We start from the raw sequence: 72,089 nt of genomic DNA, 5'->3' as shown, positions 1-72,089 counted from the left end.
AAAGAAAAAATATATTTCCCTCAGACTCTGCGTGGACTACCAAAAACTCAATCGAGTGACTGTTAAAAGCAAGTATTCCTTACCTTAGATCGATGACCTCTTCAATCAACTACAAGGAGCCACGATCTTCTCTAAGATCAATCTCAGGATAAGATACCACCAATTGAGAGTCAAAGAAGAAGATATTCCGAAAACCATCTTCTGGTACAGGTATGGTTTGTATAAGTTTAGGGTAATATCATTCGGATTAACCAATGCCTTAACAACCTTCATAGATCTAATAAACAAAGTTTTTCAGCAGGCATTGGATCAATACGTCATCGTTTTTATTGATGAGATCTTAGTGTATTCTAAAAGGCTTGAAGAACATACAATGCACTTGACTGAAGTGTTGGAGACTTTTCGCCGAAACCAACTGTATGCTAAACTGAGCAAATGCTCTTTTTAGTTGGATCGAGTTTCCTTTCTCGGACATGTAATCTCAAGTGAAGGAGTTTCCGTAGACTGTCTAAGATGAAAACAGTAGTAAGCTGAAATCTATCCACCTACGTCGTCGAGGTACATAATTTTTTTGGCTTGGCAGGTTACTACCGACGGTTCATTGATGGATTCGCTAAGATTGTCACCCCATTAACCCGACTTACCCAAAAAAGGGTACCTTTCATATGGAGTTATGAGTGTAGTAAAAGTTTCATGAAATTGAAGTATCATCTCGCATCTACTCTTGTGTTGATCCTCCTCGACAATAGCGGAAGATTTCGGATCTACTGTGATGTATCTCATATTGGCTTGGGGTATATCTTGATGCAGTATGGCAGAGTAATCAACTATGGGCCCCAAAAATTGAAACCTCATGAGCAGAACTACCCTACCCACGACCTGGATCTTGCAACCATTATCTTTGCTCTGAAGATATGGCGTCATTATATGTATGGATAGACCTTTAAGATTTATACTAACTATAAGAGTTTAAAGTACATTTTTTTACAGAAGGAGTTAAACATGATATAGAGATGCTGGATGAATTTTCTAAAGGACTATGACAGTAAGATCATCTATCACCCCAAGAGAGAAAATGTGGTCACTGATGCACTAAGCTAAAAAGGAGTCTGATGTGTTGACTCAAACCATGACCTCCAGTTGGAAATTGATGGATGTTATGCAGTCTCTTCGTCTTAGCTATTATGGCAAAGACACATATCTTGCCAAGATTTGAGTCTTGCTGGATCTCTTTATAAAAATATGGAAAGCTCAATCCATAGACCCATAACTCGCCAAGAATCTAGGTAAGTTCACTTCTGATGAATGCTCTGATTTCAGAATTTCAGATGATGGATTGTTCTGATTCCGAAACCAAATTTGGGTCCCCATTGCTGTAAGGGCAGATGTTCTCAAAAATGCCCACGCTTTCAAGTTATCCATCTATCTTGTAAGTACCAAAATATACTGGGACTTAAATTAGCAGTATTGGTGGCCAGGAATAAAAAGAGATATAGTTGACAACGTCTCCCAATACTTCATTTGTCAGCGGATAAAAGCAAAACATTAGAGACCTAGTGGCTTGTTACAATGTCTTTCAATTCCTAAATGGAAATGAGAACATGTAACTATGGATTTTGTTATAGGATTACCCAGAATATATTTTAGTCGAAACTCTATCTAAGTCATCGTTGACAGACTGATCAAGACTACCCATTTTCTACCCATCAAAATTAGTGACTCCACCAGCAAGTTAGTCTGCTTATATGTTGATGAGATTGTTTGATTTTATGGTATTCCTTCATCCATTGTGTCCTACTGCGATTTTTGATTTACTTCCCACTTATGGGATAACTTACAGGAAGCTTTGGGTCTAGATTGTATTTCAATACTGCTTACCATCCCCAAATGGATGGTCAGTCAGAATGTACGATCCAGACATTAAAAGACATGTTGCGTGCTTGCACCCTCGACTTCGGTGATAACTAATATAAGTATCATTCCCTTTGTGAATTTATTTACAATAACATTTATCATTTTAGTATCGGCATGGCCCTATATGAAACATTGTATGGAAAGTCTTGTCATTCTCCTACTTGTTGGAGTGAAGTTGAAAATCAGTGCCATTTAGGACTAGACTTCATTTAGGAGACTACTGAGAAGGTCGCGATCATTTGCAAGAACTTGACAACTACACAGAGCCGTCAGAAGAGTTACACTGACAATCATAGGCGATCCTTGGAGTTTCCCGTGGGAGATAAAAGTCTTCCTCAAGGTTTTTCCCTATAAGAAAAATATGTAGTTTGGGAAGATAGGAAAGTTGAGCCCTTATTATGTGGAACCTTTTTAGATAATCAAGTGCAATGGACTCGTGACATATCGTCTCGCTCTATCCTAAGAATTTACGGGTCTATATGATGTCTTTCACGTCTCGATACTTAAGAGGTACTACCATGATCCTTTTTATATTATTCCTTACGATAAAGTGCAGGTACAAGCTGACATAACTTATGAAGAGGTTCTCGTGGAGATCTTGGGTGGACCGATAAGGTCTTGCTTAATAAGACAATTCCCATGGTAATTGTACGATGACAACATCATACCCCGGAAGAAGCCACGTGGGAGTTGGAGAGCGAGATGAGGGAGAAGTATCCGGACCTGTTTGAGACAAATTTAGGGACTAAATTTTTTTAAGGTAGGAGGGATGTAACACTGCCAATCGTTGTGCTTAGTTGATTTGGAAAACTTTATTTATTCGGGCATTTGGCTGCATTGAACTTATTTAATTTTTTTCGCATGATATTTATTGTAATTCGTAAAAATTTAGTTGATTTTTAATTACTTTAATTTTATTTAATTTTATTTTTATTATTAAATTTTTGCATTTAACTTATTTAAATTAATTTTAAAAAATTAAGAGGAATTGAAAAAACGGCGAAACGGGAAGAAATCCCGAGGGAAAGCAGAACTGCTTGCGTGGATGTTGGGCACTGTACGCGCGCGCATAACGTTCTTGGGACGTGCACACAGCGTGCACATCCCATCCGCACGCACAACGCAAGGACAGGTTCTGCGCACGTCTTGTCACGCGCAGGCGGGCCGTCCGTGTGTCATCTCGCGTACAGACAGGCGCCGCAAAGTATGCTTGTGTAGGTTAGCCTGCAATGCACAGACCAGAACACTACCACCTCGGGCAATGCGCTGTCGTCGCTTCGGGCAGCGCGCCATTCCTGTTTTGTGGAGGAAACATTCCTCCCTCATTTTTCATGTCGAGTATCTTTTTCTCCTTTCTCTTCATCGAATTTTGTCACTTAGTGCGAATCCAATGGTTCTAAAATTCTATAAATTGACCATTCCCCTTCCATTCCTTCATTCCCACACTTCTATTCTTCTATTTTTCAAGATTTAGAGAGAGAAAGAGATAATAGTCTAGTGAGAGAATGAGAAAAAGAAAAAAGAATGGTGAAGGAGAAAATATCAAAGTTTCGATAATGAACCTAATATTTCTTCGACGTCTTAAGGAGTATTTTTAGATAAATTAATATTATTAAATATGATGATTGTGATTTTGCCTATTTTGTATGCCTTTGTGTTCATAATTCAGATAAGTCGAATTGTTCTTATTTTCAAGCATGCTATATAAATCACAGACACTTGATGAATTGCATGTAATAAATATAATATGTAATCGGTAAAAAAAAATAAAGAGTACAAAAAGAAAAAGAAAAAAGAAATGTGAAATGAAGCATGATTGATCATAAGTATATCTGTATTGACATGCATATTGCATCAGGTGTCTCATTAGATTTTTTATATCTGAGGGATATCTGTTGTCTTTACCCTTTGGGATATCTGTTTCTCTCTCCCCTTTCTAGTCTGGAAAGACATAAAAGAATTGCTCCTAGTGGATGACGGCGTACTCTCTAACGAGAGTAGTAACACGAATATCTGTAGGGATCACCCGTGGTTAAGTAATATCATGACTATATATGTCTGTTAAGATCACTATGAATGGTACGGACATGGTCATAAATTGTTTCATGATTTGGCAAGTAAAAAATGAGCCTGAGCAAATTGCGGTGTCTGTATCTGATTTGGTCATTCTACTTGAATAGTTAAAAATTTGTATATGCCTTTAGAGATGGAAGTTGTAACGATTTCATGAAACATGACACAAATATCTGAATATTTCATAATTTATTTGATTTTCTCTATTATCTGGTAGGATGTATGTTTGATTTATTCATATTAGTGTACTATGTTCTTAATAAATAAATCATTTTTATAATATAAGATCAATTTATGAGGAGGCCAAATGGTAAACTTGTAAGTTAAAATCATTCATCTTTAAAATCTTATAATGTTAATTTAATACTGTTTTTCTTAATGAGCATATAGAACTTACTCTTTCCATCCCTCCCTAAATGAGGAAGAAAATGAGGAACCGCAGGCTAACCTACCCTTAGAAGTTTATGAGCATCTCGTGGATCTATAAAATTTGAGTGCATGATTGTTTTCACACTCTAATGAGTCCAATAACATAGTGAAATAAGTGGTCTTCTTTGTATTTTGTAGTGACTTCATGCCTAAGTTATATATATGTAATTGGAACTCATATATATATATATTTGTAAGAGATTTATAATAAGTTTGTTCCACTACATAAATTTTGTTATGTACTAGTTATTCTGAATCTGTTTCTGACACTCATTTGTCGTAATTAACATCTGGAATGTCATAAATATTGTGATTGATTTTGATAGAATAGGATTTAATAGGTTGAGTGACGAACAATACATTGTTCAACATATTAAAATTACATAATGTTGGTGTTAATAAGAGGTTAACGGGTAATTAAATTTTTTTACCTTAAATTATTGACACAAGAGCTTTGCATCACTTGATCATGACAAATGCATATTTGGGTGACTTGCGCGATACTTCACCATGTCCAGTTGAGTTACCATAGAGAGTAGAGACCATAGGTTTGAAAGAAAGAACAATGATTTTTAAAGAGAAATTAAAACTACCACATGTTATGTTTGTTCCTAAGTTGAAGTGTAATTTGATTTTTGTTTCGTAGCTTCTTGATGATTCCATTGTTGTCAATTCACTTGTAAAATTTATTTTATACAGGGTCATAGGTAATGATGTTAAGTGGAGCATGTAAACAACGTTTATGGCTTTATTTTCGCAAAGGAGTGACTCTTGTTCATGTTTACAAGACAATTGGTATTGCGTCTTTTGAGCTCTAGCATAAAAGAATATGTAATCCCTATTCTAGAATAGTAGATTTAATTAATGAAGTTAATAGTGCTCGTAGATAATGTTAAGAATAAGTTATGCAAAATTTGTATTAGAGCTAAACAAACAATAGAAATGTTTTTTCCTAGTGATAATAAAGTAAAAGAAAGTTTTAACTTGACTCATTGTGATCTATGGGAAGCTTATAAGGTTCTTGCTTCTTATGGAGCTATTTACTTCCTAATAATCGTTGATAACTATTTTTTGTGCGATGTGGCAATATTTGTTGAATAAAAAAGATAAGATTGCTTATGTTCCTAAAAATTTTGTCCTAACGCTTGATGAAAATTTGAGAAATATGTGAAAATTATTAAAAGTGATAATGGTATTATATTTACGTATTTGAAATAATATATTTTTTTAACTTGAAAAATTGCATCAGCTTTCTTGTATTGGGACACCTCAACAAAATAGAAATTTAGAAAGAAAGCATTGCCATGATCTCAATGTGATAAGGGCTTTGTATTTTCAAGTACATTTACCTATTGAGTTTTGGGGAAAATATATTCTTATAACTAGATATCTGATTAACATAACACCATTTGTTTCATTGGACGGTAGAATACTATATAAGATCCTTTACAGACAAGTACCTTCTGATAAACACGTTCGAACTTTTGGGTGTTTGTGCTACGCATATAATCGAAATCGAGATAAAGATAAATTTGCTAGTTGGAGCCGAATGTGCATTCTGGTTGGCCATCAATTTGGGAAGAAGGGCTGGAGGTTGTATAATTTAAAAAACGGAGAATATTTTGTTTCAAGAGATGTTATCTTTGTTGAAACAGAGTTTTCATACACCAGTGACATTATATGTAAAGGCCCGAAACTTAAATGAAAATAAAATCATAAATTAAATGTAGAAGCGAAATAATAGAGTTAGGGTTCACATTCTTTACACAATAATTTAGAATGCTCAATAGGGCTACGAGAATATCCATTCTAAAAGAACAAACGAAAATCAAAGAAATAGACAAAAGATAAATAATTAAGCAATCCTAGGATGACCTTTACTAACTCTTGAAGGGAGTCCGGATGGTGAACTATTCACAACCCTCTTGTTGATCGGGATCTGGATCTTGATCCTCTTGATCTGAAATATTTAATAAATGGGTGAGCTACACTAATCCAGTAAGAATATCACACTAATCACAGATACGAAAAACTGAAGATTGGTAGAAAACAGAAAAATAACTAATTGAGCCCTTAATTTATTGTAAATTCATTTACTATAAAGAAAGTCATTTCTTTCACATTTATGTAACAAGTCTCTCCCAACAATAACTTATGAAAACTCATATTCAAGAACTATTATTTATCACATAGAAAATAATAAGAAATGATCATTTTGTATATTTATCTGCTTATTAATACCCTTGGGAGTCCATAGGGATGTCCCCTACTCATGAACCCAATATCCAATTAAATAGTTAACCAGTCGTCCCCATATTTTGTCCGGTACAGGCGCCAAATATGCCACCACCTCGATACCATGTCCTGTATGAGGGTGAACCATATCTCTCAAACTTCCTAGTAAAGGACTTCCTAGCTTTATCTAACTGAGGTAATGTTTATAGTAGGGTTCCCTATATACCGAGTCCGTCCACTCTTTCCCGGGTACCTAGTAAGTCTTTTCTATACAAATTTCTATCAGCATAATGATTAACCTTGCAATAACTATATTCCATTTTATACTCACCGTTCACTTAAAAAATAATATAGTTTCACACTACCCAATAACCAATGGCCGGGATACTGACATGCAATGCAGGGGAAACAAATAATGAAATAACCAAAAGAGACCCAAAAAACCATTAATTGAGTTACGCACAGTATAATAGTAAACAAATATAGGCAATATAGGAAAATAAATAGGAAATCAAAATGACTATGAACTAATTGGTTCCAACTCCACTAGTGACCTGTAATTATTTTTTGGGTTCTCTAAAAAAATACACAATTATTAATTATTAAGCTTCAATTTGCCGTAATGGAGAAAAAAGTAAGGGATCCTTACACAAAGTGGTGTCCGGAGCACTGAACTTTCTACTGCGCCTACTAACGGTCCCCAGATTTCTTGAATTATCCATGTGGAATCCAAAACATTTATCATGTACCTAAAAATACTATAGGAATCCAAAATCAGTAAAAAAATCCTTTACGACCAATTTCAGGGTTCCGACACAGCGACACCACCATGTTCTGGCGACGACACCACCGCCTGCGGCAGCAGTTTGTCTTAGCTTAGCTATTTTCGGCCGGTTTTATACGTCTCCCTGCGAAAAAAATATGTAAGGGGACTTTGGTTGGTTGAAAAAATCAAAAAACGGAAACCTACCGGCAATGGAGTTTTTCGGATACAACAGCTCTATTGGCTCATCTTCGCAGCTGAGAGTTTTTCTTCGATCAACCTGTAAAAAACAGAACGGTGAACACAACGATAAAAAAATCACACGAACTGATAAACGAGAAGGGGCTCATCAGAGGAGGTTATGGGTTTTGCCAATAGTGGCACCGTTGGGCTTTGCCCACGATTTTCGGCTCACTCACCGTTCTTTTTACTCCGATTTGGCCATAAGGGTGCTCGGAATCAAATTTCGAGTGGATAGGAGAATTTTTACCTTTTTTAGCGGTCGAAGGTGGCTCCGGTGCGGTGGCGGTCGGCGGTCGGCTCCCTTCTCCAGCAACTGGTTATTCTTATCCTGGTGGGAGGCTGGTGACTAAGGTTTGGGTTTAGGGTGATGCAAAATATTTATACCCATGATGCGTTATATTTGATCTCGACCTTCCGATCGCATTTAAAAAAGAAATAAATCTGAACCATTCATCACGATTTGATCTCGACCATCTGATCGCATTTAAAGGGAGAACAAATCTAGATCATCCACGCGCACAGGATCAATCCTGGGTCGTTTGGTCATGAGATACGTGGATTGCTCGCGTGGCATCGACGTCAGCGTGTCTTGCTACGCGACGTGCTCCGGTTCGTCGGGGATGCTAATTGGGCAGTTCTACGTGGTAAAATTTTTTTATTTGCACTCTGACCCCTAATTTCTAATTTTTCTTTAAAAAACGTTTATCGAACCCAAATTTTCACTCATTTTTTTCCAAAATTGTCTTTAATTTCATCCCTTACCTATTTTTTTCATAAATTCAAGAAAAAATTAAAATAAATTAATTTAAAAATAATTTTTTATATATTTAAAATGTTAAAATTAATTTCGCACCAAATTTTGAGTTTTGATATTACATTATAGATTCATTTTTTACCCATAATAGGGTTGCAAATTACTCCACAAACTATAATACCCGTAATTAATTTTAAAAAATTTTAAATTAATGTATAAAATATAATTTTAAAATTTATGAATTTTTTATTTAATGTAAAAATTAGAAAAAAATAGGTGAATAATGAAATTGAAAATAATTTTGAGAAAAATGGGTGAAAATTTGGATTTTGAGGGTGTTTTTAAAAGAAAAATTAGAAATTGTGGTCAAACATAATATAGAAAAAATGTGCCACGTAGGACTGCCTAATCAGCAGCCCCGATGAACTAGAGTGTGCTGCGTGGCAAGGCACACTTAGTCGGTGCTGCACAGGAAGTCACATTGGCAATCTGCATGCTCGCGATCGAACGATCCGGATTTGTTCCCACACACGTGGACGGTTAGGATGTGTTCCCTCCTCAGAGGCGATCGTACGGTCTAGATCAAATCACGATGAATGAATCATATTAATTTTCTATTCAAACGCGATCAGACGGTCGAGATCAAACGCGATGGATGGTTTAGATTAAAGGAAGATAGATATAAATACCTCACTTCACATCGAACCCTAACCCTAGCCGCTAGCCCCTCACTGGAGAAGAAGAACCAGTCACCGAAGAAGGGAGACGACCGCCACCCACCGCTACGCTGAAGCCACCTCTGACCGCTTAAAAGATAAAAATTTTCTCCATTCGCTTGAAATTTGATTTTGAATACCCTTATAGCCAAATCAGAACAAAAGGACTGGCGGATGAGTTGAAAACCGCAGATAAAGCCCAGCGGCGACGTCGCGAAAAAAATCAAAAACTGCATTCGATGAGGCCCTTCTCGACTCCCGTTTCGTGCGATTTTTCCACCATTATATTCACCATTCTGTTTTCTACAGGTTAACCGAAGAAAAATGTCCAACTGTGAAGGTAAGCCGGCAGAGCCGCAGACCAAAAACCTCCGCCGCTAATAAGCTTCTGTTTTTCAAATTTTTCCCCCAACCGATGCCCCTTAACATATTTTCTCGCAAGAATGAGTACAAAAGAGATCGGTCAAAACTAGCCAAAAACAGCCAGTCTGAGGCAAACTACCACCGTGGGTGGCAGTGCCGTTGCCGGAGCATGACGGTGCCGCCGTGTCGGAATCCCGAAATTGGCTGAAAAAGGTTTTTAACATCGATTTTAGATTTTTTTGGATATTTCTATGTATTTGGAGCGTGTTTTAATTTTCGAAAAAAAATTTAGGGAACCCGTAGACTATTAGTAGGCACAGCTTAAAGTTTTATGTTCGGACACCGATTCGAGTAAGAATCTTTCACCCTATTCTTTGTTATGGAATTGAAGTTTAATTATAAATAATGTGGTATTTTGTATAATTTAAAAAATCTCGATAATTAATCACATGTTACTAATGGAGCCGGAATCGGTTATTTATCACTGTTTATCCTGTTTCAACTTATTGATTGATTTTATAATTTTAAATGCATAATAATACGCTGGAATTGGTAAGATGATTCAGTTGTGTTTACTTGATGCATGTATTATTTATTTTGCATGATTTACAGTTAAATTGTAAAGCTAGAAATTAAATATAAACGGAGAATTGTTTGATTAAGTGAATGAATGAATGATAGCCTTACTGGATATCTTAGGAGATGGTAGACTAACTGGGTGCATAGAGAACCCTACTGTGAACGTTGCCTCATACCGGATGGGGTATCAAGGATTGGTATTTTGGCGCTCATACCGGACGAGGTATGGGGATGACCCGTTTCACCCTCATACCAGACGGGGTATTGATGGATGATATTTTTTGCGCTCATACCGGATGGGGTATAGAGACAGCCGATTATATACAATGTTGAATAAAGGTTTACGCATAGTGAAGACATCCCTATGGACTTCCATAGATACCAGTAGGTAGATAAATTGTTGTTCTGGTTAATGGAATATGAGATTATGATATTGCTTGTACTATTACCTCTATAGGTCAGTTTTAAAAATTTCGCTACGGTAAGTGTACAATAATAATTTTATTTATGATAAATGAATTTACTTAAATTAAGGGTTTCATTAGTTATTTTCATGATTTTTACCAACATTCATTTCTGTATCGATGAATAGTGTGACATTCTTACTGGACTAGTGTAGCTCACTCTTTCATTAATCATTTCAGATCAAAAAGACCAAGATCCAAATCCCGATCCATAAGAGGGTTGCGAATATGATGTCCAGTTGTTTTCCTTCTATTTATGTTTTTAATTTTTCGTTATTTTTTTAAAAGGGTAATTCTTGTATCTTTATTGGTTATTCTGAATTATTGTGTAAGAAATGTAAAGCCTAACGCTATTATTTCGCTTCCGTATTCAATTTATAATTTATTTTCTTTCTAGTTCCGGGTCGTTAGACAAACAATGATGACTCATATGTAGGATGCATGAAGAAGCAGCAAGTTACAACCTCAAGTGTGGATGAGATGTCTTATGATGTGAATGTTAGAGTAGAATTCACCATTTTGCCAATTTTTCTACTATTGATGGAGAGACGAATATGAATATGTCATGAAAACACTAACACTTTATATCTTTGAGAACAATGTCCAAACTTCTTTGTATGTAAAATTACTTATTTATTTTAACTCATTTATGAGCAAATTCTCACTATACTAGTTATTTATATATTCTACCTCATCATTTTCTTATTGTGTTAATATTACTTTGAAAGCTTTTCGTGAACAATATGAATACTGAAACACAAGCTATGATAAGGTGAGAATGAACCTATTCATAAAGTGAAGCTTTGGGAAGAATTCTTCAATTTTTTTTTTGGTTAATCTTATGTGATATTTGATCTCTAATTCCTCGCACTTTTGAAAGATCCATTTATATTCCTCCTAAACGATATGGTAACTTGAATAACTTTGAAAAAACACATTTTCAAAATTAAGTTTATTTTTATAATTTTTTATTTTTTTTCAAATATCTAACTTCCAAAGCGTCATTCTCTCTCTCTTGAGATTCGAACAATATGGTGGCAATTTAATAATGTAAATGAAACTTTTATGAATATAATGCATTATAAAAGAATTTAGACAGGTTAAAAATTAAAATTGAAATAAATAACCGCTGTTAATCTAAAATTACCTTGTAGGATTATATAACCCTCACGTAATTAAAGAGTGTATGAGCCTAAAATCACCGGCCGGAAACATCCTTCCTTGCCGCCATGAATCAGAAAAACAAAACCCACTGCCCCGACTCAGTGCTGTTTTGAAAATTTGAGAAGTTCTAGCAGAAAATTTGAGAAGTGAAATGGAGAAACCTGTTGCAGAGACGGAGGAGCTGCCGAAGGCTATCGTGCGCAGGATAGTGAAGGATAAGTTATCGGAGTGCTCCCCGGACTACGATATTCACGTTCATAAGGAAGCCTCCATGGCTTTCGCCGAGAGCGCTCGCATTTTCATCCACTATCTTTCTGCAACGTAAGTAACCTCTTAATATATCTTGAATTTTCTTTTTCGTGCTAACGAAATTAGCAAGTTAAGGTATAAAAAGATTTGAATCTGGGAAAAGTTTGAAATTAGGGTTTATTAGTGAACATAAGTTCTAGAAATTTGGGTATTCTTGTAATTACCGTTGGTTGACGGAATGGAAGCGCAGGGCTAACGACATATGTAAGGAAACGAGGAGGCAAACGATCAATGCCAACGATGTGTTCAAAGCACTTGAAGAAATGGAGTTCCCGGAGTTTATTCAGCCTCTTAAAGCCTCCCTGGAAGGTTACTTCGTTTTTCATATAAATGGCTTTCCCCCTTATACGGCTTATGCTCTGTTTTTTGGTGTTTGACTTGAAAAGGAAAGGAAAGTAAGCAGAAAATGATTTCTGCTTTCAACAATAACATGGTTAAATACTACATGAGTACATAAGTTTTCAGGCCTTAGGCACTTTCAGTCACCATAAGGTTAGTTTATTAGTTTGTAAATTATACAGTTTCCTATGCTACCATAAGCAACTTTCAAGGAATGCATTACATTCAAGAAAGTTTCACGTCCTTGAATGGGAAAAAAATGAAGAAGAAGAGTCATAAACTTCATACTTATTCTGTAGGAATACAAAGAAGAGGCATCAAGATAGGATACTAAGAAAAGCATGGCCAACTGTTAAGGTTCTATCTGGTTGTTTCAATTCTAATCTTTAAGAAATTTGTCACTTAGTTCTACTTTAGAAATTCTGTTTAGAGTCTGGTAAGCAAACATGCTTTCCTTAGATTGTCATCATCATAGGTCAGTATTTTACATTGAAAATGGTTTGTGGACCATGATGGTGTACTATCTTTAGAGATGAGGATATGCACCTGCCACTTTGACTTGCAATGAAAAGTAAGTCTATATGTACAGCTGTGACTGACTCTAACATCGTTCAACCTCATTTTTCCCCTTTGAAGACAAGAACATACAATTGCAGCTTATGGTCGGTCCATTGACTTATATCCTGATTACTGTGAGAAGTACATTATGAAATGTAGGTGATTCTATGTGTTTTGGCATCCATCACAAGCTTGAAAGATGGCCATTTTAAGATGAAAAACATTCACAACTGGTCCTTGCTCTTATGTTGGCTTGCCTGATGGCCATTGTTATATTGAGCAAAGGAGGGTGCAGAACAATATGGGGTTCCAGAATGTTATAGTGAGAAATTGTTTTGGTCGAGTTAGAAATTGAACTTGAGAAATATTTCTGTACTCACTGTTTAAAATGGACATACTTTATTTCCCCTTTTGGCTTTTCCCTCGACGCGAAGGGTTTTCTTTGTAGAATTCAGTAGTCTCTCTGCACAATTATATTTTTCCTCTGCATATTTTGATTTTTGTTTTGAAATTTGTGATGGTCTCTACTAATAGATCTTTTTGTGGGGCCACTAACAACAAAATCAGTAGGTATATTTACTTTCTTTTTTGATTTTTTGTGTTTCTTTATTTTCCGAAATAAAGATAGATAATTATGACTCGTTGAATTGAGAGAACCTTATGATCCCTAGAGTAAAATGTACTCTTTGTTAATATCAATTTCATCTCATGATGTTGTCTTCATCCACAGCACAGGTTATGCACAAGAGAGGAAGCAATTAATTCTGGAATTAGAATTTCCCCGTTTGCCTAAACTGCTCTTATCTTATAACAACCTTATTTTTACCCTAGTACATGATAAACACTTATTTTAACACACTTAAATCATTACTATACAGTTCTTGTCTGATGACAGACTTATTTCTTACCCTAATACAAATCTTAACACTTATTTTAATACACTTAGTTATTAACAATAAATATTAACACACATACATAGGAAGTTACACCAGATTTTTATTTTTATTTTTTTCTTTGGTAAACCTATGGATAAGGAACTATTTTGTTCCTAACATTACTTCCCCGCTTGAATTCGCACTTGTCCAAAGTGAGAATAATGTAGCTTCATGTGATTGGCAAGCTCCGAAGAAGCATTCGGAGAAGAAAGACCCTCCCAGTGAATCAGAACCTCATGCTGTCCATTATGAGTCCTTGAAGCCAACTGAGTGTGAGGTTGTCGATGAGGAACTCCTTGATGAACAATAGGGAGAGTGGGTGACACACCATGCTGTCCATGAAAAGCCTCGAGAGAAGAAACATGGAAAATTGGATGCGACTTGGTTGTTGATGGCAAATCCAACTTGTAAGCTACTTTACCAATGCTTTGTATTGGCTTGAAAGGCCTATAAAATTGGGGAGACAGCTTTTACACGCTTTGATTACAAAGTGACATATATCTATAAGGCTGAAGCTTCAGAAGAACCAAGTCACCTACCTAAAAGATCACTTCCAAGTGGCTATTGTCATTGATTTGTTTCATCCATTGTTTAGCTTGCAACAACTAAGAGCGTAAAACATTTAATACCTCGTCATGGTCATTGAATTGACAATCAACAGATTCCAACTTGGAAAGACCCGGACAATAAGAGAGGACCAGTGCCCCAGTCTCCCATATACAGCCTCAAAAGGAGTAGCCTTTAAAGAGGAATGATACCCTATTTTATAAGCATACCTTGCCCAGGAAATCAATTGAACTTGCTTTGTCGGATGATCACTTGTGAAATAATGGAGGTACATTTCCATCATCCTATTAATAAACTCGGTTTGACTTTCTGATTGAGGATGATAGGCTAAACTGAAGGCAGGTTTATTCCCACAAAGTTGAAAATGTTCTTACCAGAATAGACTAGTAAAAACATCTTGATCTCTAGCAATAGATTTAGGTAATCTGTGAAGTTTAAAGATGTGATCAAAGAAGAGCCTGGCTGTTGGGATAGGCGTATATTGATGGGGGATAGGAACAAAATGGGCATTCTAGGAGAACCTATCCACCAAAAACAAAACAACTTTTTTTCTTAGAAGTTGGAAAACCTTTCACAAAGTCTAAAGAAATATCCGCCATCACTTGGGAAGGAATTGGTAATGGTTGCGACAACTTAGCAGGGTGCAAGTGTTCCACTTGATTTCATTGGCAAACCAAACAATAGCGAACAGAATCTCTGACTTGATATTTTATTCCCTTCTAAAAGAAATCCATAGAAAGCTGTCGAAGTGTTTTTTGATAGCCTTCATGGAATTCATTATGGATTGCATTAAGAAGTAAAGCACATAGAGTAGGTTCAGATGGAAAAAAAACCTTATCTTTGTAGAAAATCAAGCCATCTTGAACTTACCAATGGTCATCCAATTCCCCTTGTAGAATCTGAAGAACGAGTTGCTGCATAGAGGTGGAATTTTTGACCTCTTAGAGGCTGCTGTCAAAGCAATCAAGAGAGAGGACGGAGAAAGCATGACATATAGGAGCCATGTCAAATTGCCTTGGAAATGTATTAGCCACCACATTCTCTTTTCCTACATGATATTCAACAACAAATTCAACTCCCCAAGAGTTTACTAATCCAATGTTGCTGGGGAGAATTGAGGATTGGCTGTTCTGGTAAAGCTTGAGACTGCAATGGTCAGTTCTGATGCAGAATTGTTACTCCCACAATAAGGTCTCCAATGCTTCACTGTCTTGGCCAACCATATTAGTTTTTTCTCGTAAGCTCGAAGCCAAAGGACGGCTGAAAAAAGCTATAGGCTTGGACTTGTTATAACACTGTGCCAATGCCAAGATCAGAAGCATCACACTCAACAATAAAGGATTGGCTAAAATCTGTAAGTGCCAGCATGCATCAAAAGTTTGTAGACTAGCATCTGGCCATACAAAGGCATGTTTCTTCAACATATTAGTGAGAGGAGCAGCTAGAACACCATATTCTTTAACAAACTTGCATTAATATGCTGTTTAACCCAAGAATCTCCTTAAAGCCTTCATAGAAGTGAGGAGATTCCCTCTTTCGTGGCCTCAATTTTCTCTTGATCACCTACCACACCTTCTTGGGAAATGGTGTGACTTAGCTAAGCCACTGAGACTTGAGCAAAAGTACACCTGGATTTTGGAGAATGTTGAAAACAGTGCGAAGATGTTGGAGATGCTCAACCCAAGACTTCACACAAATGAGGATGTCATCGAAGAAAACTAACATAAACTTCCGTAAATAATGTTGAAAAATGTGATTCATTGAAGATTGGAAAGTAGAAGGTGCATTGGTGAGACAAAAAGACAGTACAAAAAATTCAAAGTGATCATGATGAGTCCTGAATGCAGTTTTTTCAATGTCATTGGTTGCCATACGGGTTTGATGATAACCTGAGCAAAGATTCAACTTGGACAAGTAAGAGGCTCCATACAACTCCTGTAACAACTTCTTAATGACACAGGAATAAGAAATTTATCTATGACTGTTTTAGCATTGAGAGCCCTATGATCCACATAAAATCTCCAAGTATAGTCCACCTTTCACACTAACAGCATCGGAGAGGAAAAAGGAAATTGACTAAGCCTGATAATTCCTTGTTGAAGCGTTGTGGAACATTTATCTTCAATCTCATCTTTTTGAAAGTGGGGTAAAAATAGGGGGTTACCACCAGTAGAGAAGTATCTGACAACAGTATAATCGGTGGTCAAATGTTCTTTCCAGAGACAATTCTTGTGGTTTTTGAAAGAGACAATCAAACTCAACCAGCATTTGATTTAAAGAGGCAGATTGATCCCCATCTTTAACTGATGTAAGAATTCTAGAAGCCATTTGAGAAGAAGACTCTGGAATTCCATGCAAAGTAATTTTAGCACCCAAGAAGGCATAACTCATCTTCATATACTTGAAATCCCAAATAATAGGTTTTAAAATTCTCAATCCATTAACTGCCAAAACCACATGAAATCCAGAAAATAAAATGGGAATGAAATCCAGAGAAAACGCTATTTTACACAATTTCCAAGAGACAGCTTGATATGGACTATTGCTGGGAATTTTCTCATTATTGACAACCACAATTTTAAGGGAAACTTGATGAAAAATGGGCTGATTTAGTATCTTGGCCAAATTTACATAAAAACCTATGGTTACGACCACAATCAATTAATACTGTAATTGGAATGTTATAATAAGTCCCTTACCTTCATTCTTGCTGAAGTGAACTCCAACATAGCATGTAAAGGAATATCGGCTTCCCCCCATATTTTCAGTTGAGCAATCCGATTTAATTTCCGCCACAACTTCATCCGCCACTTCCGCTCATCTACTTCCAATCAAAAGAGCCTTTTATATCGGTACCCTGGATGCAATTTTTCATCACCATTAACACTGGGCATGTTGGTGCCTCAATTTCCTGTACCAACATCCTCTTTACAGAAGGTGGAAGGACCCTATTAGGGCAGTTGTGAGGGGGCTACTGCTGTTCTGGAACTATTACACAACCTGAATTAATAGGAACGAAGCTGGGGGGACTGTTTTACGCAGCAAACTTCGCTTGTCTATTACCCTCCATTCATAACAGTGCGCCAAATTCGTGGCAGTGATTAAGTCCTGCGGGTGTTGCAATCCCACTTCACTGCAATATACTCCTTCAACCCATTAATGAAAATTTCCATTTCTTGCGGTAAGCCAATGAGTTCTTTTTCAGATGATGGTAAGAAATGATGGCAAACTGCAAGGGCCTAATTAAAGTAAGCTTAGCTCGGCCAACTGCTTGCTTATTAAATTTAGAATTATTTTGTCCCATGGCTGGATTCGTTGGAGAGAACTCACGATCTCTACAGAATAACTTTAATTTAGAATAAGTACCTGCTGCTCTTCATTATGTAGAAAGATATTTATAGGCTCATTGCTTCTGCAATTTTTATGATTATATTCTAGTCAACTTTTAACTGTAGGGTTCTATTTTAATGTTAAAGCAGAAGAGAAAGATAAAAGTGAATTACTCTTATACATGGAACCATGTGGAGATCCTGAGGAGAAGAATTTAATGGAATTCCTCTTATACAGCCAACTGTCCTAGGATCCTAAGGAGAGGCAAAAATCAACTGGCTCTCCATTGCTTGTGTTTTCTCTTCTATCTTATACTTCCCTTTATACTTCACCAATAAACTGGTCTTGGCTTATGGGCATAACAGTTCATGTGGGGCTTATAAGAAATTTGAATGAAGATGAAAAAAAAAGGATTATGTTAATTTCCTTCATCATTTTTCTCATTGTTCTGTGGATCCCTTGATAAGTGATGAATAGGTATTGAAGTTTTCGTAGTGTGTTCATGTAACGCTCTGTTTTTTTTTTCTTCCAACGGCGTAAGATAAAACAATCCCATGACCTAACACGCAAATTCCATGCCAATTTAATCACACATAAAAGAAACTTGTCCACAATTCATTGTTCAAATTCAATGTAAACTTACAATTCTACATATACATCACATGACAAAACCATATCATACATTTCCAGCAATCAGTATCCATATTAAAATAAACTTTTACAGACTAAAACCTGCCACAAAGAAAACTTTTGCCCTATGACGCTAAAGACTAGGCTCCGTAACCAGCAACTCAGATCCCGACTCCATCCCTACTTCATCTGTTAATGATAAGAAGTGAGTTCACATAACTCAATACGATAAAAATTAAGTTGCAGGTATAGTATGCAGTGATAAGAAATTCAGTATGTATATATACATTTCTCCTACACAACCCAAGTCATACCATAAAATCTCCCTACAACTAGCCGTCAATAACCTACCCCGAAGGACCAGTTATGGTTATCAATAGCACACACAACAACAACAAATCCAGTACTCTCATAGTTACCTTATCTATATTACCTACATCCTGCCTTAACACTATCCTAATACGGCACCAGCCTCACTTATCCCGGTAGACTATTCATATTGCATATCAAACATGAAACCCCCCCCCCCCCCCCCCGGCCGAAGCCACACCCTGAGCATCCCTGTTCACTTTCATCACCAATATCGGCTACCCATACTCAATTCTCTACGCTTCGACCCTAATGGGCCAGGCACACACACGAAAACCATTATCTCACGTCACCAACATCGGCGACTCATACTCACTCATCTACCTCTTGACTTTATTAGGCCACACACACACACAGGTACCATTATCTCACGTCACCAACATCGGCGACTCATACTCACTCCTCTACCTCTCGACCTTATTAGGCCACACACACAAACAGGTACCATTATCTCACGTCACCAACATCGACGACCCATACTCACTCCTGTACCTCTCGACCTTATTAGGCCACACATACACACAAGTACCATTATCTCACGTCACCAACATCGGTGACCCATACTCACTCCTCTACCTCTCAACCTTATTAGGCCACACACACACCAACATTGCACGCATACTCCGGTAAGGTTCCCTCGCCAACCTTTAAATTTACAACAGTTATACCAATCTATATCCCCTCCACACACTCATAACTACCAACACGCCCTTACTCTCCCACCCTAAACCACACTCTACAATCCCCTCCTGTGCCATCCCAATCTCAAGCAACTACACTCTCCGCCCCCTCTAAACCTACCTCTCCCTACTGTTATAATACACCTCTTCCCTCACCCGAATCTCTTCATACACACTGATTCCTATATCATAGTCCCCTCCATCGCACAGTCCGGAACTCTCCTCTCCCTCATAGCCCTCACGCCCCGCTTCCCTTATTATTCTGCCTTCCCAAGGGCTGTTCGAAGCATCCCGACTCACACCGTCACCATCACTACACTCATCCCTCTCACTAGACACTCACCGAAGACATTCTTCCTTCTCCTTCCGCTTGCGACTCCCTCCGCACCTCCACTCACGCACACAACTTTCCTCGTCATCTCGGATCCCCCACACACGCCAAATTCCTCACTCACTCTTCCTCTCAGTGGCCTTTCCTCTGTGCTCACACTCTCCTCACACAACCTCCACTCTCTCCCACGGATCTCCCGTACGCCCCAACGTCGCCATCCTCTCCCTTCCCACGGCCTCCTCCGCGAACGTTTCTGCCATCCAGTCATACACTCCACCGCCTACCTCCACCTCTCAGCTCCGCCACGCTACATACGGACTACTTGGCTTCCGCAACCTGCAAACAACTTTACAACTCACACAACACCTACGCAACCGAAATTTTTACCGTACCTCCCATTTCCATCTTCCTTCCTCCTGCCGATATCACCGTCATCGTCCGCGGCCTTCTTCTCTCTCCCTTCTCACTCCTCTCCGCTCCGACTTCCCTCTCTCTCTTTCTGGAACCTTCTTTCCTCTCTTCTTTCTTCCTTCCCGCTCTCTTCCTTCTCTGCTTTTCTCTTTTTCCTTTTTTTTTTCTTCTCTTCTCCTTTTCTTCCCTTTACCGACCTCTATTTATATTCTACTAGCTTACTCAAAACAACGTCGTTTCTTCCATTTTTTTTTCCAGTTACTACAGTTCAGAATGGAGACCTATTTGCAGCTCTTCTGTCCCATATTGACTAGTGATTCCCATGGAAACAAATTTGAAAGATAAATGCTTTGAATATATTTTTTATTTTATTTTTTTGCTTAGGAAAGTCTTAAGAGGTGGATTCTCACAATTGATAATCTTAGGAAAAGAGGGAAGATATTAGTAAAAGGTATCATTTGCTTTTATGGTGCCCCTTAACTGTCTTTGGTGTATGGCTTTTCGCTTCCTCAACTAGAGCTTGGTTGGTGCTGAATATACCTTGGATGACTTACGGGCTTAGTAGGGTATCCAGGGTGATTTCCCTTGGTTGTCTGGTGGGTTATTTGAAATGGGAGGAATTTTATGATTTTAAGAATGTTGTTTTCTATTGACAGAGTGGGATATTCTCCAATCAAGACCTCGTGTTTTTTAAGGGTCATCACTTCTCGTCTGAAGAGAATTTAGGAGATATTTTTCAAATTCTGACTGAGCTATAATTTCTTTCCTACATGGTGGTTCATAACATATCATATTTTCCTTGTAGAAAATAGATTTTCTGTAATTTTTGCATCTTCAATAGTTTTTACATCATGTAGTCTGTTTATGACCTATTAGTTAGAATTATGTTTAATTTTGTTTTCATTTTATTTAATGTTAGTTCGTATCTTATTTCTTAGTTGCATTTTTATTGGGAAAGTTGGACGTAATTGGTACAAGCTTAGATGGATGATTTTTTAGTATTAGAAAGTTGTTTGATAATACTTAATATAACTTTTGTATCATAACTTGTATCATATAAGCTACTTACCTTAAAAAAAAAAGCTTTCAAGGACATTAACTAAATCTAGGAGTTATTTTGGTTCTTTGTTTTATATTGTGAGTCTTTTTAGTACAAGGAGGCATCTTACTATGAGTAGCATTTCTCTTGTGGGTGGTAGGCTCTTGATTGGTCCAAAGAGGTGGAAACCACAAGTGGCCAACTTGTGTCACCTCCAATTGGTCCACAAATCCGAGTGGCCAAGATGTCTTGCTTTCTGTTTTTTCCTTTTTATGTCTTTCCCTGAAATACTCCTGGTTTCTCGATTTCCGTCCAGAATTTAAGCAGAAGAATGGTGAGAAAAAAGCAGGGGCAGCAAAGGCAAAAGAAGTGCAAAAGAAGAGGAAACTTGAAGACTTACCAAATAGAAGTGGGAGCAAAAGCATGGAAAATGAAGGGAATGAAGACATGGCCGAAGGCCTAAAACCCGCTGAGAGTGAGATTCATTAGGCTGAAGACCCAAAACCTATTGACCGAAGTCCAGATCCTATTTAAGGACGATGCTTTTAAACATCCATGTTTCGGTTAGGAAGGAGGAAAAAATCACTTGGTTATCTAATTGCAATCTCGTTTTTATGCCACTATCTTGCTGCATAAAATTTTTAGTTGCTTGTCATCATCATAGCAACTCCTTATAACTTGGCTATAGTTATTGAAGGATGAACCACTGTTTGCTTTCTAAACTGCAATTCCATTCCATTCTTCAGGAATTTTAAGTCATAATAACAAGTTTTTTTATGAACCTTTTGTGCTAAGAACAAAGAGAAGATTTGTACATGGAAACGTAAAGAATTTTGCAGCAACCAAAATGTGTTATGATAATTATAGCCAAAAGTTATCAAAATCAATTTTCAAATCACTTGATAATTACACCGATTTGGAAACCGAAGACAAGTCAACAAATACAAATTTCGAAGTTTAGCACAAAAACTCCTATAACTAGATAAAATATACAACTACAATTTAAAGTATCAACGAGTTTAAACACAAAAAAAGGTACGGAGCAAGTTTGAAACTAGCCTTTAGGTCCACCTAGGGGTCAACTAACCAAATATTAAATCTCAAATTTTAATTCAAAAAATATTCGTATACTTATATATAGAGATGCCAACGGAATAGGATTAGGATAAATTTTACCAAATTTGAACACAATACATCTTTATAAATAATAATTTTTATTTTTAGAGCCGTATCAGATTTGTTAATTTATTATATAATTATATTTATATTAAAAAATTAAAAATATTATTTATTAATATATAATAATATATACAAATTAGGCTTATAATATAATATTAATTACATTTATTAATACAATATGTTATATTTATTAATATTAATATAAATATATATATATATATATATATAACGATAGAAAATATATATACATAACGTGTCAAGGTTGAAATAATTTTTAAAATGTTAAATCTAAATCGTCCTATCTATTTCTCTTTTTCTGCACCTAATCTATATGAACTTGTATTTTGATTGAAAAACTATATTTAATTAGATTCAGATAAACCGAATTGAATATCGTATAAACTATTATTTGTTCGCACATGTCTCAATAATATTATATTTTTTTTTTCAAAATTAACTTCATTAATCCAAAAATACATTTAAAGTAGTACATAGTATTGAGGAGTCAAACTCTCCCAAATACGAAAAATGTGAAAATAAACATGCATCCCTAGCAATTCGATGTGCCACTTCATTGTCTCTTCAACTTATCTAGGTGACTAATATCTCCGACCTCCATTCTAATAGCTTATGATAGTCCACAATAATGAACCTATATTTAGATTCATCAAGTTCTTTAGCAGTGATGATACTTATGACATTTTAGGCATCCAACTCAACTATACTTGGACCGGTAATATGAGTGTCTAAATAACCAACACATTTTAATAACCCTTTAATTCGGCTAGGTACGGTGAATGATAATTCGGTATCCTACCGGATATAACTTTAGTATATTTCCTGATGAGTTTCGTAAAATTACATCATAACTCATCTAAAAAATATTCTCATAAACTGATCCATCAACATTATATTTCTAGAGACTATCCACAGGAGCTTGCCAGGTTGAAGCTTTCGATGTACTATGTTGCATCGTACTTTTCACTCGAATTTCTCTAACCTATTTTCATTGTGCTAAAATTTTTTTTATTAATAGTATAGACGTTTGATCCGCAAACATCTTCCCATTCCATACTAGTTCATTCCATTCCACCATATACGCCATAAACAACAGAGCTTTTCTTCCATCTCCTATTTCGAGGTCTCTTTGGCCTGAGACATTAGCCAATCTCCCATTTCTAAAGCTTGACCAATTTGTATTTGGGTACCCAAAAGTTTCCACATATTAGTTGCCTTATCACACTCCAAGAAAGTATGCTGGATAGTTTCATCGTTATCACACCTTGGACAAGAACCCTCAATCACAATGCCCATTTTCAGTGGGAGAGTCCTATTTAGTAGCCGCCAAAGAAAGTTTTTAACTTTCAGCGGAACATTTGCTCTCCATATGTATTTCCAAATATTACCCACCTCTGTCCCTTGGTTTTAATGAAACCCTCTCAGATGCTGATAAACCGATTTAACAGTATACTTACCACACTTTGAAAAGGACCAAGTCAACTTATCATCCCTCATTCTCAAGCTCAGTGGGCTATTCAAAATTAGTTCTACTTCCTCTTAAAAATTCCCCTGATCATCTCTGCATTCCAGTTCAGGCCATCCTCCTCCATAATATCACAAACCTTCAGGTCCTTCAAACCATCAAGGCATTCACTACGAACATAGAAGTCCTACACTCGTGGTATGCAGGGATCTTTCTAGACATTCACCTTCTGGCCCGTCCCAATTATCCATCTCAGCTCACTTTACAGCATATCCTTAGCCAAGAACAATCCACTCAAAGTGAAACTGGGGTTGGAGCTCAATCTAGCAGTTAACAAGTCTCCATGTGAGAAATATTTAGCTCTGAGAGTTCTCACGATTAAGGAGTCCGGATTACTGAAGATACGCCAACACTGTTTGCGGAGCATGGCCAAATTAAAGTCCCTTAGATCCCAGAACCCCATGCCTCCTTCTTCCTTGCTACTATACATTGTTTCCCAAGATAACCAATTACCAAAAATCTGGTGTTCCAAGTGTTCAACCACTTTCTGAGCATTTTCTTCAGATAATTAAAAATGGTTCGCTTGCTACGACCAATCAAAGAGGGTAACCCCAAATACCGACCGTGATCAATGGAGCTCTGCTTACCCAGAATATTTTGCAAGAAAGCTTGAAGTTCTAGAGGGGTATTTGCACTGAAGAATATACCAGATTTTTGGTAATTGGTTGCCTGCCCAGAAGCACATTCATATTGGTGCAGTAGTTGTTTAACATGAGAACATTCTTCAGCATTCGCTCTGAAGAAAAAGACGGAGTCATCTGCAAGTAAGTGGGAGACGCTAGGACTTTGTTTACACACCCAAATGCCATGTATTTTACTAATTGCTTATGCATTCCAAAACAGAGCAGATAAACTCTCTGTACATAGTATAAACAGATAGGGGGATAGAGGGTCGTCTTGCCTTAGCCCCTGTTGCGGGATAGTGGGCCAATTGTTTCTCCGTTAAAACTTACTTTGTAGTTTACCGTAGTTACACAGTTCATTAGCATTTCCACCCATTTTCCATCAAACCCCATCCGATGTAAAATTGCTTCCAGATATTCCCACCGTACCTTATCAGATGTCTTGCTTATATCAACTTTTAGCGCCATTTCTCCCTTCTTTCTTCATCTTGTGAATAATTTCGAAGGCTTGTAAAACATTGTCCATCATCAGTCTATCCGGCACAAAAGCAGATTGTGTCTTTGCGATCATATCTGGCAGTAAATCCCACAGCCTTTGAGAATATTTTGTAAATCACATTACACAAAGAGATAGGCCATAAGTCCTTTAGAGATTCCGAATTATCTTTCTTTAGAATGAGTACAATTACCGTATCATTAACATGTTCAGGTAGTTCTCTCTATTCAAACCATTGTTGGCAACTTTTGGTAACTTTCGGTCCGACAATTCTCCAAAATTTTTAGAAGAAAGCTGGATTCATGTCGTCTGGGCCAGGTGCCTTATCTGGATGTATTTGGAATATTGCGCACCTGATTTCCTCGGAGTTAAGAGCTGTTAACAGCCGGTTGTTAGCCTCAGTCGAAACTCTGTTTAACACATTCCAGATCACAGTATCACATTCCAGATCCCCATCTATTGCCCGGAAAAGCTTTGAGAAATATTGAACAATATGGTGTTGCATGGTCACCAGATCATTAATACATTCCCCCTCCTCATTGCGCAATACCATAATAGTGTTTTTCCGCTTTCGTTGGGAAGCCTGTTATGAAAATACCTTGAGTTCCTGTCCCCATTCTGTAACCAGAACTTTTTGGCCCATTGTTTCTAGAATAGATCCTCTTACTCCAAGAGTTGGATATATTCCTCATTCAGTGCAGTAAGGGCCGACTGTTTAGTACTGGTGCCCGCGCTTGTTGCCTTCATCAATCTTTTAAACAGTATGTTTTTTCTTGTAGAAAAGTTACCAACTTGTTCATTACCCCACTCCTATGATGCCCGACAGCACTCCCTTATTTTGGCCACAATATTTTCCTCACCCTTTCTTCCCCAGCTACTTATGACCACATCCACGATCTTCAGGTGTAAGAGCCATGCATTCTCAAACCGAAACCCGATTGATCTTCGGCTGGTGTTGATACATTCACATTTTAAGAAAATATGTGAGTGATCCGATACCGGTGCATAAAGATTTTCCAAACGGGTTTGCGGGAACCGGTTCAAAAACAATTCATTCACAACGCACCTATCAAGCCGCTCTCTGACTGCTTGTGCATCCCTACCCCGCGACCAGGTGAATCCATATCCAGTTAATGGTAAATCCTCTAACTTGCAGTGTTCTAGGGTATCTTGAAAACCAGTCATTAATGCATTTGAGGGAGCTGCTACACCTTCCTCGTCTGCTGATATAATGGCATTGAAATCTCCTATTATTGTCAGGGAGCATTTCTGTTATGTGCTAGTTGCCTAAGCATCTGATGCGACTCCCATCTTCTACTTCTGTTTGGATTTCCATAGTAACCTGCCAGCCATCATACACTGTCCATGGGTTGTTCTATCCTCATGTCATTATTATTTGAAGAATAAGATACCACAGAAACCTTACAAGAGAATGACCAGAGTATCGCGAGTCCTCCACCCTTGCCTACCCCAAAAGCATTTTCATACCCAATTCTTGCTCTGACCATATCTAATTTCCTTTTGTCAACAAGAGTCTCCATTAAGAAGACCACATCTAGCTTGAATTTTCTTATTAGATCACAGAGAGCTACAACTGCAAGAGGGTTGTCAAGTCCTCAGCAGTTCCAGCTTAGTGTTTTTATGGTGACTGGCCAGCCTGGTGCCTAGGTCTCGCTGATAATTCCGAGTGCATAAGCTCTTGCTTCTGTCGCTGCTCAATTAGTCCCGACTCCTGCTCCTTACTTTCAGAAATAAGTGTGAGTTGTTGTCTCTTCCTTCGTCTTTTTGGTTTAAACTTGTGTTTTTTGCCAATAAGGCCTGTTCCCTTCCCACGTTCAGGCCCACAATTTCACAGTTGTTTCGGCCTAACTCGTCCTCCAGGTCCATATATTCGGTCGCCCTCTCCTTTTTTACTTGCCTGACCAGTTAACGAGATCCCGCCAAATTCAGGAGATTGAATGACCTGCCAGAGTCAATCTTTCCGTGTTTATCCCCTCCATATCCCGCAAGTTTTGCCCTCTATTTCGGGAGGAATCTCCCCATCTCATCATGTAGCCACCAGCTCGTTGGTGCGGATTTTCGGCAGGGTTGTGCCCGGAGGGACTCATCCCATTCTGGTTTTAGTGACGCAGGACCAGTCTGAAGGAGTAATTTGCAGAAGTTCTCCGAGTGACCCAACCTCCCACACAGGTAACGGAAAAATGGGAGTCGTTCATACTTGAAGTGGGCATAGGTTGACATGCCATTGCGTAGGTTTAGTTTCTTTCGTCGAAACAGAGGTTTGCGAACATTTACAGCCACCCAAATCCTCATATACTCCAGATCACTAAGGTTAACTTACTTTGTATCATATTCAATAAACCTCCTTAGAAAGCTACCGAATTGTTGCGCTATGACTTCTGACATGCACCTCGCCGATAAAGCATGGACTTGGACCCAAAATTGGTAGAAGTCTACGTCCACGTTACTAGGATCCTCACCCTGTTGGAGCTGGTGCAACACCAGGAGATGGCTGTTGAATGTCCAAGGGCTTCCATTGATGATTCTTTGGATGTCCACTTCATGAAAAAAGCGAAATAAGTACCTTCCATTTCTGAGTTCCTTAACACTGACCCCACTAACGGCCTCCACATGCCGGCCAGTGTGTTCCTCATTGGTTTAAACTTGATCGCCACATCCGTTAAAAACCGGCCAACAAGAGAAAGTTCATAGGATTCTTGGGTTTCTGGGACAATATCTGCTAGATTTCACCTATCTTCTTCCGCGTCTGTTATCGTGAAGTGCTTCTTCAGCCATGGTGGAGACTGACGGCGAGGTTAAACAACAAACGTGCCTTGCCATAGGGGAGGCTCCGTTCAAACATGCCAAGTGGCAGTCAATTTTACATGGTTAATAAAATGGTATTTTTATGTTGACAATATTATGAGAATTTATTTACAAGCATTTAAACAAAAATATTCAATCATTTTGACTATAATTAAAATAAATTAAATATTCATATAGCTCATCAAGCATATTGATACCAAATCATAATTTGTACTTTTATCTCAAAAAATATTTTTGACTATGAATATGATCGAGTTTTCATGTCAGAGGATCCTGTTTGTCAAGCTGATGTAATTTCCTTCTGGTCTGATACTGTCACCATCTCCCAGAAAAAGGGTAAGGATTTTTATAATGTTGGGTTGAAGTGGTTTTCATGTGAGGGAGTTTTTATTTTTTGAAATAAGATTAGTTTTTAATCAGAATATTAAGAACTGTTAGAGCGAATCATATGCAGGCGCAGACATGAAGGAGTTTGAAATAAATAAATAAATACAATACAATACCACCCAAACATATGATTTTGCTCCCACATAGATGGCAAAGACATGAACAACATCAAAAGAATCTTACATTAGTGTAAATGGTATTGTAATATTCCCATCACCTGCATTGGCATTCTAACCAACACCAAAGAAAATAAAAGAGGAAAGAAACCCATGAAGTCTCCAGTGCTCTTTAAAAGAAAAAATTTTGATCTCTAATCCTGATCTATGCTCTACTTATACAATGGAACTTACAGGTTGAAAACAAATACACAGACAGACATTAACAACAGTTGTCTGCTCAACTTCACCAATCTTCTCCCGCTGGACACATTTAAACCATCTAGTTCATTATATATTTCTACTTACTTAAACAAAAACTAAAACCTATCTTCTCCAACCATTTTTTGTAACTGAGTACTGGTTTTGTCTTCTATCTCATGTATTCAGCAACACTTTGGTTAATTGTTTCAAGGAAAGAAACAAAACCCATGACACTGGTGAAGCCATTTCCATCAACGTCCTGTTCCTCAATAAGATAGTTCTCAAACACTGTGGCATCTTCCTGCCCTCCCCGGATAAAAATGAGTTTGGGAGTGATGCTTCTCTCCTGCTTCAGCTTGTTGATCAGTGTCCGCAACAGACCTAGAAGAAACAAGTATTGTATAAGAAAGCAAAGGAAGATAATTGATTATGAAACCCCCGGGCTATAGGAAACGAGCAATCATTAATAATCAGAACTTACAATCATGGGGTGGAGGAAAAGGGAGTGCTGGATCCGCCGTAGAAGAGTAAAACACAATTAGAGTTGTAAAGGCATCAAGGAAAAATATTGGACTGCCACTTGTTATCAGTGCTGCACGACTCAACGAGTGACGTGGATACGCTTGTTTATCAGGTGTGGAATATGACATTAGTACTGGATATACAGCTCGGTGAAGGGAGCTTGGTTCCAGTGCACTGACACACATTTTCAATCAAAAGTGAAGGCAATGAAGGCCATGATTATTTCTAGTTCATAGAAGAGAAGATTGAGAAAACAAAAACAATATATGCTGCAAAAACTATGATATGACATAAAATTGAGACTAATTTCAGTAAGAATAAACAAATGAAATGACGTAAATTTTTTATTTCAACCTTTAAGAAGATTAGGTGACCTAGAAAATGCAGAAATTGAGAATAGGCAAAAGATAATATTTCCATTGATCTGTGTTAGGACCTGAAATGGCACCATTAAGTATAGGATTTCAATTATGCTTTAAGTCTGCTTTAGGTTACAGGAATTACCTGTTATAAAAGGAATTTTACTTGAATTTCAGTATTATAGGACACTGGTACGACAGCTACCCCTATTGCACCATTACGAGTCTGTTATTATTTTGGTTTTTATTCTCTGTACTGGTATATATATACCACCCAAAATTGTAGAAGGGATATAAAGAAAATATCAGTAAAAATCATCTCATCTTCTATAACATTATTCTTCTTCTGTGATCTCATCTTCTTTAACATTATTCTTCTTCTATCCTCACAACTCTGTTCTTTCTCCTATCTTTCCTTCCTCCGCTGGTCTCCATTTTTCTGCCTCCTTCAGGTCTAAAACTTCTCAAAGACTAAACCAACCTGCTTCCCAGCTGTTGTTAGACAACCAGGTTCTTGACAATCTACCGGGAAAGACTTAAACCAGCGATTCAATTAATTTTTAAGCCTTCTATATGTTGAGAAAAATATCTACAACAATGGTACCTTCTGAAGTAGTAGCTTTTTTCTGCAAGCTTGACAGGGGAAAGGACTATGATTGTCTACCTTTGAAGATCTTCTAGATGCTAACTAGACTTAATTTTGCGAAAAGACCGTGTTCTTCTACAAGGGCTTACATCTTTTTTTTTTACCTTTTCTTGTCCTCTTAATTGCGAGCCTTTGGACTTATTTCAAGTCTCAACAGACCTTAGATAAGGTGATGCGGACATTTGTTCGCAAGGCATTAAAGAGAAGCATCAAGAAAATATTACAATGCCACTTGATCCAATCACAAGATTTTAAGTCAAGAAGCTAAGACATACATTCAAAACTTTGTATAAAGATGGATACAACAAGAATTTAGTACATGTGAACTATTTAAAGAATCAAAAAAGCCAAAGAAAATCATTAATTTTGTCCAAGCGTGTGGGCAGAATTTAGAATGAATGTTTAGAATCATTTTGGTCATTTTCTAAATAATTAAATTATGTTCATGTTTACTTAAATCATTTAATATTATGTTTGCCTAGGTCATTTAATACTATATTCTCCTAAATCATTTAATATCATGTTTTCCTATGTCATTCAATATTATGCTTCCCTAGGTCATTTAAATTATATTCATGTTTCCTACGTCATCTAATTATGATCCTTTGGTAGAATCTAAATGTTTTAGCCTATAAATATCTTCTTTATAATATAATATGACACATTTCGATTATTGAATGAATTTCATTGCCTTTGATAGAATTTTGACAAGTGAGAATTCTTATTCTTCTTGTTACATCAAGAATTGAATTAACTTATCAAGTTATCTTGTATCGTTTATTCGTTATTGCTTCTTTCATCTCAATCATCCAATTTCTCAATTATAGGTTAGTTGTGGGTTTGGTAGGGAGAATTTGTTTAAAGTTTTTAAGTTATCTATACTAAATATATATGTGGAGTTTTGAATGTAATCTTTGATCTTTGGGTTCCGCATCAATTTGGTATCAAAGCTTTGGCATTGGATAAATCTCTAAGTATCATTTGTGTTTGATTTATTTAAGTTTATCTTCTTATTTTTATTTGTTTAGATTGTTCAACTTCTATCTTTATTATTCTTAATTTTGGTTGCACTTTGTTCTTATTCTTCAATTATGTATAATATTTTGTTCTTGTTAGCCGAATTTCAAAAAAAAATTAAAAGAAAAGTAAAAAAAAGGAGAGAAAAGGAAAGAAACAAAATCAGAATCGGCTTCTATTGCAAAAGAGAAAATGTGTGTTCATTGAACTTTCAATTCTGTCCATTTTAGTCAAAGTGCATCCACTTCACATATATTGTCTCACAATAGCATAGTTTTTATTATCTAGAGTGTATGCTTACATTGGGAATAGATTACAGGTTTATGTATTCAGATTTCTCATTAGGAGTGATCTGAATTCTATTATCATTAGTCGAAAATCGCTTTTCTTGCATTCTTAGTTTCGTTTCTTCATATATCTCTTGTTTCCATTACACTAAAAATAGTTAATTGCATCCTAATTATTTTAATTAATTTAAAGAAACGCACCCACCTTAATCCGTGTGTTTAGATTCTATTTTTATTTACCTAATTTGCATATAGTGTTAATTGTTTACCTTCTTATTGATTAGCATTCCTTGAAATGTCACATAAACAACTACTTATTTATCTTGATTAAGTTGCTTTCAATTCTGAAGTACAACTTGAAGAAAAGAATAGAATGGTAAAAGGCTTGAGGGTGTGAATGTAAAAGAGGATAAGAGACAAAATCCTGAGTGAAAACACAAGAGAAGTGACAAATCTATTCAAGAGTGAAACACATAAGGGAGTGTTGGGAGGAATTTTCTTTACTAACATTTTTTTGGCAAGTTTTACATCATGTCAAATTTTGAAAGTAGGGAACGTGAAATAACCATGAATGACATAGCCTTTATGTTAGAAGCAATGCAAAGACAGTTTGATAAGCATAACAGGAACATAGACAATATGAAAGGTGATATAGATAGCTTTCAAGGCCGACAAGGTGGTTCTAATCAAATGAGGCAAAATAGGGGAAAAAGAAATATATTGAACAATGACAAGATAGACAGGGAAGTAGGTGAAGATAATGAAGAGTCAACGGTATGAAGAAGACCCGAAAGGCGGGACAACAACCTTAATTCTATCAAGATAAAGATTCCCTCTTTTCAAGGTAGAAATGATGTTGAAATTTATCTAGAATGAGAGTGAAAAGTTGAGTTGATATTTGAATGTAATAACTACTCAGAGGAGAAGAAGGTGAAATTGGCAACCGTTGAATTTACTGATTATGCTTTGGTTTGGTGGGATCAATTATTCATCTCTAGGAGACATAATGGAGAGGTACTCATCACCACTTAGACTCAAATGAAAGCTATTATGAGAAAAAAGGTTTGTTCTATCATTTTACTATTGAGAGCTCAATCAGAAATTGCAAAGACACCCTTAAGGGTCTAAATCAGTTGAAGATTATCACAAAGAAATGGAGATAGCCACGATTCGAGTAAATATCGAGGACGATAGAACAGTTATCATGACACGATTTCTAAGTGGCTTGAATAGATAAATTGCCGATATAGTTGAATTACATCACTATGTTGAGTTGGAAAAGATGGTTAATATGACTATGAAAGTAGAAAGACAATTGAAAAGTAAGGGTATAGCAAGGTCATATTCTGGTTCTAATAGCAATTGGAATTCAAAGTGGCCTAAGAAAGAGGAGAAGATCAAGGAGAAGAGTTTTGGTTCCAAGGAGAAGACTATAAATTTCAACAATGGCAAAGATAAAGGTACCCCATCATTTATTAAAGGTACTTCTAATTTCACATATCTAATAAACATAAAAATATTAAATGTTTTAGATGTTTGGGAGTGGGACATATTGCTTCACAATGTCCAAATAAGAAGGTCATGTTTATTAGGGACAATGGAGATGTTCAGTCTGAATCTGATTTTGATTGTGATAATATACCACCTTTCGAAAATTGTAATGATGATGTTGAGTGTGCTGCGTGCGGAGAATCATTGGTTATTAGGCGTTCTCTAAATATGCAAGTTAAGGAGGAAAGTTTAGAACAAAGAGAAAATCTGTTCCATACACGATATCTTATAAGTGAAAAAGTTTGTGTTGTGATTATTGAGGGAGAGAGTTGTGGAAATGTAGCTAGTAATACTTTGGTGGAGAAATTAGGTTTAATATGTGAAAAGCATCCAAGACCTTACAAACTGCAATGGTTGAATAATTGTGGAGAAGTGAAGGTGATTAAACATGTTATAATTTCATTCTCCATTGGGAAATATGTTGATGAAATATTATTATATGATGTAGTACCCATGCAAGCTAGTCATTTGTTGTTAGGTTGACCTAGACAATTTAATAGAAGAGCCATACATGATGGGTACACAAATAGGTACTCACTTATTTTGAATGGCAGAAATTTCACACTTGCGCCATTATCTCTTTTAGAAGTGTATAAGGATCAAATAAAAATGAAACAAACTTTTAATAGAAATTCGGATAGTGAGAGAAGTAAAAGAAATGAGGAAAAAGAGGTTGAAAAAGAAAAAAAAAATAATAATAGCCAAGTGGTGAGTGATTGCACTAGTGAGAAAAAGAAATAGGGAAGCACAAGAGAGAAAAGTATATTGAGAGAAGAAAAGAGTGAAAACAAACTGATTTGTATTCAAATGAAAGGGAATTAAGGAGTGCTTATGCAAGTAAGAGAGCTTTGATAGTGCTTAGGTTTAGAGAAATTTATTTATCTAAAACTAACCTTAATCCAAATTTGCCTAGTATGTTTGTTTCTTTATTGCAGGAGTTTGATGATGTGTTTCCTGATAATATGCCAAAAAGATTACCACCTCTAAGGGGTATTGAGCATCAAATTAATTTCATCCTTGATTTTGCAATTCCTAATAGGCCAGCAGATAGAAGTAATTCAAATGAAACAAAAGAACTCCAAAGGCAAGTAGATGAACTCTTGGCAAAAAAGTATGTAAGGGAAAGCATGAATCCATGTGTAGTTCCTGTGTTGCTAGTTCCTAAGAAAGATGGATCATGGAAGATGTGTATTGACTGTCGTGCAGTCAATAAAATCACTGTAAAGTATCGTCATCCTATTCCTAAATTAAAGGACATGTTAGATGAATTGCATGGTGCATGTATTTTTACAAAGATTGATATCAAAAGTAGATATCACCAAATTCCTATGAAACTAGGTGATGAATGGAAAATTGCATTCAAAACTAAATATGGTTTGTACGAGTGGATGGTTATGCCATCTGGTTTAACTAATACACCTACTACATTCAGAATGAGGTTAATGAATCATGTCTTGCGTGAATTTCTTAGAAAATTTGTTGACTTATTTTGATGATATTCTAATTTATAACAAATCTTTGGATGATCATCTTGTGCATGTTAGAACTGTTTTAGAAATTTTAAAAAAAGAACAATTGTTTGTTAACTTACAGAAGTGTACTTTTTACTTTGATCAAGTTATGTTTTTAGGGTTTATTATTAGTGCAAAGGGAGTTGAGGTTAATAGTGACAAAGTGAAAGCTATACAAGAATGACCAACACCTAGGAGTGTACTTGATGTGAGGAGTTTTCACGGGCTGGCTAGTTTTTGTAGAAGATTTGTGAAAAATTTCTCAACTATTACTGCTCCTTTAACTACAGTGGTAAAAAAGGAGGTTGGATTCAAATGGAGGGAGGAACAAGAGCATGTATTCAAAACTTTGAAAGATAAATTGTATTTTACATTTGTTCTTTATTTACCTGATTTTTCTAAAATTTTTGAAATTGAATGTGATGCTTCTGGAACAGGTATTGGAGCTGTTTTAATGCAAGATAAATGTCCAATTGCATACTTCAACGAAAAGTTAAATGGGGCACCATTGAATTATTCTACTTATGACAAACAATTATATACTTTAATTCGTACACTGCAAATGTGGCAGCATTACCTACTTCCAAAGGAATTTATGATTCATACTGATTATGAGTCCCTCAAGCGTTTAAAGGGACAAGGGAAGCTTAATAAAAGACATGCAAAGTGGATAGAGTTCACTGAGCCTTTTCCCTATGTGATTCATTACAAGCAAGGTAAAGACAATGTGGTGTCATATGCATTATCTAGAAGGTACGCTTTAATTTTTACACTTACTTCTAAGTTGTTAGGATTTGAACAACTCAAAGATATGTATGCTACTGATTCTGATTTTTGCAATATTTATACTGCTCGTGAACATGATGCATTTGATAAGTTTTATAGGCATGAGCGATTTTTATTTTGTGGAAGACAATTGTGTGTGCCTACATGTTCATTGCGTGAATTACTTGTTCGTGAGTCTCATAGTGGGGGATTAATGGGTCATTTTGGCATGCATAAAACTTTGGACATTTTGACTGAGCATTTTTATTGGCCAAACATGCGTAGGGATGTTGAGAAACTTTGTTCATCTCGTATTGCATATAGATAGGCTAAATCTAAGTCCAAACCGCATGGTTTATACACTCCATTATCAGTTTCTACTCAACCTTGGACTGACATTTTTATAGATTTTGTGTTACGTTTGCCTAAAACTATAAGAGATAGAGATAGCATATTCGTTGTAGTTGATAAATTTAGTAAAATGACACATTTCATTGCATGTCACAGAACTAATGACGCAACAAATATTGCTAATATATTATTCTTTAGAGAAGTAGTAAGGTTACATGGTGTACCTAAAACTATTGTTTCTTATCGTGATGTTAAATTCTTGAGTCATTTTTGGAAAACTGTATGAAATAAATTAGGAACTAAACTTTTGTATTCTAATACTTGTCATCCACAAACTGATGGTCAAACTGAAGTTGTCAATCGAACTTTGGGAACTTTGTTGCATATTGTTATTGGTAAGAATTTAAAAACTTGAGAAGATTGTTTGTCAATCATTAAGTTTGCATATAATTATATTATTCATTTTTCTACAGGTTTTTTACCTTTTGAAATTGTGTAACGTTTTAATCCATTAACTGTTTTGAATTTAATGCCATTAGCTTTACGTGAAATTTCTAGTTTAGATGGTAAGAAGACTAAAATGGTTAAAACTATCCATGAGAAAGCGCGTGAGCAAATTAAAAAGAAAAACCAAGTTTATGCTCAAATGGCTAATAAAGGGCAAAAACAAGTTGTACTTGAACTTGACGATTGGATTTGGGTACATATGTGTAAGGAAAGGTTTCCAAAACAAAGGAAGTCAAAGTTGGATCCGAGAAGCGATTGACCATTTCAAGTGTTGGAGAAAATAAATGATAATGCTTATCGGATTGATCTCCCTGATGAGTATTCTGAGTCCACTACTTTTAACGTTTGTTTATCTTTCTCCGTTTGATATGAATGCAGATTCGAGGACGAATCCTCTTGAAGAATGAGGGAATAATGCGAACATGGGTTCAAAAGGCATTAAAAAGAAGCATGAAGAAGATATGATAATGCCAACTGGTCCAATCACAAAATTTCAAGCAAAAAGCTAAAACATACATTTCAAAACTTTGTACAAATATGAATACAACAAGAACTTAACACGTGAACTATTTGAAGAATCAAAGAAACCAAAGAAGATCATTAATTTTGTCCAAGTGTGTGAGCAGAATTTAGAATGAATGCTTAGAATCATTTTGATCATTTATTAAATAATTAAATTATGTTCATATTTTCATAAGTCAATTAATACGATATTTTCCTATATCATTTAATATTATATTTTCCTATATCATTTAATACTATGTTCCTCTAGGTCATTTAATATTATGTTTTCCTAGATAATTTAATACCATGTTCCCCTATGTCATTTAATACTATATTTTCCTAAGTCATTTAAATTATGTTCATGTTTCCTAGGTCATCTTATGATCTTTTGGTAGAATATAGGTGTTTTAACCAATAAATATCTCATTTATAATGTAATATGACACATGTCGATTATTGAATAAATTTCATTGCTTTTGGTAGAATTTTGACAAGTGAGAACTCTTATTCTTCTTGTTGCATTAAAAATTGAATTAACTTATTAAGTTATCTTGTGGTGTTTATTCATTTTTGCTTCTTTCATCCTAATCATTTAAATTCTCAATTACAGGTTAGTTGGTAGAGAGGATTTATTTAGAATTCTAAGTTATTTATGCTAAATATATATGAGTGTTCTGAATCTAATATTTGATCATCGGGTTCCGTATCATAAGGGGGCACTCTTTTCTACCTTTTCATTGTCGTTTTGGAGGCCCTTAACAGACTTACTGCAAGAGATGTGAAGCAAGATAGATTTCAAAGTTTGGTTGTTGGATATGAAGATATCTTGGAGGCAACTGACCTACTCTTTTCTAATAATAATATTTTATTTGCAGACAGAACTGCAAGGCCCTCCTAAACATGATATATTTTCTCTTTCTTGGTTGACTTAGATGTACAGATAAATTAGCCATGTTACAAGTGGTCCAATTCGAGGAAGGCCTAGAGACGAAGGCATGTGCCGAGATGGTCTCTAAGATGTTCTCTTTGTCCCTCAAATATCATGGGCTCAAATTAGATGCTAAGTTTAGAAACAGCCATTTGGGATCTAGTGGTGACTAGTTTTGAGTAAAGACTAGCCAAATGGAAGAATAGTTTCTTATCTGATGTGGGAAGTTGCACAAGGGGAGCTCTTTTCTTTTCTTTTTTTTTTCTTTTTGAGATAGCAAGGGAAGACCGTTACTACTAACAATCTTCAGGAAAATGGAAAGATCTTGTTTATGGTTGCTATCTTTGTAAGGGACCTTGGAGACCTCAGATAATTTGCCTTTATGGTGTCCTTTCTTTCATCACCTCTGGTATGTAGTTGTTCACTTCCTCAAGCTGAGTTGGGTGACTTTAGGGTAAATATCAAATTTAGCTTTAGCTTGGCACGTTATCCGAAGGAAAATAGGAGAAGAAAACTTCTCTTGACCACATGGTTACTACGTAGGTTTTTTAGAAAGAAATACAACTTGAAGATGTGGCTCTTTCTTTTGGTAGAGTTAGAGATGCATTTTTCATGATCCTATAGTTTTTGTTTTAAGGATCACCCCCTTCTTGTAAAGATTTAGCAGGATCTCATTAACATTTTGACTAATTTATAAATTCCACTTATTTTAAAAATCGATGGCACCCACTGTTAATAGAATATTTAGTTAATGTCTGTCATAGTCACCTTCAAATTCTTCATAACGTTAAAAGAAGTTACGAAGCATGCCGGCATATTGTCAATATGTGCTAGAAGCCATCTTCTCAAAAAAAGTGTGCCATGACACTAAGCAGGCTTTAAAACCCGTCTCATTAATGTAGGTACCTGGGGTTGCTAAATTGCTATTAAGGTACAAGTCCTAGTTTAGGAGACCTCTGGGAAATATCCAAGGAACATTCGGAAGTAAGTGTGCCATGACGATAACATAAAGGCACATGCCTCATTCGTCAATCCTATTTGCCTACAAAATGAATTTTTTTCACATCTATGACACAAACTAATATCATCAGTTAAGCACATAATTGCCATTTGACAATGCGAGAAAATGAATTGCTGTTTGACATAGTAAGTTAACACTCTTAAATTATCATAAAAGTTCAAGTTTACAAGAAAAAATCCCATCAATTATTTGCACTCTTAACACATTCCTCCATGCACAAACCTGCTAACTAAAAGGTGGATCAAACACAAGTCCACTCTCATGCTGAAACTTGATTAAAAAAATGGAGCAATAACCAGGATTTAAATTCTAGACTTCTTAGTCTGGTATCATGTCAAATAATTTATAATCGTCAACTATCCTAAATGCTTAAACTAATAGGAAATGACTCAGTTAATTATCTATATTCTAACAGTTCAAAACATTATAAATGCCTTTTGGATAAGTGAATGATTCCAATATCAACATGAGCAACAAATACCTGAAAAGGCATTGCAAATAGATCCTGTAGTCAGGATGAACACCTTCTTCATGTAAGCGGAGAAGAGGATTTCGAAGCAAAGCAAAAACTAATCGAGGTAAAGGCTGAAGTTGTGGGCATTGTGAAAATGAAACATCAATATGAGAAGTCCCGGAACTTCCATTCTTGCACTGAGCAAGTTTAAAGGCATCATTGTATTGAGCTGTGAGGATTACTAGCCAATCATGAAGCAATATCCTGCCCTCTCGTACTCCTTGGCCCAGAGAGGCTAATATAACCTGCAGAATTCAACAATGTATATAACCAACAATCACTAAGAAAATTTACTACTTACAAAAGAACAAAGCAACCTTAGTTTTCCTCCAAAATGCTACCATTTCCAATTTTCAGTCTTATACAAATTTTGAAAGGTTAGCAGAGCTTATTTACTGCACCACATAAAAAGAGGATAAAGTCTAAGCGAATTGACTTTCCTGCAGAAAATCTCTGTTCTTTTGACAAATCAGATGTGGCAAACCCTCAAAACTATAGTGTGCAGATCAAAGGGTAAAGGGCCCCAGGAAGAGGCACCTTCAAAATCAAGCAATGAACTTTGTAAAAGCACATAACAGAATGGAGTTAAGAAACACATTATATTTAAAAGCACTCCCTAATCTGCCAATTAATTTTTGGCTTAAAACATGAAACAACATCCAGTATCCCATGAAAGAAATAACTAAACATAATCCGTAAACATCAGGTATATGAGGGAAGGAAAGTAATTATAAAGGACTCCTCATTGCCATGCCAATCTTCCTAAACACTAATGTGATGAGTACATAAATCTTCTATCACTGGCATCTCATAATGAAGTAAATAAGAAAAGAAAAATAAATAACAGAATGCTGAAAATGAAAGCATGAACTGCCAAGTGAAGTCAACCTCTACAGTAAGGTTTTCTGGAAAGAAAAGAGAGTACCTTGTGAACAAGTAATGATAGAACCACTTCAGGATCAACACTGTCATAAAGTTCATTAATGTTTTGGGAAGTTCCAAATTGCAGTGTTCGTATCCTCAGTCTTCTTTTCAGTGAATTCTTGCTTCTGCATAAATATATGACATCAAGCCAAGTCTGAATACTCCAAAGAGAATGGGGACACCATAAGGCTAGCGAGGGGTAGCCTCCACCAGCATGCATGTCAGATTCATGCATCTAATCGACATGTAATATACAATAAGAAGTTGCCAGCACATATTAAAACAGGCCATTCATGAGAAGCAAAGATCCAAAAAAATGGCATCAACTAATAAATATCTATGCCATAGAACTAACCGTACCTACTTGATGAAACTGGTTCTGAACTTTTAAGTTCTTCAGGAGGCACAACAACTGTATATTGGAAAGCAATCTGCAACACAGGCTGTTCTGCAACATGTCTACAAAATATCAATAAGATAACCTTTAGTTTTATAGTTCTCCTGCCTGTTTATGCATATTGCAGTAAATTAACCGTGGTGCAACAGAGCACATTTGATCGACAACCAAAATATTATGAAAGAAAAGCGTCATGGAACCAGGGAAATGCCTGTAATAAGCTCATTATGACGTCATCATCAATGAGGGAGAAAAAAGACAATCATGAATGAACAGCTAACTTCCAACCAGAAAAGTACCAGAAATGTTGTGTTAACAAAGAGGAAAAAGAAAAAAAAAATGGTTCATAGGCATGTCAACTTTAGTTCTATGGGTTATGAGAGACGTAAACAAAAATGGAATAAAGGCACTACAGGCACTTGCCTGATCATTGTTGCCCAAGTCAAAACTTGTTGAGTGCTTTACAGTCATGGATCAAATTCCCAGTCAAATAACTCCCTTATTGCTAAGTATGCATGAGTGCATGGGTGGGGAATTATTGAAGTTAAATTTGGTTATTGTTTTTATATGCACCAAAAAAGGGAATAAAAAAATGGCACAACTGATTCAAACAACAATGAAGCAGTATGCAGTTTTCACTAGCTGTCTTTGTTACTGACAAAATGATGAATATGCCTTTCATAAGCTCATGATAATGCCAGCAGAGACACAATTACGATCGAAAATCTAACTTTCTGAATGAAGAAAAATTTTGTTATTTACTGAAACAAGACAAAAAGGAAGAAGGGTATGGGACGGGGGAAAGAAACCTAGGTGATGTTTAAACATAATATTGTTTATTTGACAAATATATTTATTACTTTAATAAATTAACATTATTGCATAAGGACACACATACCATGTGCCTACATTAACAAATTTTGTACAAGACAAAGTTGAAAGTCCTAAACTAAAAACTAGTAAGGATTAGCCTGACAACAGAGTTTCATAGATCTACCATATTCATGCAAGGTAGAGCACCCAGACTAAAAGAACAGCGTAAGCATATGAAATGCACTCAATACCAGATTTTAAGCTTCCTGTTTCATGTATTAATACACCTTTATGATAAATGACAATCAATTATGAAAAATTTCTATAGCACGACATATTTGTACCTGGAAAAGCCAGTATTATTGGCAAAATCGAAGTCATAAGCATAGGTTGCATAAGAATCACAACATATGATATGTTGAACATTTTCATATTGAGGATCTAGGAAGAAATGACCATACTGAAAAAAGAAAAGGAAAGTATTAAAGAAAGTAAGACAATCCTTCTTAAAAATCAAACAATTCATTATAACCACTCACAGAATGACCGGGACTGAATTCAGAAGATGTCCTCAGCCGCAGTATACAATTGAATGCATATGGTCGACTCAGCATTCGATACCTACAGAAGACTTACGCAATATTATTGTCTGATTGCAAACTAGCAAAAAAGTGGTCTTGAATGTGAAATCTATAAAGTAAACTTGTTTGTTATATTTGTGTTCAAATGAGAAGTAAAAGTAGCCATTCTATTTTATAGCATCAACAACAAATGCATTATGAGGTTATGTTTAGATAATTAGTATGCAATATAGTTTTTATTTTTCTTGTTCTTTTGGTATGACTTGAGATTCTAACACAATCCCCATTTTGATTAGAAGAAAAACCATAATGCTTTTTGTAAATGGTTCTCTTTTCCTTTTGGTCTTAATTACGTAAAATACATAACATTCCTAATGTTGATTGTTATAGCATTCGAAGCTCACATGTCCTGAGGAAGTGTTGAATCATCAGTATTTGAATAAAGAAATAATGAGCCTCCACTTTCAATACTAAGAAATTTCAGTGACGCCAAATCTGTATACTCATTTGTCACGGCAAAAATGTCCACACATACACCTGCTTGAACAGCAACATTAGCCTGTAAAATAAATGTCAGTAGCACATTTTCAAAAATAGAGATTCTAAAGAAACTGAAATGGAAATTACCAGATCCTTGTAAAAAGATGTCTGCTCAGGAAGTAAAGCACAGTCAGCATCCTCCCCTTTACTGGCATATTGCTCACCATACCTCCTTGTATCTAGTTGCCCAGCTCCATAATCCGGAGGACCAGAAAGAAAGGCAAAGACTCTAGCTGCAGTCACGTTCCACAGATCAAACAGTGTAAAAAGTCAAAAAAATATGAACTTTATACTTCATATTGCACCTAATGCAAATGTGTTCCCATATTCTGACCCAAGGTATTTGAAAAGGCTTTCCATTGCCACACCAAAACCACGCCCACCCATCAAAACACCATCAAGTCCTTGAACTGCTCCAGTGGATCTCTCCCAAGAAGTTGTAGGTCTGAGTGTTTCAAGAGCAGCAGTGATACGATCCTTACAAGTTTCCACCTGTAACAGAAACATCAACTCTAAAACATTAACTATATTAATTGTAAAAGTATGACAATTCAAGATGATGAGCAAACTCACGAAATAGTTGAATTCACCCGAAAAGCATAGCACTCAGAGAGAGAGAGTCCCAAATCAAAAGATGATAAAGACCCTGACTACCATACCGGAGCCAAGAATTGTAACAATGGCATGACATCTTCAAGTTCCAACTGTAAGGTTTCCTCTGCATCAGCAGGAATAAAGACATTCTTTACTACTGGTATGGGGCCTTGAACATCATAGAGCCCCAATTTGTGGCTGAAGGTAGCTAGCCCAAAAAGAGCCCCAGGCACAAGAGCTGAAACATCAATCAGGAAAAAATAATTTACTCTTCAGAGAACAGGAACATAAGAAAGAATCAAAATCTCACTTTTTTCCTGAGAAGTATTAACCTTCCAAAGCTGCTAGAAGTGCACTTTTAGTAAGCTCCAAAAATTCTTCTGAAGCTGCAGATAAATCCGAGATAATTTCATTAAAGATAAACAGAACTCCAAGAACTCTCTAAAATAAAAATATATGCAAACAAAGGCCAAAAGAAACGATTCTGTGACCTGAATATTTGAAAAGAAAATTAAAATTTAGAGGAAAAATTCAGAATTATGTTTAATAAAAAGAAAAGCCCGGAGCTTGGGGTATGTTCATGCCACAACTTTTAGTTTTTTACATGCTAAAAGTTGACATTCGAAAAAGTAAAAGAAAAGAGAGAAACATGACCAAATACTGATAATATATAGGTTGGTAAAATTTCCAGCTCCAGTATGTGTTTTTCTTTATCAAATGATAGCAATTTGATGTACTTGCCTAGCCCTTTTTATTATTTGGGATACTTCGTTGTTCACAAAATTGATTTTAGCCCATGCAATCTGCTTGACAACATTGGAACATCTCAGTTTCATATAAGCAACATCATACAAACTTGCTCAATTAGCAAAATTTATTTTTCAATTAGAAAAGGAAAATGGTCTGCATAAAATCGTATATTACATTTGAACGAGCTAGTGTCTATTATGGAGACAGCACATGTCAAAAACTCTCAACTGTGTAAGTCAACCTCTAATTAGTGAAACTCCATGAGAATTTAATAAATTACCATCACAGTAGAACAATCCTTGGAATAGAATTACCAATCACAAAGTTGATACACATATGCAATGAACTCTTACATGACAAATCAATGGCTGCAACATAGACTGGACGAGCTTGCATTATTTCTTCCTCTGATCCTTCCACTTCAAAAAAGAAATGATAACCAAACATAAATTAAGAAATCAACCAAGAACAGAAGAGCTTCAAATACAAATAAGGTCGTAATCTCAAATATGCAAAACCATCTACGCAAATAAAACTTTGAGAACCCCAAAAAATTTCCGTCATTCCAAATCCTCATTCCTTCAAAAGTTTCCACATAGTAAAAAAGGAATGACATCCATATTTTCCAGCATTGCTTAAGAGTCACATTGACTTATTTGAATTTGCCATCCTCCTACCAGATTCTCACATCCCAAAGAAACAAACAAAAAAAACTATCCAAATCCATTTCAATTGCCCTTCCCCAAACTCCCATCCCAACACACACAAAATACCAGGGGGAAAAAAATAACGCCCAAAACCAAATTTAAATTACGAAAAAAAAGCTTAATTTTATCTCCTTTTTAAGGAATCACAAACTTCCTCATTAAGCTGTTCTCTACCGCCCGCCGCGAACCAAACTTCACCAATCTGAATTCAGCAAAATGAACCGAAAACGAAAATAAAAACCAAAAAACTCACTAGACAACTCAAGATCGATGAAGGAGGACATCATCTCAGCGCAAGACTGAGGGCGTGAGTAGCGCGTAATGGCCTCACTGGAGAGGCCATTAAGAGTTCCACAGAGCGCGCAGTTCCACGTCCACTGGTCCAGCTCGCAGTACGTGTTGAAATAGGCGTAGCAATTCTCGCACCTTGGCAGAAGATCACCCCCAGATCCGTACACCGGAGCTTGGCCGTTCTCGTCCTTCACCGCGAACGGCGTCACAGTCACGCCCCAGGGCAGCCCTGATGCCTCCTGCGCGTCTCGGTCGATCGGGAACCGTGACACCGTCGCTCGGACTGCCATTGGTACAGATTTAGTGCTTTTCCCGTAACTTGTCAATAATTTCTTGGTGGAGGTGGGAAAATTGGGGATCCTGGCTCAGGCGAGTTGACTCGAGAGGCAGTGCGTTGTCCACCGTCGTACATTAGCGTTTTTTTCCCAATGGCGCCACATAGAATAAACCAGTAACATTGTGCCACGTGGAAACGACAGAATTTGCCGTGGAATTTAATTGCAAATTTTTTATATTTTATATTTTATTTATTTTTTAAAATGACTCCAGTATTTTAGTTTTTAACATTAAGATCTTATTTTTATTATTTTCAATTCATTTTTTTTGGTTATTTTTTTAAGTTAAATTTAACAAGTTCCAATATATAAATATCATAAAATTCATGTTATCAAATTTAGTAATATAACAATCACACAGATACTTTATCCAAACTATGAAGAACAAAAAAAAATTCTACTCAATATATTTCTCTTAAAAATGAAGTAAATCAAAGTATTAAAAAGAGAAAAATATGATATTAAAGAAAAATATATATTAATATGCTAAAGAAGAAAGAAATAATGGTTTTGAAGATGAAGAAAATCAAAAAAATAAATGAGAGTATCAAATTAAAAGATAAAATAATATCATTTGTAATTAACTTTTATTTTTTTGTCCTAAAAAATCTGTACATATAGTACTGTAATATTTAATAGAATATGCATAGTTAAAAATCATTCTTAATATGGTAACAAAGGTTTAGGAATCTCTAGACGCTTTTATAAACCTCAGTCGACTGTTATTGTCGAAATAAAACAAAAAAAAAAACTAAAAGAGGTAAGCTTTTATAGTCGGCCACCACCCATTTATTGTTAGCCACAATAAGACCGACCACCTCCACCCACCAGTTTTCATAGTCGGTCTTAGAAGAAGTTATTGCTCCCTACACCCATTAGTCACCAGTAGCCCTCCACAAACGTGCACTATTGCCCACAGCTCACTTTGTCACCTTTATTGCAACCACACACGAACGACTTCACATAGTCATGCGTTCGTGATAAATTTTTTTCGATAATTTTTTTCTTTTTTGATAATTAATTACTATTAAATTCTTAAAAAATATTGGAGGTAACATCTTAACATAGTGGAGCATATTTCAATGTGGACAATTCCACTTTCGAGTTTCACAGCAAATTCAAGTTGCATACTGATTTACAGAAAAATAATATTTAAACTGGTCTTAATTAATTTGAACCACTCTAAAAGGGAAAAGGAAGTTCAAACATCTTCTAGGTACCAGACGAAATCTTGAAGACCTACATTGATGCCTAGATGACGAGGATTCCATCATCATGATATGGCTTTAGAACTATATTCCCATAACAAAGGTGGTGTGAGATGTAGTCGACAAAACATATTCCAAAGTAAAAAAAAAACACAAATTTATGATATGACAGTCAAGACATGGTCTACGAAACAAGAGCACGGGTCAGTAAATGAATATTCTAATATATTAAAAAACTGATGACAGGAACTACACCAATACCACAGCCTAATCATGAATTGTAATAGAGATGTAGCTCATCTCAAAAAGTTTGTAAAAACAGATTGTGCCTATTAATTTTTAACAGAAATAAACTGGAATATGATCAAGTACAAATCTAGATCTTAGGAAAGGATGAAATGTCATCGGTCAATGAGGTAATTTCTATTATAACATCAAAAGAAAATATAATGAGGGTCATGCTCGAACCTTGCTTCATTAATAATTCAACCTTAATCTTATGAGGTTTCAAACCCCCTTAATAATTAAAGGAAGCATGTTACCCTGCAACTCCGAAAGCCAATAATAAGGATAATCTTTTATATACCTTTTGTGAAAATCCCAAAGATATTAAAGACATGTGTTGGAAACTACATGGTAGGCCAAATACCTCTAATAAAAAATAGGGATACTAAAATACCCCACAACAGATTCCTACATGTGATTAACTAACGGGAAGAAAAATCACCTATCGATCTCACTATTTTTAAGGTCGTGATTGAATAACTATGAAATTGATTAGACAATCTTGAGAAGCCTATAGGTACAAGTGTAACAAAATACTCAAGTATGCTCTTTTTTTCACACAGTATGAATGCCTTAGATAAACCCTTTGAAAATTCTTAGATTATAAACTCAGGAGTCACTAATCATATGACAAGTACTTCTAAGCTTTTTAATACATATGTTCCCTTTTTAAGTAAAAAAAAAAATTAAAACAGATGGTTCCTTAATTATTATGGCAAGTAAGGGGAACATTAACCTTAGTCCTACCCTTATCTTATAAAATATGTTATATGTTCCTAAATTATGTACTAATCTTATTTCAGTATCTACACTATCACAAGACTTTAATTATAATGAAATATTTTATTCTTCACATTGTGACTTTTAGGACCAGAGTTTGGGGAAGATGATTGGACATGTTGAGGCAAGACACAAACTCTAGTACTTGGATACATTTGAGAGAACTTTCTCGGCCATTATCATCGACCCCATACATAAAATTTTGCTCCACCATAAGAGACTTGGACACCAACCCTTCTCCATTTTAAAGATTATGTTTCTCTATTATTTACAAATTCAGAATATGAAAATTTATATATCTATATTTGTGAATTTGGAAAACACAAATGTATAACATTTTCTATTAGTAATAAGGGAAGTTTAGTTTCATTTATATTAATTCACAGTGATATTCAGAACCATCTCATGTACCTAATGTTTATAGAGCTAGATGGTTTTTATCATTTATTAATGATTACACTAGAGTCACTTAGTTATTTTAACTCAAAATCAAATATAATGTTAGTTATATCATACATTAGTTTTGCGATATGATAAAAACTCAATTTGGAATACCCATAAAAAAATTCCATACTGAAAATGTCAAAGACTTGTTTAATCATACACTTTCATCATTCTTCCAGCAAGAAGAAATTCTTCACAAATCATCATATGTCCACACTCCACAATAAAATCGAGTAGCAGAACACAAGAATAGTCACCTTTTAGCTACCACAAGAGCTCTTCTTTTATAAAATAACATCCCAAAAAAATATTGAGGCAAAATTCTCCTTACTATAATCTACATTATTAATTGTCTATCCATAAGTGTTATTGACTTAAAAAGTCGTCTTGAAACACTTAAACAGTTGTATTTAACAACAAGTTTCACAAACCATATGAGCCTTCAGATATTTAGATATGTTGCTTTTATTCAGATTCATTCCTATCAGAGAGGAAAACTAGATCCCTGATGTCTAAAATGTATATTGATGGAGTACTCATCCACTCAAAAAGGGTACAAGTATTATTGTCTGCTCACCTAAAAATTCTATATTTTTGCGAATCTCATATTTGTTGAACAAAAATATTACTTTACCCAACATTATCTTCATGGAGAGTTTATATTAGAAGATAAAGATACGTAATTTTTAATTGAATTGAACCTACCATTTTTGCCACACACCTCAAAACCAAAGATCATATCAGACTCTACATTTTCTTAGGTGAATATAAGGAAGAAGATGTCAAGTATTGAGCCAAAACTAGTCCAAGAATATAAATTTGATCTTAAAAGTCCCAAAAAACTTATATATTCCTATGATAATGATATACTTATTGCATTTCACAAAAGTACAAGAGAACGTAATAAACATCTTCTATATCTCATCTCATAGTTTGTTTCATTTGGTAAATGTTTGTTGACTTAAGGATTTCTTCATAAATTTAAGTAATGAGTATATTCCTAAAATAATATCTAAAGTATCCTATGAGAAATGAAAAAAAAAAAACTATGAATATGGAAATATAGAAACTTGAAAAGAAGCAAACATAAGAAATGATGGATTTAACAAAAGATAAAAAAAAACTAGTGGGATGCAAATGAGTTTTCTCAAACAAATATAAAGTAGAACAATTGAGATATATAAAGTGTGACTAATGACAAAAGGCTATATATAAACATATAGAATAGACTACTAGGAAACATTTATACCAGTAGCCAAGATGAGTACTCTATGAATCTTATTATCATTAGTTGCTCATTTTGATTGACAATTACAATAGTTTGATTTAAAAAATATCTTCTTATATGGAGATTTAGAGGAAAAAATCTATAAGAATATTCCACTAGGCTTTGACAAATGAGCAAGACCAAATAAAGTATATAAACTAAAGAAGACTTTGTATAGACTTAAGCAATCACCAAGAGTATGGTTTGACAGGTTTGTAAGGGTGATGATAAATATGATATTTAACCAGACTCAATGAGACTGTATTCTTTTCATTAAACACTCAATGTCAAAGGGTGTTAAGGCTCTTGGAGTATACATTGATGATATTATTGTCACAATAAATAATAAAAATGAACAATAAAGACTAAAACAATGCCTAACAAAATAATTTGAAATCAAGGAGTTAAGCAAGTTGAAGTATTTTGTGGGAACTAAAGTTATCCGCTCTAAATTTATAATTTTTATCTCTTAATAAAAATATGTTCATGACCTGCTAAAAATCATTGCAGACTAGTATGCAAACCAGATAGTACTCTTATTGATCCTAATAACAAATTAAAAATAACATATGAAGATACATAAGTAAATAAAAAAAATGTGTAAGAGATAAGTTGGGAGATTGATCTACTTATTTCACACAAAAGTAGATATTATCCATGCAGTAAATGTTATAAATCAATTCATGCACAATCTGAAAGAAGTGCACCTACAAGCAACATACAAGATATTTTAATACTTAAAAAGGTCACCAAGGAAAAGAATTATATTTAAGAGAAATGACAAATTACTCCTAGAAACCCATACTGATGTAGATTATGCAAGATTAGTTGTAGATAAAATATCTACTACATGCTATTGTACCTTCTTTGAAGTCAATCCAATTACTTGGAGAAGTAAAAATAAAATATAGTTACAAGATCAAGTCTAGAATCAAAATTTTGCCCAATAGCACAAGAGTTATGCGGACTACTATGAATAAAAAGAATCCTGAAAAATCTTAAAATTAATTTGATTTTATCAAAAAAAACTTGACAATAGCTTAATATGTACTTCATATAGGCCCACCAATTTTCAACTACCAGACTTGGTAACTAAAAGTGTAAATAATGTAACGTTCCAAATTCTTATTAGCAAGTTCGGAATAACATCTATTCCTCAATTTGAGGGGAACTCTTAAAAATGAAATAAATCAATATATTAAAAATAAAGAAAATTATAGTATTAAAAAAAAAGTTAATGTGCTAAAGAGAAAAGAAATCATAGTGTTGAAAAAGAAGAAAATCTAAAAATAAATCAAGGTATCACTAATTGTTTATTTCATTTTCCTTTCTAGAAAACCTGTTTATATACAATCAATATTTAATGGAATACATATCATCAAAACCATTCTTAACGGTTACTTTTATCTTTTTTCCAATCATTATTCATGCTTATTTCTACTTCATATTTGAACCAATCAATCTTGTGTTTTATATTATAATTAATTGAAATCCTATGAACAAGTGAAAATATAATGTTGTATTATTTACTATTGAGTTTCTATCTAGTGCTATGAAATCTTTTGTCAATGTAAAACAAAGCTAAACCAATCTTCCCAACTCTACCACATCAATGTGACAACTCTAGAAATTATAGTGAACACTAGTAAAAGGAAGGAAACATATAGAGGATAAATTTTTGCTGTGAAGATTATGGATAATTATCCATACTACAACCATCTTTAACAACTGAAATATTAATATATTAGTCATCTAAATCTTTAAGATAACACTTGAAAAATCAATAATGAGATTTTCACGGAAAGAGATGGTATAGTGAGATAAGAGACAAAAAAAATTCCATGTAAGTGAAGGTTATAGTTGTAATTATTCCTTTTATTATGAAGAAATCTTAACTAATACTGGAGGAATTTTTTTTTTTTAGTTTAAGGTCTTATGAAACTAATATCATATTATTCTAAGTCCTACAAAAAAGAAATAAGGAGATTAACCTCTATATACATGGCATATAGAGTTGATAACTATCTAAGATTTGTTATATTCAATTATATAAGCAAAAATTAAGCAAAAAGGGGATGCAAAAAAGAAAAACTTTGGCTTTTTTAATACACTAATAAATACATCTCCAATTCCTCTCTTTCTCTCCCTTTCTAAGCCAAACGACCTTGTGTTCATCCTACAACTCTACCCCCATGCAATACTTTTGCTCCTAACTAGGTGTAAAGATACTGTGGGAAGAATCATGGCACTGACCCTTGCTGTAAAATGAATAATGCTTGTTTCAAGTGTGGGAGTACACAACAGTATGTGAAGAACTATCCCTAGAATGATGGTAGACTAGTGACCAGGGGAAATGTCTACAATCTTAATGAGCAAGATGCTGAAGCCACACCAGCTATCACTCAAGGTATGTTTTTTATATCTAATTCTGTTGCATGTGCTTTGATTGATTCTGGTATTACTCATTCATTTATTTTATATAACTTGGTCAAGTGTTTATCTATGATACCTGTATCTCTAGGTAAAACACTTGTAGTAGAAACACCCACTAAGGACATCCTAGTATCTTATGTAGTATGTAAATCTTATAGAGTTAAGGTAACAAATGAAGAATTAACTATGGACCTCCTGCTTCTAGATTTTTAAAGATTAGTTAGCTACCTATCATGCCAACTTAGACTATTTTCGTAAGAAAGTCACCTTCTATCTTCCAAATGATGAATTGTTCTCTTTTTAAATAACTCTTATAATCAATAAAATATTTTATTTTATTTTATGTTTACATAAGTCCAATAATTGCTTAATAATTGTGTAATCTCCATAATTTATTTTCAATTTCTAATAAAATTTCTTATGAACGAGGCGAAATGAATCCTTAAAAGAATATTAGAGGGACTTTTAAGATGTATTTCTTGGTGATCTTCCTAGTATGCCTCCGAAAAGAGAAGTTGAGTTCTCAATTGACCTATTGCTAGGGTCTGCTCTTATTTCCAAAACTCCATACAAAATGGATCGAGTTGAACTTCAAGAATTTGGTAGTCAGTTACAGGAGCTTCTGAATAAGGGTTTCATCAGGCCAAATAAATCTCCATGGGGTGCTATTGTATTGTTTGTCAAGAAAAAAGATGGTACTTTCAAGATGTGTATTGACTACAAAGACTTGAACAAGGTGATCATCAAAAATAAATATCATTTGCCCAGGATTGATGATTTGTTCAATTCATTACAAATTGCCTCTGTTTTATCTAAAATTAACCGTCGGTCAGGCTATCATTAGTTACGAGATCAAGATCAATTATATTCTTAAAATGATATTCCAATATACGTATGGTCACTACGAATTAATTGTTATGTCATTTGGATTAACCAATACTCTTGCAATCTTTATGAATCTTATGAAAAGGGTTTTCAAGCCAGTATTGGATAAGTATGTCATCATATTCATTGATGATATAGTTATTTATTCCAAGATTTTGGGAGAACACGTTATATATCTGACACATGTCCTAGAGACTCTCAAGCAAAATAAATTATGTGCCAAGTTTAGAAAGTATAAGCAGTAGTTAGTTGTAATCGACCAACTAATACGTTAGAAGTTTAGAGTTTCCTATGTCTTTCTAGATACTATCGCCCTTTTGCTGTGGACTTCTATAGCATTGTAGCTCCACTGATCTAATTCATCTAGGAAGAGATTAAGCTTTATTGGGATTCTAAGTGTGAAGAGAGTTTTCTTGAGATGAAGCGTCGATTGACCACTGCTCATGTCTTGGTAATTCTTGATAACTCTGGTGGTTTTACAGTTTATTGTGATGCATCTCGTCTTGGCTTGGGGTGTGTGCTAATGTAGCATGATATAGTAGTAGCTTATGGTTCCAAGTTGATGAAGCCTCATGAACGAAATTACCCTACCCACGACTTTGAGCTAGCGACCATTGTCTTTGCTCTAAAAATATGGTCACACTATTTGTACTGTGAGACATTTGAGATCTTCATAGAGCACAAGAGTTTGAAATAGTTGTTTACATAGAAGGAACTCAATATGAGACAGAGATGTTGGTTGGACCTATTGAAAGATTACGATTGCAAGATTTTATACCATCCTAGAAAGGGTAATGTCGTAGCTGACGCCCTCAATAGGAAAGATATATGTTTTGTTGGCCAATTAGTAATCTCTAAATAGAATATGCTTAATATTGTCAAGGATCTATTACTGGATAGTGTTGATGGTGGCGCCTACATTATTTATTTTCATATCTGATCTACTTTAATCCAGAGGATCAGGGATATACATCTTCATATAAAACTAGATATTACGTGTGTAGTAAGTGTTATAAGTCAATCCATACATAATATAAAAGAAGTGCACCTACAAGCAACATACAAGGTACTTTAATACTTAAAAAAGTCACCAGGGAAAATAATTATGTTTAAGAGAAATGCCAAATTACTCTTAGAAACCTGTATTGATGTAGATTATGCAAGATTAGTTGTAGATAAAATATCTACTACACATTATTATATGTTCTTTGAAGTTAACCCCGTCACTTAAAGAAGTATGAAATAAAATGTAGTTACAAGATTAAGTCTAGAACCAAAATTTTGTATAATGGCACAAGGGGTATGTGAACTACTATGAATAAAAAGAATCTTGAAAAAATATTAAAATCAAGTGGAAAAATCTTATAGGCGTATAATGTGATAATAAATTGTCTATGTTTATCGCTTACAATTTGGTGTAATATGACCGGACTAAACACATTGATATTGACAGATATTTTATTAAAGAAAACTTGATAGTAGCTTAATATGTACTCAATATACGCCCACCAATTTTCAATTAGTAGACCTGGTAATTAAAGGTGTAAACAGCCTAACGTTCCAAAATCTTATTAACAAGTTGGGAATAGATAACAACTATTCTTCAACTTGAGGAGAAGTGTTAAAGATGAAGTAAATCAATAAATTAAAGACGAAGAAAATCATAGTATTAAAGAGAAAGTAAATTAATGTGCTAAAGAGGAAAGAAATCATGGTGTTGAAAAAGAAAAAAATCTAAAAATAAATCAAGGTATCAAATTAAAGTGTAAATTCATCATTCGTAAATAATTGCAACTAATTATTTATTTAATTTTCATTTCTAGAAAACTTGTATTTATAGAGTTGTAATATTTAATGGAATATACATCAATCAAAATAATTCTTAACAGTTACTTTTATCTTTTCTCCATTCATTATTCATGCTTATTTTCATTTCCTATTTGAACCAGTGACGAAACCTTCCATTGTTTGAACCAATAAACCTTTTGTTTTATATTATAACTAATTAAATCCTATGAATAAGTGAAAACATAATGTTATATGATTTATGATTGAGTTTCTATCTAGTGCTATAAAGGTGTATGTAAAACAAAGCTAGGCTAATCTTCCTAACTCTACCATGTCAATATGACAACTCTAGAAATTATAGTGAACACTAGTAAGAGAAAGGAACGATATGGAGGAGAAATCTTTGTTATGAAGATTATGGATAATTTTCCATACTAAAACCATCTTTAACAACTGAAATATTGATATATTAGTCCTTTAGATCTTTAAGATAACCCTTAAAAAAATCAATAATGAGGTTTTCATGGAAAGAGATGGTATAGGGAGACAAGTGACACGAAAATTTTCCATATAAATGAAGGTTATAGTTGGAACTATTCCTCTATTTAGATGGCATATAGAGTTAATAACTATCTAAGATTTGTTTTATGCAAATGTATAGGCAAAATTAAGCAAAGGGAGATGTAAAAAATGAAACTTTTGGCTTTTTTTTTATACACTAATAAATATATCTCTAATTCCTCTCTCTCTCTCTCTTTCTAAGCCAATCGACCCCATGTTCATCCTACAGTTCCACACCCAGGTAATACTTCTACTCCTAACCAGGTGTACAGATATTGTGGGAAGAATCATGACACTAACTCTTGCTACAAAGTGAATAATGTTTGTTTTAAGTGTGAGAATACACAACATTATGAAATAAACTATCCTAGAACGATGCTAGACTAGTGACTAGGGGACGTGTCTACAATTTTAATGAGCTAGATACTGAGTCCACACCTGTAACGGCCCCGTAAATTTAAATGAGATATATGTATTAAAAATGTCAAATGCGGAAGCGTAATAAAAATTTTGATTAACATCCCTTACACAATAACCAAAACGTACTCAAAACATGAAAGAACAAACTAACTAAAAGAGATACTCGAGATATGAACTATAAATATAACTATGAAGTCTTTAGGTGTCCCCTTCGCCGTCTTCCTGCGGAACGGGCTCGGGAACAATGTCTTCCTGATCTGAAATGGTTAAATAAGGAATGAGCTACACCAGCCCAGTAAAGACATCACACTATCTCACCGCCACGGAAATAAAGGTGGGTAGAAAACAAAAATGACCAATGGAGCATAATTTATAACAAATTTGTTTATTAACAGAAAAACCTTTACTGTCCACTTACCTCGGTGAGATCCATGAAAACAACATATGAAAACAATAACCTTATAATATTATGAAATCATACACACTTTATAACATAACACATATCATACCTTTACATTTCAATCATCAGAAAACAGATTTCCTCTTTTACCAGCCTACTAGTATCCCTAGGGATCCATAGGGGGTCCCCGCTACACGTGAACCATTAATATTTACAACCTGATTCCAGGGCCGTCCCCATACCCCGTTCGGTATGGGCACCAAAACCATGAACCTCAATACCCCGTTCGGTATGAGGGTGAAACGGGCCGTCCCCATACCCCGTCCGGTATGGGCTCCAAAACACATAAGGTCTCCATACCCTGCCCAGTATGAGAGACCACGTTCCCGGTAGGGTTCCCTACGGACCCGGTCTGTCTACCATCTTCCAGGATATCTAGTCAAGCTGTCCATATTATCCATCTATCAATTCACATAACCTTTTTGCCTTTTTTCTTGATCACAATCATCCAATCATACACAACATGTAAACCAGTAATTGACACCAAATAAGACAATACAATATCGGGTTAAGCATGATACCAACCATAATAAAAGAAACCATGATTCATGCATACAAGACCATAATATAATTACATCAAACATCATGCTGCATTTAATATTGAAAATTAAATCAAACAATAACAGACCAACCCAGTATCAGACTCGGGCTCCATTGGTAACCTTAATCAATTATACATCTATAAAGTCACATAGTACAGTTTAATTATTTATTTAGCTTCAATACCATGATAGGAAATAGGGTGAGGGGTCCTTACTTATTTCGGGGTCTGAATTCGACTCTACAGTGCGCCTATAGGCTGTCCCTAATTTTTTCTGAATTTTTCTCAGGAAACTGAAACGCACTACTGGTACCTGCACGTGTCCCAAAAAATCCCAAATTAGACCTAGGGCCCTTTTTGGCCAATATCGCAATTCCAGAACGGCAGCTTTGCCGTGCTCCAGTGACGGTGGCGGCGATTCGCCTCGGGTTGGCCGTTTTCGACCGAATTCGGTCATGCTTGCATCGGTCCCTGCGATAAAACAACCCTAGAGCCCTCGGTGAGCTGAAAAATCACGAAAAATCGAAACTCACCGGCGGCGATGCTCTCGGGTGCGGCGGCTCTTCCAGCGTGAGTCGCGTTTTGATGTTTGGCTCCGATCAACCTGTAGAGAAAAGAACGGTGATCACGGTGATATAAAATTTGCATCAAACGGAGGCCGAAAAGGGACTCATCAGAGGCAAAAACTGAGGAGGGGCGTGGCGGCACCGCTGGGTTTCAGCTGGGTTTTCCGGCCGTTTTGCCGGTGGTTTGGCTCTGGTTTGGCCATAGGCAGACTCAACATCGAAAAACGAGCAGGGAGAAGAAACTTTACCTCGATCGGTGGTCAGAAACTTTCCCGGTGCAGCGGCGGGTGGCGGCGGCCGGCTCATCCGGCGTCTGGTTCTTCTTCTCCGGCGAGGCACTAGCGGCTAGGGTTTTCTTGTCAGGTGTGGGTGGGGTTATTTATACCCTTTTCCTTTTAATCTCAGCCGTTCATCAAGATTAAATCTGGACCGTTCGATCGCAATTTAATTGGGATTAAATTTGGACCGTCCATCGCGATACAATCTGGGCCGTCCGTGCGCGCGAGAACGGATCTGGGCCGTCTGATCGCGCGCACGCAGATCGTCCACGTGGCCCGTCCCCTTGTCAGCATTTTCTTGCCACGCGGCGCATCCTGGTTGGCCGGGGATGCTGACCGGGCCGCTGACATGGCTGCTGACGTGGTGCTGACGTGGCACAACTTTTCTAAATTGCGTTTTGACCACCCAGTTTCCGGTTTTCTTTTCAAAAACACCTCCATAATCTAAATTTTCACCCATTTTTTCCAAAATCAATTTCAATTAAATTCAAATAATATTTTTACCCAATTTTATCACTATTATTATTTTTATTTTCATTAAATTAAATTAAATAAAAAATCAAACAAATAAATAAAAATAAAAATAAATAAAATAAATTTTTTTTATTTTTATTTGGGTGTTACAACACCAACTGTCATTCAGAGTACACTTTCTATATTTAATTTTGCTATACGTGTTTTGATTGATTCTAGTGCTACTCATTCATTTATCTCATATAATTTTACTAAGTGTTTATCTGTGAAATATGTACCTTTAGGTAGCGCACTTGTAGTAGAAACACCCACTAAAGGCACCTTAGTATCTAATGTAGTACATAAATCTTGTAGAGTTAAGGTAGTGGATAGAGAATTAAATATAGACTTTTTACTTTTAGATTTCCAAGGATTTGATATAATTTTAAGCATAGATTGGTTAGCTACTTATCATGCCAACTTAGACTGCTTTCGTAAGAAAGTCATATTCTATCTTCTAAATGACAAATTGTTCTCTTTGTAAATAACTCTTATAATCAATAAGATATTTTATCCAATAATTGCTTAATAATTGTGTAATATCCATAATTTATTTTCAATGTCTAATAAAATTTCTTATGAACTAGGTGAAATGATTCCTTAAAAGAATATTCAAAGTGTACATGTTACGAGGGACTTTCTAGATGTATCTCCTTATGATCTTTTTGCTATGCCTATGGAAAGTGAAATTAAGTTCTCCATTGACCTATTGTTGGGAACTGCTCCTATCTCCAAAACTCCGTACAACATGGGTTGAGTTGAACTTCAAGAATTCAATAGCCAGTTACAGGAGCTTTTGAGTAAAGGTTTGATCAGGCCAAACACATCTCCATGGGGTGCTCTGGTATTGTTTGTCAAGAAAAAGGATGAGACTTTCAGAATTTTTATTAATTACAGAGACTTAAATAGATTGATCATGAAAAACAAATACCCTTTGCCAAGATTGATGATTTGTTCGATCAATTATAAGAGGTCTCTGTTTTCTCTAAAATTGACCTTCAATCGGGCTGTCATCAATTACAGATCAAGGCCGATGGTATTTTAGAAATGATATTTCGATCCAAGTATAGTTAGTATGTATTCCTTATTATGCCATTTGAATTGGCCAATGCTCTTGTAGTATTTATGAATCTTGTGAACAGAGTTTGTAAGCCAGTATTAGATAAATATTTTTACCTGTTCATTGATGATGTACTTGTTTATTATAAGAGTTTGGCTGAACATTTTATACATCTGACACATGTTCTAGAAAGTATGAATTATGGTTGGACAACGCTACTTTTGTAGGGCATATTGTTTCTAATCCCTTTAAGTTTGAAGTGGTATTTTATTGGAATCGGCTAACTAATGTGTTAGAGGTTTAGAGTGTTTTAGGTCTTGTTGGATACTATCACCATTTTTTTAGGACTTTTCTAGTATTGCAACTCCATTAACCCGATTCACCTAGAAAGAGACCAAATTTAATTTGGACTCTAAGTGTGAAAAGAGTTTCTTTGAGCTGAAGTGTTGACACGCCACGACTCCTATCTTGGTAATTCCTGATAACTTTGGCAGTTTTATAGTTTATTATGATGTATCTTGTCTTGGCGTGGGGTGCGTGATGTTGCAGTATGGTAGAATAGTAGTTTATGGTTCCAAGCAATTAAAGTTTCATGAGTATAATTATCCTATCCATGACCTCAAACTAGTGACCATTGTCTTTGCTTTAAAAATATGGTGATGCTATTTATATGGCGAGATGTTTGAGCTCTTCATAGACTACAAGAGTTTAAAAATACTTGTTCACAATAAGGAACTCAATATGAGACAGAGATGTTAGCATGACTTATTGAATGACTACGACTTTAAGATTCTATATCATCTTGAAAAGGGTAATGTCATAACTGACGCCCTCAGTAGGAAAGGTACGTGTTTTTTTGGCCAACTAATGATCTTTAAATGGAATATGCTTAGTACTATCCAGGATCTGCTACTGAATAGTGTTAAAGGTGGTGCTTACATTGTTCATCTTCATATCTAATCTACTTTAATCCAGAGAATTAGGGACACGCAATCTAAGGATTATGATGATGGGATTCTTCAATTCAGGGACCAGATATGGCTACCAGATGATCAAAAGTTAAAGTAAGAAATTTTGAAAGAGGCTTATTTCTCAAGGCTAGTTATTCATCCTAGAAGCATCAAGATGTATCACAATCTAAAATATCATTTTTGGTGGTTAGGTATGAAATGAGATATCCTTGATTTTATCTCTAGATGTCTTACTTATTAATAAGTCAAGGTTGAATACTAAAGTCCCAATGGTTTTTTTTTTCACTCCCTCCCTATTCCAAAATGGAAATGGGAGTATGTCAGCATGGATTTCATTAAAGGCCTATCCCAGATTAGTCATGGACACAATGTCGTCTAGGTTATTGTTGACTTCATTTTCTAGCTATGAAGACTACTGACTCCATTAATCGGCTAGTAGAGCTGTATATTCAGGAGATTGTCTATCTTCATGATATCTCAGTCTCTATAGTGTTGATAGTGGATAAAAATGGATTCTTATTGCGCACTTTTGAGCTATTAAACTTGACGGAATGTTATTTAATTTGAACTATTTTTTATATTTTATTACAGGATAAGAGATAAGGATTAGATAAGAAAAAATAGTATGAAAAGAAGAAGAGTTCCTGTAACAAGCCATCAGCCCAAAAAAGAGCCTCGGGCAAGGCTTTGATCCAATAAACAACAACATGTTTTTGTTCCCAGACGCATAAGCCTTAGGTAAGGCTAAGTGTCATGCACAGTAGCCAACTTAAAAAGGGTGGGCTTTTTTACTATAAAAAAGATAACCTCCCAACTGAGATTTGAGGGTCGTAAATCATGAGAATATTATTTCAGAAAGCTAGGGATGAGTCAAAATCAAGGAAAAAACCCTAATCAACAAAAAAAGAAACCCTAGTTCCATTTCACTTTATAAATCATGGCTGACAAGTAGAAACATCATCACTCTTCTTCCTGACTCCCGCTGACAGCAGCTTCTGTAGATTCCACAACTTTCTTTCATCCTTCTTCCTTTCTTAACCATTTAAGAAACTCTTTTGTATTAAAGCCCACCATAAGTGGCTAATTTTCTTTTTTTTTCTTAGTTGACAAATTTAGTAAACTCCAGTAATATATTTGTGAGATCAAATTATTTTTATTTATTTTTTATTTGAATATTAGTATTTTTTTACTTCTTGCACCTATATATATTTGAACAAGATTTGTCGAACGCATATAGAAGCTGTATGCAGCTAGCCGAACCACTCAAATATGTAATTGTTTGAGCAGTTCCAGCACCTAGTAGCAATCATTGTCTCACTAAGGAGGTAAGTAATTTGGTTGACTGATTCACGCGGATGAATCTAGTAACCTGAATCAGGTTCTTCTAAGTCTCAAGATCGTTGACAGATTAAAACCTATGGATGTTCCAAGGACTTTTTGTCAATGAAAAACTAATTAACGAACATTTTTTTGGTTGGTTTAAGAATAAGAAAAGATTAGTGGTCAGAATATTTCCAATAACTATAATTGATTTGCTATATTTAAAATAAAACAAATATGTGCATCTATGATCAATTACATTATTAAAACTAGCTATTTCATGCATTAGGAATCATTCTTATAATTGATCTACTTTCTAATTTATGCTTTTGTGATTATTCTTCTCTATTTTTATTTTATATTTTTGCGTAAGTTATTTGATTATTGAATCCTACCAAAAATCTCTATTGTTGCTTTTCATTCGTTGATCTAGAAAGAAAAATTAATTTTCAATTCTCTGTAGATTCGACTCTTCTTACCACTACTACAATTTAGCTTTATTGGTTAATTAGGATTTTATTTTTAGTGGGTTTGACAGCCAGCAGGTGTCTAATAAGGACTCTCGCTTTACCTCCAAGTTTTGGGTCATTTTGCAGGACGCTCTTGGCACTAGTCTATCTTTTAGTACCAGTTTTCATTCACAAACTAATGGATAGTCTGAAAGAACTATTCAAACCCTAGAGGACATGCTGAGAGCTTTTGTGGTCAATTTTGGAGGTAACTGGGACAGACATTTGGCTTTAGTAGAGTTTGTCTGCAACAACAACTTTCACTCCAGCATAAGGATGACACCTTATGAGGCGTACGGTAGACCCCGCCGTTCTCCTACTTATTGGGACGAAGATGGGAAGAAACATCTTATGGGGCCCAACTTGGTCTAGGAGACCATTTCTAAGATCTCTGTCATCCGATATAATCTTTTCACTACTCAGAGCCTACAGAAGAGTTATGCGAATGACTGAAGGAAAGACCTAGAATTACAATTGGAGATAATGTGTTTCTAAAAGTATCTCAAGTAAGAGTAATTATGAGATTTGGGTAGAGAAAAAAACTGAGTTCTTGGTTTGTTAGAGCTTTCGAGATCCTCAAACGGATTGGTACTATTGTATATCACATTGCCCTTCCACCCCAGTTTTTTAGTATTCACAATGTTTTTCATATATATATATATGCTATAGAAATATCATCACGATCTGTCTTATATCATATGCTATGAGTCACTCGCACTGCAACTAGACTTATCCTACGAGAAGTATCCAGTTTAAATTTTGTGGATAACAGGTGAGGGTACTCTGTTCTAGAAAACTTTTAATGATTAATGTACTTTATCAGCATCACTCTCCTCAATAGGCTACCTAGGAAATTGAGAGTGACATGGGCGATTTATGCACAGGTTTATTTAATTAAAATTTAAAATTTAGGAACAAATTTTTGTAAGAAGGGGAGAAATGTAACAACCAAAAACATATTGTAATATGTATCTCTTCTTAAAAATTTGGTTTCCCTTTATGTTTTGTTTTTCTCAAATTTAATTAAATTGTTTATACTTATTTTAAATTCAAAAATTGTATCAAGATACCCACAGGATTTTAAAAAATCCCTCAATCTAAGAGTATTTTCTCCCTTTAGAACATTAGGTCAAGGGAAGGGGGAGAATTTTTCCCCCAACCCACAAGTGGGCAATTGTCCGTGGACACATTGACATGTGGGCATGCGGGCTACACCAACACAAACACACAACCCAAGGTGAAACCGTAGGCACGTAATTGCCTTTTAACTATTCCCTCCATGATGGTGCAGTCCATTTACAATCGAATGTGGTGTTTAGGTGATCAACAGGAGTTGGCCATTCACCCAACTAGGTGTCACCATTTGGTTGCTTTTTTGTTGACCACTTAGCCACCTAAAGTGATGCAATAGCCCAAATCACTTGCATTTATTTTGATTGCCATAATTGAGGGGGGGAAACCCAGGTTAAATGGGTTATCTTCAAGACTTCTTCTTCCTCCATACTCGAAGAAAGAGAGAAAGAGTGAAATTGAGAGAAAAACTAGAAGGAAATTAGATAGAAAATAAGAGATAAAAATAATGTGCAGAGTGAGGAAGAGTGTGACTGTGTGAGGAGTGTGTGAAGCAGGTTTTGGGACGTCTTTCCCTCTTCGAAAGGTAAGCTTATTTCTTATGTTTTTGTTCAATTCTCACCTCTATTTAGTAACTCATCTTCCACCTATGGCAAGCCTAAAAAAACATAGCAAAGCTTCAATAAAAGCTCTGTTCTTCTGCAAATAGATCCGTCGGACCATTTCAGGTAATTATGACTTTTTCTTCCTTTTTTTAACTTTCTTTTCCAATTCTCTTTGCTTCCTATATTAGATATAAGTTAGTTTAAGTCCTTAGAGTCATTTTAACTGAATCCCTGTGTTGGAATTACTTTAAAAAACTACGGGTTCGCATCAAACTGCACTTAACTCTACAAGGGCTATCCAGGCAACTTACAGGTTGTTTCCCTTGCTTAGGAACTTATTTTTTTATGTATTTGGACTCCATTTAAGTTCTATAGTGAGGTAAGAGTAGTAGTAATCTATCATATGCAAATAATCGCCTTTATAGATGCACTTAATTAGTGAATTTACATGAAAATCAGTTCATGGTTTTTGTTTTAAGTTGGAAGGAAAGTTTGTGTGTGCATGTGTGTTCATGCATGATTTCGAGTTTTAAATGACACTTGGTTGATAAATAATGTTTTTTGATGTTTGTAATTGATTAATGATATGTTTAATTGAATTAAAGATGATAGAAAATCAAGGAAAATGCAAAGGAACAATGGAAAAGGCCAAAATTGCTTATGTCCGGATGTGTCAGGCGCCAAAGCGCTAGGAAAAGGGAAAACACAGCTTTATAGCCTCGAGGCGCACCCAGGATACTACCCAAGCAACCAAATGCACCGGGATAGGGTCCCCTGGCATGCTGTACGAAGGTGAAAGGCTCTGTAAGGTGCCCCTGTTATGTCGAGAGAGCCCAAGATAGGCACTATTGTGTTGCGCAAGGATGTGCGTACACATGCACGTGAGACTTGTGTCTAGGTGCTCAAAAGCATCAGGATAAGGGTCCTTCTGGCATGCTGTCTTGGACAGCAAGCCCTGTCGGTCGTGCAACTCTGCCAGGTGCTTGCACGATGAGAGGGCCTCGCGGGTTAGGCACCATATGTTACATGTGATTGCGCGGGGAAAATCCCCCTTCCGCGAGCTTGCACCTAGTTGATTTCTGAATTAAATTAATAGAAGGAAATTTTGGAAAAGAAAATGAGGGAAAAGATAAGAAAATGGATTTGGGGCTAAAGTGGTAAATTAAAGAAAATATAAAATATATTTAAGGAATTTATGGTAAAAGGAAATGTATTTAAATTAAATTATTAATTGGCTAAATAGAAATTAAAGGAAATATAAAATATATTTAAGGAATTTTTGGTAAAGAGAAAAGTATTTCAATTAAGGGATTAATTGGCTAAATAAAAAGAAAAAGGATAAATTTGAGTAATAAGGAAAATAATTGGCTAATTAAAAAGATAAGGATCAATTTGATTAATAAGGAAAATAATTTCAAGTTACGGGGAAAAAGGGATCGTTAGGAAAATTAGTTTTTTATTTAAGATTAAATTAAAATAACAAAGAAAATTTACGAGTCTAATAAATAACTTAATGAACCAAGAGTCTGGTTAAATCCATTTACCTATATTCGTGGAGGGGTATCATAATATATGGCTATTGATTTTAGAGTCCTATCCTATGAATGGGTTGATAATTGTATTCCACTCAAAGAGAAGTTGGATCGATGGCATTCCACTCTGATGAGTGTTGGATCGATGATATTCTGCTCTAAAAAGGGTTAGAATGACGGTGACCCGAGTAAAATATGTGTGACGGTGTCCAGAGTGAAAGAGTGATTGTAATTATTATACCGGTATTGTTATTGTATTGATATTGATATTGATTGACGATCTCCATTCATAGGGGTAGCAGTATCCCTTCTGCCCTCCTTAGTGTAGGCGTAAACAATTTTGTGCAAATGTATTTAATTAGTGAAATTAAAATTAAGATAATAATCTACATTAAAACTTCAAAAATGAGTTTGAGTCTTATGTATGTGTTAAGGCATTGATTGAATATGGTATTGCAATTGAACAAAATTGATTGATTAATGGATATGAAATGAAATTGAAAGATTGATATGGAACAATATGAAAAGAAGAGTATAATTATTAAACTATTTAAAATTAACTGTATTATAAATGAAGTTATAATGGTTTTTCACTAACTACATTTATATATTTTAAAACATTGTTTGTATTGGTTTAATACTGTTATTCTTATTGAGTTATTGGAATTCCCCCAAAATCCATTCCCCCTAGATGACTTGACAGATCTACCTCCAGAGCCTTGTATGGATCCCTTTTGCAATGATTAGGAGCTGTGAGAAGAACATTTTATTTTATGAGGCTAGAATATGTAGTTTGATAGGTTAACTAGAAATTTTTAGATATTTATAATTGTTAACCGTGTTGCCTTGGATATTGCTTGTATATTGTAAGGGATGTAAATTCCGCATTTATATTAAAAGGAAAAAAATTATATGCTCTACTGGAGGATGTTGTTGCCCTGTGGGCATTGAGACATTACAGAACTTCCATAAAATTCTAGTTTGCAATATCTCTTTCCTTCTCTCATTACTTATGCATTACACTTAATTTCTAAATTATTAATCAATATTTTTCTTGTGGTCATTAACTTATCCTTTTTTTTGAACTTACTATTCCAACATTTATAATTTGTTGAAAGCTTTTAGTTTTGATAAACTTATCACCAACTTCAGAGAAACTTAACTTAAGATTTTTAACATCACTTAATTTGTTTCCTATATCATTTGTCATTTCTTACTTTATTTTAATTGTCTATATATTTTAATGATTCTCTAATTGTCTAATTGTTACTTTGTTTTAAGTTAAGATTAGTCATATTTTTTAAAATTTAATTCACCCCCTTTTTAAGTTACCTTTTATATATATATATAATGGGAAAACACCCACCAAAATTCTTCTTTCTTATAAACATTTTGAATTTTGTGGTTAAGCAACCCATACCATCATCATCATCATCATTATCATCATCATCATCTTTACTATGTTCCACATCTGTTTCATATAAAGATGTTGGTGTTACCACTCTCTTTTTTCTGTTGTCTTCCTTTTTTTTTTTTCATGGTCAGTTCATGTGTCATGAGTTATCAAAGTAGTTCATATAGGCTGGGCTTATTAAGATCTTTAGCTTCCCAAAACTTGTTACTTTAGCATCCAACATTTTTGCAAATATCTAAGAACTTTTCTTACTAGCTTATTGTTAAAATAAACTTTTTCAAGAGATTTCAGTGCACTTATAATATTAGTGAACAAAATAAAACATATCAAGATATAGAGTCATTATCATTTATTCTGAGTGGTTCATAGGTATATATTAACATGTATTTTTGACTTTTTTTACATGATTAATACCTTCATGAGTTACCTTTAATTTGTCTCAAATTTCCTTAGCAACCTCACATAGTATACTTTGTTAAATTAGTTTGCATATACTCCATAAATACAACATGCTAATGACTTTAAGATTTAATTAAACTAACCTTTTATAATTATTATCCTTTTTCACTTTCTTGCTTTACACTACATGAATCACTTACTCTCTTAAATGGGATGTAAGGACCATTTATGGTTACCTTCTAATCATTAAATTTTACTACCTGAATTATTATCTTTATTTTGGTCTTCTAACAATTGTAATGGAGTCCAATAAATAGAGATTATATGTTTATAGATTCCTTTTATTTAAAGGGGTTGCCATGAGTTATTTTATTTTTACATTGTTAACTTAGTGTAAATCTGGAGATCTATTATGGAATTAATTGTTAATTTAAAAGATTTGACAACTAAAAAAGGAGGGTAAATTGAGTTTTAAAAAAAAAAATAATATTTCACTTGTGAAACTACATTTTATAATGCATGCATGAATTGCACCGAGACAATGCTGATTTTAAGGCAACTTTAGAAAAGAATGAGAATTAGATATTTTTTAATCAATTCTAAGATTTTTAGGAAGATGTAAATTAATTAATAAACAGAATGAACGCTAGTGTAACCATAATCATGACAAAAACATACTGAGAGAAAGTAAAGCAAGCATAATACTTCAATAAAAATAAACAATTAGAACTATAACCTATCATTTTACTTAATCCCTAGTAGAGATGGGCATAACGGTTTATCTACAAACCCTTTCTCTCATCTATCTTAGCTACATCAGGTATAAAATTGTTTTAATAGAGTAGTGACAAGTATAGGTAGAAAGTTATAGATATGAAATGAATATAGGAGAAGTATGGATTTAATCACAGCCGAGCCACACTCGCCCTGCCTTACTCTATATACATAATTAATTAAATTTTTAATTTTAGTTTTGTTTTTATTCAAATTAATCAAATTTAAATAAACAAGTACTTAATGGTGTATATTTATAATGTTATTTTATATTATTTAGTGAAATATTATCTTTAAATATTATTTTAAATTATATTTTATTTTAATTAACACTAAAAAATTTTAATTATTTATTTGAATTTGTAAAGTTTTTTAAAATTTAAAAAACAAAAGGTAAACAACGTGGATGATAGACCGAAAGTTTTATTAGTGAAACAAGTGATAGATAAATACTTTTTATCCGCTTTGCATAAAAGATATATATGAGTCTATATTTTTACTAGTATGAATGAAAATACCTACCATACCTATTACAATTGTGATAACGAGAGAGATGATTAATAAAAAGTATAATTTAAGTAATTATTAATTTTATTAGAAACGAGATGATAATAGTGAAATTAAATACTAATCTCATAAGGTATGTTTGGTTCAAAAACTATATGGGCGTAAGCAAGATAGGCATAGGCAAGACAGTCATTAATTAATTTGGATACAAATTTTCTATTTATATGTAAATATGTAAATGAAATTGGAAACATAACCAAGAACAAAACACTCTAGGAAATAGAATATATATATATATACATGTATACGTACGTAAAACTGAGAACTGTCACAGGTGATATTTTCTCAAATTTTTGAAATAATTTTTAAAATTTAATATTTTTAAATATAAAAATAAAATTAGTTTAATAACATATATTAGTAGATTTTTCTTTTTAATTTACTATAAATGCACTAAAAAAATTTAAAATATAATGGGATGCATACTCCAAAAGCATATGAACTTTTTAAAAAATTCATATTGGTTTCTTCGGTAATTTTTTTATGTAAATATAATATGTATCTTTAAATTTTGTCTTAATTAATTTCACGCATTTAATAGTAGTATATTTAATAATTGTTTAAAATATGTCTACATAATAAAAATATTATTTTTTTTAAAAAAAAATATTATTAGTGTACTTGTAACATTTCTGCTACCTTAGTAATATCATCCCAATTTAACATTTTTTTTTCTTCTTCTTTTTATTTCTTTTAGCTCTCAAGTTAGGTATCTCCTTAATTTTGAAATATGATGTTTACGTGACTACTACATCATCTATTACATACACGATATTAAATCCATTGATAACAATAGAAACTAATTTAAATAAAATTTAAAAATACAACTTATATTTAAATAAATAAAAAATACTATAGTGGTGAATATGATTTTTTTTTTTTAAATTAAAATAGTTTCTAAGTTATATATATCTTTTTTTTTTTTGGGTAGATTGTTCAAAACCTTTTTCCTTTTTATTATTCACGTACTCTTATTTTTCTATTTTTTATTTCCTCGTTAATTTTAGATTATAAGATAACGAATTTTATCTTCATCATTTCTCAATTTAAATCTTTTAAAAATCATTAGAAATGCAATACAAACAAAGAATATAAAACAACATGTTATGAGGTAGAAATATGGTAAATTATCTTTTATCATATTTTTGTTTACATTTTGTAGATTTGCTATTAATTTAGATATTATATTTTTAATGTGTGCTTTTAAAAATAGATTTGTATTGTGGGTTTATATTGGGGTGGGCATAAGTTAGGTTTATTTAGTATTATTTGAGTTTAGGTTCAAACTAAATTAGAATGAGAATTGAGTTATCATAATAATAATAATAATAATAATAATAAATTAATATTCTCAACATTTATTTAAGTCATTATGAAAATTAGTTCCAAGATATTATAATTTTTTTTTTTTAAAAAAAATTATATGAAAACAGAAAAATCAATAAAATTTAATATAATTTAAACAAAATTAACTTTAAATCACTCTACGAGTTCATACGATATTTAAATCTTTACATTTTAATTACTTTTATATAATTTTGATTCCGAATTCACACATATTTTGATCTATATAATATAATTTTATCAAGTGTGATATTTTTCTAATCGGTCTTCTAATTTGATACTAATTCTATAGCCTACTTCTATTTAATAAAATTAGAGATACTGCAAAAATTAAATAATTATTCCCTATATGAACTACTGTTAGGTCTATGACTTAGCTCGCAAGAAGTGACTTTCCCACTTATAATGGTTAAACATTTTTCTTATAATTTTTGTATATATGTGTGTGTGTGTTTGCCATCTTATTACATATATAATAATTGTAGGTATATAATATAAAATGAGATCAACTATTTTCTAATTAAATAACCCATAATGTAGTAATTCAGTCTTTTCACTACCATTTATTCTTAATTATCTTCATTTTTAAGCTCTTAACTTGATTTAATTAATATTCCAAAAGAAACATATTATGATTTTATAAAGTAGCAATATTTATCTCGGAAGCCAATAATCAAATTATTATTAGGGTATTATAATTAGAATCTTTTGGTTCTCATATAAAATAATATGTATCCACCAATATATATATATGTATATATAGTCTGTATAAATGTCTGGCTTTCCAGCACTTACCTCGATTGCCAACTAACCCTTTTCTTTTGTGTGAATATTAAATGCAATATATCCAAAACTTGAATAGCAAAGGATACCAGTTTCTAAATATAGAAACCTATGCATATGATTCTAAAAGTAAGTATTAATAGCTTTTGAAAACCTCATATGTCATGCACATATATAGTTTAATTAAAATAATAGACGATTTATATAGCAAAAGAACAATTTGTTTAAAAAACAAAGTTGGAGTATGTAGTTTATATTATCAAATGGGATCAACAGAAGAATATGAAGAAAAGAAGAAAAAGATTTTCCAAATATAGAAACCTCCATTCTCTAACATTACTACATATATATATCTGTACCATACATAGTTGAAGAGAAGTGAGCCAACAATATAAGACCTCCCTCTATAAATCTTGAAATGACCCATCTCCACAACTGCATATAATATATGTCTGCATGCATGGCACGACTGTAATGGAGTTCCTTTATGCCCTGCAGAACAATTCCTGTTGCATGGAATATCTCTAAAACAGGAAAGTAGCTGGAATGAAGGTTAAATTAGGAAAGGTTCCCACCAGCACCCATCTTCAGGAATTTTCTCTTTCTTATATCTTTAACCCAAAGGTCCTTTGTGCTCTCGCAGGATCTGCTTCAATTCTCTTTAAGCTAACACATACTAATTAAATAATCACATTATATACATGTGTGTGTGTGTGTGTGTGTGTGTTTGTGTGAAAGAGGTAGCTAGAGAGAATTGGTTTATATATGTATATATACACTATTATATATATATATATTTATATATGGGTTTAATTTATACATGAAGTTTTCCAGACCTTATCTAGGGTTATATCTATTTCTATGTTATTTATGCTTTAGTTTGATTTATGACTAATATACATGACCTTCTTTCTTACCTGTACAATATGTACTCTGAGTAATCATAAACAATCATTATCTCTAGAGTAGTAGAGCCAGATCCATTAATATTCTTGAAGTATAATTTTTTTTCCTTGAAAAAAACATTCAAAATTAATTTCTTTTATCTATCAAATTATTTTCATATATCATAGAGTAAATATGAATATTACAAATTTTTTCCCCTCAAATCCTAACCCCACTACACATTAGAACATAATATTTATGTCAGATATGCTATTAATCTTACCTCTATAAACACATGATTAACGATATATACATATATATAATTTTCTTTAAGTTTTTACAGTGGTGAATATCTTAATATCAAAATTGAATGATGAAGGAGGGTTGGAAACATGCCACATAATGTAGTAGGGGCCGTTCTCAGTCAAAATTTGAGGCTGTTAAAGCGGCTATCAAATGTTTAGTCTAATTTAGCGTGCGCGAGTATTACTATTTAGAGGACGAAGAAATTAAAAAGAAAAGAAAAGAACCCTATGCATATATATACACACACATATTATATATAAGCACTAATTAGTTAATTAATTAATTAACTTATGTTCTTGTCTTGATATTCCACTAGCTAATTTCTTAACACCCCACTAACCTTTGAAGTTCCAAGAATGTAAATATATGTTTATAGGGTTCATCAACACTATAAATACCTGCAGAAAGTCCAAGAAGAAATTAAGTTTAATCGATCACAAGCGATTTTTGAGCGTTCAGAAGTGTTTTTCGATCGATGGCAAGAATGATGAGTGATCCTCTTGTGGTTGGTAGAGTGATTGGAGAAGTGGTTGATCCTTTCACTCCAAACGTGAAAATGGCCGTCACTTATAATTCCAACAAGCAGGTTTTTAATGGCCATGAACTGTTTCCTTCTGCTGTCACTCATAAGCCCAAAGTGGAGGTTCATGGAGGTGATATGAGATCATTTTTCACTCTGGTAATATCTATCTCATCTTATCAAAATCTTCCCATCAATATATATTATCTGCAAATACCTACTTATAACATGTACTACATATATAAACAAAAACTTGTTTGTTAACAAGTGCTGATTAACAGAATGTTTAATCGTAAATTTGAATCAAATTGGTCTGTCATCATTTAAATGATATTTTTATTGCGTTATAATTAAAAAAAATTCTCCTTAATTTTTGCAGGTGATGACAGACCCAGATGTTCCTGGTCCAAGTGACCCTTACCTGAGGGAACACCTGCACTGGTATGAATTAACTGTTAATTTGAGCAGGATTGAAGTAGGGTTTTGTTTAGTAAGAAATGTAAACACCTCTAGTTGATTTGAGCAGGATTGTAACCGACATACCAGGCACAACAGATGCAACATTTGGTAAGCGGAA

The 72,089-nt window shown here is 34.5% G+C and overlaps 4 protein-coding genes across 4 annotated transcripts in view; 2 read left to right on the top strand and 2 right to left on the bottom strand.

Annotated features, from left to right (window-relative positions):
* The first annotated feature begins 11,712 nt into the window (after positions 1-11,712).
* NF-YB11 (nuclear factor Y, subunit B11) lies at positions 11,713-21,917 on the top strand. Its single transcript, XM_088213431.1, has 3 exons — positions 11,713-12,018; positions 12,197-12,315; positions 21,512-21,917. The coding sequence occupies exons 1-3, from the start codon at positions 11,849-11,851 to the stop codon at positions 21,682-21,684; spliced, it is 462 nt and encodes a 153-aa protein (XP_088069557.1). The 5' UTR covers positions 11,713-11,848; the 3' UTR covers positions 21,685-21,917.
* A 3,929-nt stretch (positions 21,918-25,846) lies between these two features.
* Positions 25,847-27,144, bottom strand: LOC148268815 (uncharacterized). Its single transcript, XM_088212191.1, has 2 exons — positions 27,000-27,144; positions 25,847-26,283 (listed from the first exon to the last, which is right to left on the bottom strand). The coding sequence occupies exons 1-2, from the start codon at positions 27,142-27,144 to the stop codon at positions 25,847-25,849; spliced, it is 582 nt and encodes a 193-aa protein (XP_088068317.1).
* Positions 27,145-28,408: 1,264 nt separating this feature from the next.
* LOC110817257 (sec23/sec24 transport family protein) lies at positions 28,409-45,086 on the bottom strand. The gene is made up of 14 exons (XM_088213430.1): positions 44,651-45,086; positions 44,044-44,109; positions 43,273-43,326; positions 43,006-43,178; positions 42,652-42,838; positions 42,434-42,579; positions 42,211-42,365; positions 41,765-41,846; positions 41,570-41,685; positions 40,376-40,474; positions 40,017-40,140; positions 39,059-39,336; positions 29,090-29,304; positions 28,409-28,989 (listed from the first exon to the last, which is right to left on the bottom strand). The coding sequence occupies exons 1-14, from the start codon at positions 44,976-44,978 to the stop codon at positions 28,778-28,780; spliced, it is 2,235 nt and encodes a 744-aa protein (XP_088069556.1). The 5' UTR covers positions 44,979-45,086; the 3' UTR covers positions 28,409-28,777.
* Positions 45,087-71,310: 26,224 nt separating this feature from the next.
* The window catches only part of ATC (centroradiali), a 1,266-nt gene continuing 487 nt past the window's right edge, over positions 71,311-72,089 (top strand). Inside the window, exons 1-3 of the mRNA XM_022045755.2 lie at positions 71,311-71,671; positions 71,892-71,953; positions 72,039-72,079. Of these exons, the coding sequence (XP_021901447.2) occupies positions 71,468-71,671; positions 71,892-71,953; positions 72,039-72,079 (307 nt within the window). The 5' untranslated portion in view covers positions 71,311-71,467. The remainder of the gene's footprint in view (positions 71,672-71,891; positions 71,954-72,038; positions 72,080-72,089) is intronic.

Source organism: Carica papaya, chromosome 2, assembly GCF_054855325.1.
Source record: "Carica papaya isolate Zhongbai chromosome 2, ASM5485532v1, whole genome shotgun sequence".
Taxonomy (NCBI): domain Eukaryota; kingdom Viridiplantae; phylum Streptophyta; class Magnoliopsida; order Brassicales; family Caricaceae; genus Carica; species Carica papaya.
This window is presented reverse-complemented; position numbering and strand designations above follow the sequence as displayed.

Bases quoted from the DNA above. Each gene is read 5' to 3' on its own strand.
- LOC110817257 (XM_088213430.1), bottom strand. From the start codon at position 44,978: ATGGCAGTCCGAGCGACGGTGTCACGGTTCCCGATCGACCGAGACGCG. The intron at 40,475-41,569 runs GTACAAATATGT...GATATTTTGTAG, and splicing joins AATAATACTGGCTTTTCCAG to ACATGTTGCAGAACAGCCTG. The intron at 40,141-40,375 runs GTACGGTTAGTT...ATATTTATGCAG, and splicing joins GAACCAGTTTCATCAAGTAG to AAGCAAGAATTCACTGAAAA.
- LOC148268815 (XM_088212191.1), bottom strand. From the start codon at position 27,144: ATGAGTCCCTCCGGGCACAACCCTGCCGAAAATCCGCACCAACGAGCT. The intron at 26,284-26,999 runs GTCATTCAATCT...TGACAATAATAG, and splicing joins GGAAAGATTGACTCTGGCAG to GAGATTTCAATGCCATTATA.
- NF-YB11 (XM_088213431.1), top strand. From the start codon at position 11,849: ATGGAGAAACCTGTTGCAGAGACGGAGGAGCTGCCGAAGGCTATCGTG. The intron at 12,019-12,196 runs GTAAGTAACCTC...ATGGAAGCGCAG, and splicing joins ATCCACTATCTTTCTGCAAC to GGCTAACGACATATGTAAGG. The intron at 12,316-21,511 runs GTTACTTCGTTT...ATTTCCGTCCAG, and splicing joins TCTTAAAGCCTCCCTGGAAG to AATTTAAGCAGAAGAATGGT.